General features: G+C 41.3%; 6 protein-coding genes across 10 annotated transcripts in view; 3 read left to right on the top strand and 3 right to left on the bottom strand.

The window, feature by feature from the left end:
• Positions 1-4357, bottom strand: part of WDR27 (WD repeat domain 27) — a 243624-nt gene extending 239267 nt beyond the window's left edge. Inside the window, exon 1 of the mRNA XM_025384452.1 lies at positions 3845-4357. The gene's annotated coding sequence lies outside the window, so the exon portion shown is untranslated. The remainder of the gene's footprint in view (positions 1-3844) is intronic.
• Positions 4358-4410: 53 nt separating this feature from the next.
• On the top strand, positions 4411-8700 carry C4H6orf120 (chromosome 4 C6orf120 homolog). Of its 3 annotated transcripts, none has more exons than XM_025382269.1 (2): positions 4411-4490; positions 4719-8700. In XM_025382269.1, exons 1-2 carry the CDS (start codon positions 4457-4459, stop codon positions 5315-5317), a joined length of 633 nt encoding a protein of 210 aa, XP_025238054.1. In that variant the 5' UTR covers positions 4411-4456; the 3' UTR covers positions 5318-8700. The 3 variants fall into 3 exon arrangements, with proteins under 3 accessions (XP_025238054.1, XP_025238053.1, XP_025238055.1); XM_025382270.1 differs by having other exon boundaries at positions 4428-4490; positions 4702-8700; XM_025382268.1 differs by having other exon boundaries at positions 4411-8700.
• On the bottom strand, positions 6208-28028 carry PHF10 (PHD finger protein 10). 3 transcript variants are annotated; one of them, XM_025382267.1, is made up of 12 exons: positions 27884-28028; positions 23107-23213; positions 20912-21042; positions 19931-20014; positions 18254-18387; positions 18006-18155; positions 17064-17173; positions 14766-14919; positions 12580-12735; positions 7967-8075; positions 7489-7677; positions 6208-6405 (listed from the first exon to the last, which is right to left on the bottom strand). In XM_025382267.1, the coding sequence occupies exons 2-12, from the start codon at positions 23157-23159 to the stop codon at positions 6320-6322; spliced, it is 1356 nt and encodes a 451-aa protein (XP_025238052.1). In that variant the 5' UTR covers positions 23160-23213; positions 27884-28028; the 3' UTR covers positions 6208-6319. The 3 variants fall into 3 exon arrangements, with proteins under 3 accessions (XP_025238052.1, XP_025238050.1, XP_025238051.1); XM_025382265.1 differs by lacking the exon at positions 27884-28028 and adding an exon at positions 25984-26147; XM_025382266.1 differs by lacking the exon at positions 27884-28028 and adding an exon at positions 25984-26146 and having other exon boundaries at positions 19931-20008.
• On the top strand, positions 26602-28082 carry LOC112622654 (atherin-like). Its single transcript, XM_025382371.1, has 2 exons — positions 26602-26917; positions 26990-28082. Exons 1-2 carry the CDS (start codon positions 26602-26604, stop codon positions 27703-27705), a joined length of 1032 nt encoding a protein of 343 aa, XP_025238156.1. The 3' UTR covers positions 27706-28082.
• A 14125-nt stretch (positions 28083-42207) lies between these two features.
• On the bottom strand, positions 42208-55056 carry TCTE3 (t-complex-associated-testis-expressed 3). Its single transcript, XM_025382616.1, has 4 exons — positions 54821-55056; positions 46480-46686; positions 45497-45655; positions 42208-42386 (listed from the first exon to the last, which is right to left on the bottom strand). Exons 1-4 carry the CDS (start codon positions 54938-54940, stop codon positions 42276-42278), a joined length of 597 nt encoding a protein of 198 aa, XP_025238401.1. The 5' UTR covers positions 54941-55056; the 3' UTR covers positions 42208-42275.
• Positions 55057-55136: 80 nt separating this feature from the next.
• Positions 55137-69031, top strand: LOC112622653 (endoplasmic reticulum membrane-associated RNA degradation protein-like). Its single transcript, XM_025382370.1, has 11 exons — positions 55137-55142; positions 55225-55416; positions 57829-57997; positions 59249-59388; positions 60310-60411; positions 60678-60767; positions 63293-63390; positions 64173-64309; positions 64980-65094; positions 66778-66880; positions 68987-69031. The coding sequence occupies exons 1-11, from the start codon at positions 55137-55139 to the stop codon at positions 69029-69031; spliced, it is 1197 nt and encodes a 398-aa protein (XP_025238155.1).
• The last annotated feature ends 1060 nt before the right edge of the window (positions 69032-70091 follow it).

Here is a 70091-nt window from a genome sequence, read left to right as displayed (position 1 = left end):
ACAAAAACTTTAACGAAATATTTACAAATTTAAAACTTCTATTTTTCAAAAGATCATTGGTGCTGGAGCCTAAGAGCAGGGTTTAAGCAAATGGACACCACACGTTATTTCTGAGCTAGGACTGATGGAAGCCAGTACGGGTTGGTTGCTGAAGAGGAATTTGAGGAATCAGGAGAGGCTCCTAGCTTTCTGGCCTGAACGACAAGATACCTCACTTTCTGAGCTGGGAGAGAACAGGTTCCGGCAGGGGAGAAGCATAGATACTGCTTTGGATACATTATGTCAAATGCGGAAACATCAGTTGTAACTTCCTCTAGGCACTGCACCAAAATTTCTTTCGAGTAATTGTGGAAGAAACAGACATCTCTTCTCTAATCCAGTGTGTCCATTTTAGAGGATAACACTCAAAAAGTCATCTTGTTTCTCTCATTTCTAAATGATTACAGAGTGCCTAGCATTGTCCTTTTGCACCAATTACATAAAATAGTACCTATTAGCTGAATGGTGAGGAGTCTGAATACCCCAGGGCACACTGGGGACAGAGTAACGCTCTCCCTAAGATGTCCACATGCTCATCCCTAGAACCTCTGCAAACATTAGGTTACACAGCCAAGGGACTCAAGGTTACTAATCAGATGGGCTTCAGAAGAGAGATTATCCTGGATTATCTGGGTATGTTCAATTTAAATACTTTCCTTAACTAAGCTGGAGAGAGAAAAGCTGGGATGATGATGCACCATGAGAAGGACTCAACCTGCTGTGGTTACCGTTCTTAAGACAGAAAAAGGAGCCAGGAGCTGAGGACTGTGGTGGCCTCTAGAAGCTGGAAAAGGCACGGAGAAGAGTTTTCACCCGAAGACTCTGGAAGGAGCCAGCCCCGATGCCACCCTGATTTTAGCACAGTTTGAAACCCATTTTGGATTTGTGACCTTCAGAACTGTAAGATAATCCATTTGTGCTGTTTTAAAGCACCAAATCTGCATTAGTTTGTCACTGCAGTATGAACGAATGAATAAAACTGCCTCCAAAATGAAAACTGTACAAATGAAATGACAACACCCGGCATACGTCTACACACTGGTCTGTGTGTGTCCTATCGGGACTGAGCCCTGAAGTAAGACTAGAACAAGCAATAGACAGCAAGAGTCTAGGGTGACCCAACGGTTGAGATGGTGCTAGGAGATCTTGGGAAGAATGGTGCAGTGAAGCTTACAAGGAAGAAGTTAAGGTATGGGCAGCTGTGAAGCAAGAGATCGAGAGATCACATACACACATGCACACACACACACAAAATCTCACACCTGTATACACACATGCACACACAGAATCCCACGCATGCACCCAAACATGCACACATATAAAAAGCGGTCTGATCTAAACGGGTTTGGTGAAAGGTGTGGGGTCAGAGAGCCCAGGGTCATAGGAGAAAGGCAATCTGAAGACCTGAAGACCTCTTCCATGCCTGAAGCACAGGACCCCTTCATGTCTTAAAAACAAAAGCAGACACTGGGCACAGTGGCTTATGCCTGTATTCCCAGCACTTTGGGAGGCTGAAGCGGGTGGATCACAAGGTCAGGAGTTCAAGACCAGCCTGGCCAACGTAGTGAAGTCCCGTCTCTACTAAAAATACAAAAATTAGCCGGGCGTGGTGACACGTGTCTGTAGTCCCAGCTACCTGGAAGGCTGAGGCGGGAGAATCATTTGAACCCAGGAGACGGAGGTTGTGGTGAGCCAAGATTGTGCCACTGCACTCCAGCCTGGGCAACAGAGTGAGACCCTGTCTCAAAAACAAACAAACAAACAAAAGCAGAAACAACAAAAAACGATCTCCTGACACCCAACGTCTGACATCGCTGGAATTATTTCCAAAATAAAGACAGAATATGAATGTGCTTGCATTTCCTGATGTGTGCATAGTAAAGAAATAACACCATGACTCACTAGTGTGAAGAGTTCACAGAAAACAATGGTGTGAAGCCAAAGAGGGAAGAAGCCTCGTCAGGACACATAAGCCACCTTCAGGAGGAAGCACTAGCCTGCGCTCAGAACCTCTGGGTCAGTCTGGCCCCAGTGTGCACGAGCTGACGTCCCACCTCTCCAGCTGCCCAACACCTCCGCTCCTCAGTGTTCTCCATTTCAATGCCTACTTCTGCCTCAGTGTTCTCAGCTTCAATGTCTACCTCTGCCCATTCCTGTGTTCTCGGTTTCAATGCCTACCTCTCCTCGTTCCTCAGTGTTCTCGGCTTCAATGCCTACCTCTGCCTCAGTGTACTCGGCTTCAATGCCTACCTCTCCTGCTCCATGGCAGGGTGGTGCAGACGGGGATGAAGGAGTGTCTGGTGCAGGCAGAATCATAGTCAGGGACACACTGACACACACACACACACACACACACACACATACATGTCTGTGTCCAGGACATGAATCCAGGGCAGCTAAATGAACCCCAACCTATCCTCTCATTGAACAGAGGTCAGATGGCCCCTAATATCATTTCCATAGAAAGTTATTTTTCTGTTAAAATATTCATTTTTCTATTTCTGTGGTCTGGCAGTTTTCCCAAGCTCTGCTTCCTCCCTGGAGCCACTAAGAACATGGCAGGACCACATTTCCAGCCTCTCTGGAGTCGAGGGTAGCCGTGCACCAAAATTTCTGGTCTGGAAAACACACCACGCATGCACAGGCTTGGTCCTGTCATAGCCCATGCACAATCCTTCATGCTGGGGGCGGAGGGCTCCAAAGGCTAAGAAGAGGGGCCACGGTGGTGGCACCTGGCGGCCTGTGCTGCTCCCACTAAAGGGTGACCAGGACACCAGGCTGGACTGCTGTGTAAGCAAGAGAGAAACATTTATTCCATGAAGCTGAGGTCCCTTCTGTCAGCCTACCTTGACTGATGTGGGTACCTTGAAGCAGGATGCTTCAGTGACACTGTAGGATGTTGCTGAGTGACTGATGGAACACAGAAACAAACTCAGGAGGGTAAAAGCTCAAGACTCACCTTAGGCAGTGACAAACAGTTCAACTGCAATAACCTGTAATAATGTGGAAAACTGACCACAGGCTTACTCATCCTGCAGCCCTACAGTAAATTATTGCAAAGAATAAGCATTAGCAGTCAACACACGGAATTGGACTATCCCCACCTCCTCTCCCTGCTGTGCCAACCCTAGGGGATAATCAATGTTATAAGATATCCCCAGCGATATCCGTGTACGCATGTGCACAGAACAAGTCAGGGAAAATAAACTAAATTTATTATTTTAGTGAGATTCTAGTGCACCTAAGACTAGGTAAGCACTACAGGAAAAAGCAGTGGCAAGTGACTGTTAAATAAACCATTGTCTTAAAGTTAAGTCAGTAAACACAACGCAGTAATTCCAGATAAACTGGAAGCTGTAGACTTAATACCCCTTTACTGGTACAGTGTGTGTAAATTGTAGAAAATTTAGAAATACATAAAAAGATGAACTTTCTACTACTCAAGGAGTACCACTGATAAAATCCTGGGCATTTCCTTCTGCCCGGGATTTTTAGAAAGAGAAAATTACTCCCTTCTGATTAGAAAAGATCGAAATTTTTTTCTTTTAGTGACTAAGCAAGCCAGAAACTTGCTGTTTGGCTCGAGTTAGGAAAACTAGCCTGGTAGTTACCACGCAGGGTGAAAGGCCAGTGGGGCATAATTCAGGAGCCCTCAGAGTCCACGCTCCCGCCCTCGGAGCACAGAACCGATGGGTGGTGCGGGATGACGGGCATTTCCATAGCCCTGGTTCGTTCCTAAACTACTGAATCTTTTAAAGAGGTCTGAGTTCGCTTTATACATAGCTGCTTTAATTAAAATAACCACCTGCGCCCTTTTCCTCCGAACTCCACAGGCGCTCAGTTCTCAAAGCGCCGATCCTGCGCCTTCGTGCCACACCAGCCCGGACGCTCGGGCCCGATTTGTGCCCCGAATTCCCCTGGAGACCCTCGCACCAGCACGGCGTCAGGAGGCCGCTTGGGGTGACGAGACAGCGGGCAACGGCTCTGGTCCAGAGCGCGCGTCTCCGCCGTTGGGAGCGGTCACGGCGGAACCCTCAAATCGCCCCCTTTCATAGAGACCTCAGCGGAGCCGCGAGCCCCCGCGCAGCCCCCGCGCTCCAGCCCCGCGCCCTAGGCACACGCCCCAGAGCACCAGCTCGGGTTCCGCGCCGAGAGCAGCCCGCTGGAGAGGACTCACAGCACCCAGCTCCCAGGAGGGCACGCAGGGAACTAGCGAGCCACGCTCCGCCCCACGCCCGCCGCTGTGGCTACTAGCCCGCCGACTCACGCGCGCCGCTATGGTTACTAGCCTGCAGCCCCCGCGCCCACGCCCCTTTCACTATCTCGCGGCAGCCGGCGAGGCCTTGCTTCCGGCCTGCTCACTTCCGGGCCTAGCGTCACTTCCGCCTCCCTGGCGAGGCTCCGGCCTCGGGTCCGGATGCGTAAGGTTCGGCCCCTTGTGGGGAGCGGTGGTGAGTCCGAGAGTGCCATAGCGGCCCTGCCCGTGCCCCTGGTGGGCGCCACGCTAGGGGGAGGGGTTAGCCCACCCCCTCCTGCCCGGGGCCTCACGCGGGTGGGAAGGGACAGTCCCAGCGACAGACCCGGCGCCTGGACGCGCCGTGGCCCCGCGGGCGGACGACGGGGACGGGCTCCGGTACTGAGCGCCTCCCGTGTCCCCAGCAGCACTGACCCACTTGCAGACCCCGGAGCTGAGCCGCCAGCCATGGCCGCTCCCCGCGGGAGGGCCGCGCCCTGGACGACGGCCCTGCTGCTGCTCCTGACCTCGCAGATCCTGTCCCCGGGGAGCTGCGCGGACGAGGAGGAGGTCCCCGAGGAGTGGGTGCTCCTGCACGTCGTCCAAGGCCAGATAGGCGCCGGGAATTACAGCTACTTGCGGCTGAACCACGAGGGCAAGATAGTCCTCAGGATGCGCAGCCTCAAGGGCGATGCGGACCTGTACGTCTCGGCCAGCAGCCTGCACCCCAGCTTCGACGACTACGAGCTGCAGTCGGCCACCTGCGGCCCGGACGCTGTGTCCATCCCCGCGCACTTCCGGCGCCCAGTGGGCATCGGCGTCTACGGACACCCATCCCACCTGGAGAGCGAGTTCGAGATGAAGGTGTACTACGACGGCACGGTCGAGCAGCACCCGTTCGGCGAGGCCGCCTACCCCGCCGACGGTGCAGATGCCGGCCAGAAGCACGCTCGTGCCCCGGAAGACGCCTCGCAAGAGGAGGAATCTGTTCTCTGGACGATATTAATTAGCATTTTGAAACTGGTACTTGAAATTCTCTTTTGAGTCATTGACCACGCTCTGGGGTATAAAACCCTCCGTCTGTGAAGCTGATTGCAGTTTGCTGTGAACCTTGGTACTTGTACTTGGTTGAAGTTCTAGTTACCTTTTTCTAGTCAAGGGATGGAAAAATAAAGCCATACACAGTTTTGTTACCTCAGTTAGCCCCAAAAATAGGAAAAGCAGCAAGCACAGTATTTTCTTTTAAATATCAAAATTCCTGTAAAAGGACTGCACAATAAAGTGTTTAGACTCCATTTTCATGAGGCAGGTTGACTAAAAATGATTGCAGTAACTTAGGTTTATATATAAAAAAAATAGAGCAACCTTTCATGCTGTGACACAGATCAAAGGTTGATACTTTGTAATTTTACTCTGGAGATTCTAAGCGAAGTTCAAGGTGTACGTTTTCAAGAGTTACTAAAATCAAGTTGGAAATGGTTTATGTACACTTCCCTGAGCCTGGACTAAAGCCTCGTGCCTGTACCCCAAGTAGGGATGGTACTTTTCTATACAAAAGTGATTTCCTGGCAGGCAGGTATTTACAAACTGTGTTCCTGTACCAGTCCAATAATGACAACTCTAAATCCAGCTGCACCAAATCTTATTAGGCCATTTGTCATACCTATGAAAATTCTTTAGTTATTAAATAACTTTGTTAATGCTACCTATGGTAGGCCAGAAACAATGTAGATTAGGAAGTTTCATGAAAATTAACTTTTGGGGCTATGGAGAAATAGTTAAGTATCTTAAGTTGCTAAACATTTCCACTGAATTTTTGGAGTGAGCCAGGGTTACTATAAAATACTTCGGAAGATGATTTCTCTACCTGGAATTAGTTTGGAGGGTAAGAGTAGCTTTTAACAGAAATAAATCAACTGCAGATTTTAAGCTCATAATTTGCAAAAAAAAAAATCTTTTATTGGCATAAAAATGAAAATGTTGTAAATAAATTGGCACCAAATATTCCACTTAAATGCATACACAGTATTAGAGTCAAAAACTATTTTATCCCTCTTTGCTGTTTTTCCCCCTTCTGCCCACTTTCCTGGGTGTTGGGGGGGCCCGCTGACAACAGTCACAAATCCAGCGACCTAGGAAAAAAATTGTTAATATGGAATGAAAAATTATCTTTACAGGACTGAATTTTAAGCCCATCTAAACTCTTCTTCCTTAGCTATCACTAATGATATTCCTCTGTGGATTTTGTAGTGAGAAGGGCACTATGAGTTCCTTAATTTAAGGAGAAAAATATAAACTTGTAATCAATGCCATGCAAAATTCATTGCAAGTCAAGGGGGATGGGAGAGATGCAATGCCATACAGTGATACGGACCTTTAAAAAAGTACAATATTTCCTGAAATTCAAACACTATCATACTTCTAAAGTTCAATACATACTTCAAAAGTTCAAAACCCATTCTGGAATTTGGCTTTTTTAAGCCTTTTTCTCTCCTGCTCACTGGCAGCTGTGTGTCTTAACAGCATTCTTTCAAGTCCGGGTGTACTCTGCTGACAGCACTTTAAAACTTTTAAGTTTCTAACAGCACAATGATAAATTGTACTACATACTTGATCTGAATTACTACAGAAAAATAATTATGTTGCTTGCTTAATGATTCCCAGGAAACTTCATTGTAGGCATATATTTTATAAGAGTATTATACAGTGTTAACTATGCAAGTAAGTTCTAAAATTACACAATTATCTGTGTAATGTTTTAGTCCAATTACTGTGATTTATTCAACTCTGTTCTAAAGTTACCTGGAATTGTCATGCTGCCTCAATTTACAGAAATCTGTAATCGATTTCTATAGAAATGTATAAAGACGTAGTCATTTTGTTAAGTTTCTAAATAGATAACATAAAAATAAAGGCTTTGAAACAAGATGATGCTGTTACTTAAGTATTTCAGTAGAAAAACACCAGCTCATTATATAGAACTGTACTTCCAAAACTTAGTCTGGGCATTCTGGCCTCTCATTTATCCTTTAGTTGGAATTGTCTGGGAATGAAAAGCTGGTGGACATGACCCATATAATCATAGCTTTGGTCATATTTGCACATAGGAGTCCACAAGCTCTGCATGTCATGATAACGTTTATGCAGCCTTTTGGAGTGCAGTGCTGGGAGAGTCTTATCACCCAAAGATAGTTTGTTCTTTTTTTAATCTTTACCTGATGGAATAGCACCAAGGCCCACACAAAAAGTATGATAACCTCTGTCACACACATCACAGAACATCATTTCTTCTTCATGGTGGGGTTGTCCACATATAATGCATGTTTTACATTCCATACACTGCCATGGGTAGGTCTTAATCATAGAAACAAGCTCCACTGTCATATCCAGGCAAGAAGGATGGCCTAAATCAAAACCAGTATTAGTAGTATCTCACATAAGAATTTTTAACTTAATATGGCACATAAAATGCTAGTTTGCTTTAGGACTGGCAGAGAATAGCTATAATGTCAAATCACCAAAGAGAAATGAAAATACAATGTGGAAGAAAACACATGGACTGTGTCTGCCTCACAATCTACCCTGTGTATTTATTTGATGACTCTGGTTGAAATCTACCTGAAACTATAAATTCTAGTTTTTGAACCAGCAAATACAGTGGTTAAAATTTTAAGACGACATTTCAATACTTACCACTATTCTCACATTGGGAGCAGTGTATAAGTGATTCAGCCTTTCCTTTCTTGTTGGACTCCTTACCCTTCAGACAAATTCCACATAGAGCATTTGGAATGGCCTTCGGCTGGAAGGGTAGAAGAGGGCTATAAATTCATGCCAGAGAGCTTACTGTGGGTTTAAAAGGAATTCTGTTACTTTATTGCCCTATTCTTACTTTTGATAACTTGCTAATGACCATTTTGAAAGACAAAACTTGACAGGAATCTGCCTGCAATGTAAGATTGCTTACTGAAGAAAGCATTAATTTCATCATAAAATTTTGTAAACAGCATGATCTCATAAGATTAAATGTAGAATTCTATACTCCCTACATGCACAGTAAGATCTGTTTAATGAATGGAAGGAAAGACGAAATACAATGCCAAATGTCACTATTAATTGGACAAGAAAATCCAAGTAGCAAATGACCATTAAATGTGAGACTTACTCTAAAGAGAAGACCATTTTAAACAGCTTATGTATTAATTTTAAAAACTGCTCTTTTCCAAAACTGTAAAACTAGATCTATAAAATATAAGTTAAAAAATCAGTTTATCTTCATTGGTATAGTGGTACTTTTTTAAAAATCAGTTTAAACATTTTTAATTGAAAGATGTCTCATGCATACATTGGCATGTACATAAATGTTTGTTGAAAACTTAGTTGTGTGATTATTCTCTTTGCATGTCTAATAAAAGAAGCTATACTTAGAAGCATTTACTATAAAATAACGTAAAATTATAAAAGGGAAAAGTAAGTTTTCAGACAAGCAAAAAAAAACTGTAGTCACTTAAAAAATACACAGACCCTCTGAGTACTACTCATCTTTCAGATTAAAAACATGCATGGCCCAGTGAAAGTGTTTGAATTTTAGACATATTTGGTAACCCATGGAAATGACAAAGGAAAAAGGGTTCACTGCACTTAAAATTACCAGGGGAGGGAGGGCATAACGTCACGGCCTTGACTGTTATGAAATGACGTTCACTCATGCTATAGGAATAAGTAAATAACAGTGGTAAAAAAGTAAAAGCAAGCATGGGCCAAGAATGAAATGGGGTAAGGGGACATACATACACACACACGTACACACACACACGCACACACACATAGATGAACTGGGAAAATAATTACTTTAATTAGAATTGTTTCATTTCTGCTTCATTCCCACCCTGCCAAATGCATCCCTTTCCTAATTTACTGAACCAAAAAGGAACCTAAACAAAACTTAAACTTTGTACATATTCCAGCTTTGAAATGTCTCACTGCCACCTTCATAACCTGTTAGACCTAAACAATTTGTTCTTAATTAAGTTTTGTACTTTTTAAATTATCTTTCTTTGCAAAAGATGACAGAGGCATTCAAAAAGAATTTTTGGCTTATTTATTTAAAAAAAGTCAACCTTATACATAAATATAATAAAAACAAGAACTCTAAACAATCACAAATGTCTCTACAAAATAATAAATATCATGGAAGTTAAACATACATATAAAACTTTACTATTAAACTAATTTCCTGTATGTATATTTTTATACCCTGCTCCCCCCAACAATAGGATAGTGTCACATGCTCAAACCATTTAAGTCTTGCAGTGTAGTTACCCTCTGTTGTTACTGCTACATTCTAAACATAAGGTTCTCATTGTGTGTTCCTATACCTAAATAAAAAACAGCTAGGAAGTGCACTTCTATAATCCAAATTCTGGTTCAGTTTTGTAATCATATCTGTACCTGCCATAATATACAGCAGAATGCTATCTCTTAATCCATCAAAACTAAGAAATCTCTTTTGGTTATGGTACCTGTACTAAATGTAAAAGATATACTTATTTAATACTCATAGTTTAAGTTAGATACTGGCATAGTAAGTACTCTAATATCTTTCACTAAAGTCAGGGAAGTAACCAAACAAGATTAAATTCTAAAAACAGAACTCCTCATAGGAGATTCTTTACAAAACAAAAGCCAAAAGGAATAAAACACAAGGGTAGTCATTCACATTCTAGAGCAATTCAAGTTCTACAATCATTAAAATATACATTAAACACCTATGATAAAGGGACACCAAAAAATTCTAGGTTTATTTCTAAGTTTAAATCATAATGCTTTGTTAAATCACTTAGTTTTTCTTACCCAACAGTCTTCATCTTGAGGAAAACAGGGCAACATGAGAGAAGGGGAAGAGAGACAGCTTTGTAGCATTTTCTGTGATGAATGCTGCAGCTCAATATACAAAGCATCTGCCCTCTCTAAGAAGCCACAGTGCTGGCATCCAGGACTTCACACAGCAGATAACAACCGTGGCTTAGAGAAGCCAGCCTCAGTGGATTGCACAGTTGAGGGAGGGGTTAATGTGCAGCACTCTCCCCAAGGCCAATGGAACACAATCCCATGTGTGTCTGGTTGAGACAATCAGTTCTACTTCAAATAACTGCAACATCATCAGTTTCACTACTGACAAGAAAATTGAAATACTCATCCTAATAGCTCTCAGCATCTCAAATAAAAGGCTCACAGTACACTTACTTTTCTACTTGAAAAACAGCCAAAGATAAGACTTTCATGGTAGCAATAATATAGTATAGATTTTAATTATATATTTATAGGCTGGAATCCTAATAATTATGCTTTAAATTTCAGGTTAATGTAACCTAAACAATACGGTCCTACGAATTAAGGGCAAGCACTAGTGAATCTTATTAAGCAAACCGACAGATACATTACTTTCTTGAATCTCATATTTTATATATATATATAAATATACATATAAAACATGACCTTTAGCTTGAAGTACCCTAATATTTAGGCACATCTTGGTTTATTAATACTTTTTATAAAGAGGTTAACTTTTAATAAACACGTTCACATTAATGTATGACTAGATACTGGTTGTTCCCATCTTTGAAATACCTGAAACATTTTTAGGTACTAAAAATGTTCACAGATTATGTAAAATATAAATTTTGCATATCCTACTTGAGTACTATTAGGTTCAGTTAATCTATATGATTTCTTGTATAGTAAATCAATGATAGTGTTAAATAGTTCATTTCCAGCCTGTATTAAAACATCTATTTCAATATTCTCTCTTTTTAACCCATGATCAATCAAGCTTACTGTTGGAAAGATCTACTTAGCACTCAAGAGTTAACAGGACACTGTGCTTTGAGCGGCCACTTCCATTTAAAGCTCTTAGCAGACCAGTAGAACACACTCATTCATGTACACTGTTTCTGAAATTTCATCTTTGGAGCTCACTTGCTTTCAGTTATTAAGCATTAATTTATATATTTAAAGAAATTAGATAAGCTTTATATGTAAAAACAAGTACAAAAATCACATAGCTGCAGCCTATTGCAGCCACCCTTGGAAGCCAACCCTTGCTCAATTAAGCTTAAAATTTGCTTGCTACAGGCTACCAAAAAAAAAAAAAAAAAAAAAAAAAAATTTAAGTTATTTACATAAAAGCATTTTCTAATAAAACATGAAATACACTAATAGGTCACTTTTTTTACTTGAAGAAAGGTAAATGAACATGTTAGAACGTGTTCTAGTTAGTTTGACGGAAAGGTGACTAACTTCAGCCTGTTCTTGTGAATTATTTATCACAATCACAGTTCTGACATACAAGGTGTTTAACAATTTCACTTGGCAAAACTTCCTCATCAGCTTACTCTAAAATTTTCCTTCAATACACCTTCATAAGTGCAATAAAAGCATGTTCTAATACATTTCAGACCAAAGAATCAAAAGGTAGTATATTTTACTACCACCATCCCAAATATGAAACTGTACAGCTAATTCTTCCTTTTATGATATTCTTAAATCCCTATATGCAAATAAGGCTACACACCTCTCACCTCACCTTTTCTTCAAAAGAAAAGGGAGGGGCAGACAGAGGGAGGAAAAGTTCAAAATATAATAATAGTTGCTGACAACCTACTACTTTACTCTGAGGATAATCAGATCAACAAGTTAACAAGTATGTTTTAATTCTTGTCATAGAATCATATAGGCTCTTTACCAAGGTTATGCTAAAAATCACACAATGTAAATAACAGGTTTTATTATTTTCTATCCCAGAGTTAGCTAAATTTAGCATATGGATCAAGTAATCCTTAGATTAAACCCAGATCTTTCTTAATGAAAGGCACTAAAAAATGCAACTTAGTCTAACAGTATACCCACTCATACTTCAGCTCAGCAGCTTTAGCTACACTAAATGCTGGGGCATTTAAAATGCCAAATAATTATGATCTTTACTCCAAGGAAAGAAAATATAAACTTCTGCCTATGAAACAATGTTTTAAAAACCCATACTTGCCTGGTTATTATTTCAAAGAAAAAAAAAGACTTATAAATTGTACATATACAGAAAACAGAAGCTAAACCATAGCCAAAAGTGACAGAAAAGCCACCAAGGAAATAAAGCACAAAAGAAAGCAGCAGACAGAGGGCACACCATAGAAGAACAGCTAGTGAAGTACAGCAGGCAGAAGCTCCACAATCGTGAAAGTCAAGTGAAAACATTTCAGGGAGAGAGGCTGGTCAGTAAAGAAGCTGAGTCAGGGGCTTTTTTCTTCTACCTTGTACCCAGGAACTGACTTGGACAGTACAGAACGTTTGGGACCATCTTTTCTTGGAGTGGCAGCTTTGTCTTTTGATTTCTGTCTTCCCTGGAAAGAGTCCTCCTGGCTGTCAGGAGGGCTTTCTCCTTCAGATACATTGCCAGAGGAGCTGTCCTGGAGTTTAAAAGGCAAAAACAAAGATTCTTTGGAATTGAGTCTGGATTTTGAAAACTATGGAAAATACTCAAAGTTTTAAAGCCTTATCAATTTAAAAATAAAAAGATCATTCTAAATGTAAGAAAGTTTTTCCCAGTGGAGACTAAAGTAACTTATGTTAAAAATCATTCATCTTTCTTCTAAGTATGATATGGTATAAAACTGATTGCATTCATTTCAGTGCCTTCATCAACTTTGTTTTCTGACCTAAGTCACAAAAATGCAATTATCCGCTTCAGCTACTATTATACGGCACACAGCTTCAACATCATTTTCCATGTCACAAGGGAACATATTTGTTTCACACAAAAATATATTGTTACAAATAAGTGTGGGTATTTTCACTGAGTACTAAAAGTCATTAAGAAGGTCCTTCAGGAAAAATGAAGTGCTGCAGTTTAAAAAAAAAAAAAAAAAATTCCTTCGAGTACACATTTGTGTTTTCATAATGTTAAACCATGCAGAGCCAATCCCTCAACTATCTACAACAGGATGTGAAAGATTGCATATATTCAAGGTTTAAGACCTCAATATCTAATGATTTAATTCTTCATTTTATAATTTAAAATTTTCTAATTAGAACTTTCATATACATTATGAAAATTATAAATGAAAAAATTAGATTATCTAGAGCCTCCCTGATAAACACACACTGACTAGAAATATGAATATATCCACTTCATCTTTTTTCTGGGTGTCCACTTATATACATAAAGATACCGAGACTCACACATACCCCCTAACCTCATTGTGCCCTCATTTTTTAAAACACAAAACTGGATTACACTGCATGTGTACGCATGTGTGTGTTTTGGTATTTTTTTAAAAGCATTATGTGCATGTTCTCACAATCATTAAATATTCTTTGAACTGCATTTCTACCCTATAAATGTAATATAATATTACCCACTGTGGGCATTAAAATTTATTTGTAACTTCCAGGATAAAAAATACTGTAAACACTCAAACAGACCTTTTTATTCTAATTAAATTTTTTTCAGCATCTGATTAAATCCTTAGGATAAATTCTACTAGTGGATTTGCGAGGTCAAATTCTGTGGAACTTAAATTGGTAAGACTGCCAAAACGCTTTCCCATAATGTTGGATTAGTTTACACTTTTCCTAGCAGTATGAAAGGAAGTCAGCTTCATCATCCTTTGCATGCCATAGCTCCCCTTTTAGCAACGTAACAGGAGAAAAGTTGTATCACCACTTTAATACTTGAACAGCATCTTATTTTGCATAATATGTATTATTAAAGATGTTTTAGAAGCTGCTGGTGACAAGGAAATAACGTCCATTCAATGGTAGCACAACCTCACATTTAGATTGGCTTCAATGAAAAGTCTGAAATAGCCAGTTACTTAAAACACAATGCTAAGAAATTCAAAGCCCTATGTCATCACTGTGATCAAAGCCCTAAGCCATCAAGGGGATTCTGTTCTCCTTCAGATCCACAGAATTCACCAGCTGCCCATTGTCTTGCAAGCGCATTTTGCTACAAAAAAAGAGTCATACAGGAAAACCCAACAAATTGCACAACATATTACTAAACACAATATTTTCCTATAGGAAGCCTAAGATTAAGCAAAAGAAACGTAAGTTAATGCACTCCCTAAACTAAGAAAACTACATTTCTGTGTCAAGAGATCAAATTCTGTTTTGTTCAATATTTTAAGCTAAAGAGACAACAAGTTGAATAAATGACTGTAAGCTAATTTTCCAATATCCTTGCCTAAATTGCTCATGGTAACTACAAAGGGGCGATTTTAAGTATAAATCTTACCAAAGGCCACACACGGCTTGTTTTTTCATCAAAACATACTATAAATAACTTTTCTTGATGAATACTTTCTGGAAATTACATGCAACCATCCTTTTTCAAAGAGAGGGTGATGACAGAAGTTCAATGTAACATTCCAGGAAAGCAATTAGCAAAAATTCAAAGAGAAAGGAAACGCTTCCCACTAGAGAGAAATGTTCTCACCGAAGTGCCTTTATTTTTCCGTTTCTCATCACCTCGACCATCTTCGCCATCATCTGAATCACCGTCACTGTCTAGAGCAGGGAGCTCAGGATCCAGAGGAGGCTCATATAGGGCTGTGTTTAATGGCAGATACCGCAGCTCATCTGGTGAGTACCTGAAGTTCAGAGAGTTTATTTTTGGTTTCCCTTTATTATTAAATATAAATAGACTCATCGTTGACCTATAAAGAGAGCCTTAAACTTCTTGAGTAACTCCAAAGACTTCCGAAAAATAGAGTATTAATTTTTAATTTTTGTCATCAAGTAGGGTTAATAAAAAGCCTGAACATCTTTTCACTAGACTTATGTAAAATATGCATTTGATTCTTACTAAGAGATAATGCGCCTCTCCTCTTTGCCCTCAACCCAAAAAAACAAAACAGTAAATAAAATGTCAGTAGCCCCAAGTCTGACTGCCAGCTCACATCCACGTCCACCACTGTTCCAGGTCTTTGCTACTTCTCTGTGCTATCACTCCACTTGTAAAACAGGCCTAATAATAGCATCTACCTCATACACCAGTGCATGGTACATGATATTACTTAAGATAATATTAATATAGGAAGCAAAATTTTTAGTAACAAATTATTGTAAACAAACTTGGGAAGCATGTATTCTAAAAAATCTAATCAACTATTTTTTCTGAAACTAGATTGGCAATCTCTTCCCCTAGGTCAGACAGCAATGCTTTGTGCCACCTCCATTCTCACCCTCAGTAGTCCTCATTCAGGAAGCGACCCTGGATCAGGACTTCTCCAACTAAGACAACACACCAAAAAGCAAAGGAGTTGGTATACTTGCATATGACTTTTAATAATTTGCTGACACCAGAATAAAATTTTTAAAAATTAAAGGCCGAGTGCAGTGGCTCACGCCTGTAATCCCAGCACTGTGGGAGGTCAAGGTGGGCAGATCACCAGAGGTCAGGAGTTCGAGACCAGCTGGCCAACAGAGTGAAAATCTGTCTCTACTAAAAATACAAAAAATTAGCCGGGCGAGGTGGTGAGCACCTGTAATCCCAGCTACTTGGGCGGTTGAAGCAGGAGAATCACTTGAACCCGGGAGGTGGAGGTTGCAGTGAGCCGAGATCGTGCCACTGAACTCCAGCCTGGGCAACAGCATGAGACTCCATCTCAAAAAAAAAAAAAATTGAAGAAAAACTTTTAAAAAAACTGCTGCCCATGATTTAAATTTCAATTAAAAAACCTTTTTAATTTAAAAAATTTCTGCCCAAGATTTGACTTTCAAATGGTGTGAGTTATGATACTATACTTTAAATTCTATTCTCTAAAAAAATAGTCTATTATGAAAAACATACGGTTCCAGAGTAAGGCTTAAGGTTGAAGTAAAAGCTGAGACTTTAAAACAAAATGGGCTGGGTGCAGTGGCTCAGGCCTTTAATCCCAGTATTTTGGGAGGCCGAGGTAGGCGGATCACAAAGTCAAGAGATCGAGACCATCCTGGCCAACAGGGTGAAACTCCACCTCTACCAAAAATACAAATAATTAGCTGGGTGTGGTGGCATGTGCCTGTAGTCCGAGCTATTCCGGGGGCTGAGGCAGGAGAATCGCTTGAACACAAGAGGCAGAGGTTGCAGTGAGCCGAAATCGTGCTACTGCACTCCAGCCTGGCAACAGAGCGAGACTCTGTCTCAAAAAAAAAATCTGTTAGCCCTGTTTTTTTTCAGTTACATTCAGTTTGGGAATAGGAGATAAGTAGCATTTAGGGGCCAGATTGGAGCAGCAGCCAGGCCAGGTCAGCAATGTGGCTGAGGCACCTAGGTGCCCGTGCCTGCCCCTCTGCTCCTTCTCTCATCTTCTCTGCAGTAAAAGTCAGTGTTTCTCAAACTCTAACCTGCACGTGAATTATACAGACATCTGTTAAAATGCAGACTTTGAGTCACAGGTCTAGAATTGGGCCTGAGATTCTGCATTTCCAACAAGCTTCTGAGCAATAATAGTGCTCTGGACCACAGAACATACCCAGAGCAGTGAGGTGCTACAGAACTCCCAGCATCTGTCTCTGACAAACCCAAACAAAATAGGCAGAGACAGAGGCATCCAGATTTCATCAGCATATATTCAAATTCTGACTACAGGGTGGTGTTTACCACAGAACCAGAGAAGAACAGCAACACAAATCCTATATAGTATCTTACGGTGATATCTAGAGACCCCATAATTGTTAGGAGGCAAGTACAAAAGGCTCTGAAACCCCTTACCAATAGCCAATACCAAGTGTAACTAAAACTACTAAATACCTTTTATAATATTCCTGGAATTGTCCGGGGATGAGAGCCACTGGGTAAGAACTGACCTTTGTTCGCTCTGTTGGCAAAACTTTGTACTTCCCTTGAGGCACCTGGATAACCTATGTTAACATAAAGAGAAACACAAAACTGATTCCATGCTAAGAATCAAGGTTTTAGGAAGAGTCCCCACATGCTCTCCACTGCACGCCCACTTCTCCCTAGAAAAGCTAGAATTTTAAGGACATTGGGAGCTATAACCTAAGAGGACAGTTGGTGCTTTCAATTCTATATATTATCGTTTTACAGGCCTATTCTCCTGAGGAATGGCAATGGATCTCTTGCTCGCTACTTAATAGCAGAGTGATCTGGGTAGCTTATACGACCTCTCTGTAGCTCAATTTATGAAATGGAAGTAATCCTAGTTCCAACCTCACATGGTTACTGTGAGAATTAACATGCAAATCTCTTTTAAAAACTCTTGGGACACATAGCAAGTATGATATGTAGCAATTATTAGTCTCATTTAGTGGAATTATCAACCATAAAGCAAAAGACATCTCACAAAAAAATGTAAATTGAGTATTATTAAGCACAGCATTAAAACTAGTATCTCAACTTCTGAGGAGGAAAAAAACACATGGCCAACATGGTAAAACCCCATCTCTACTAAAAATACAAAAAATTAGCTGGGTGTGGTGGCAGGCGCCTGTAATCCCAGCTACTGGGGAGACTGAGGCAGGAACATCGCCTGAACCCGGGAGGCAGAGGTTGCAGCAAGTCAAGATCACACCACTGAACTCCAGCCTGGGCTACAGAGTGAGACTCCGCCAAAAAAAAAAAAAAAAAAAAAAAAAAAGGTGGTACAAAAAATAATGATAAAGGGGGTAATCGGCACTCTGCAATAACAAGTAATAAACTAAGTTCAGGGATACTAAATTTAAGTTATCCTACATGTGTCTGCAAGTCAAAATAAGCTCTTCTTTCTTCCATGCGTTCCCGGTTTAAGTTGCTATTAAATTCAGCTGCCTTTTTGGCAGCTTTCTTAATATACTCAGGCACTTTACTGGCTTCAACTTTCTGAGTATTCTGTTGTTGCATTTGCTGGAAAAAAAAATATACAGGTGGAAGTCACATACAACTTTATAAAATGTCATTCTCCCCAACCCAAATAAAAAATGCCAGTCACCTCAATTACTTACAGAATACTCTTTATAATGGTCTGTAATTCGTTGACGTTCTTTTTCTTGTAGAATAACAGAATACTCAGCATGTTTGGCTGGATATTCTTTTATCATTAAATCAATCACTTCATCACTGCGCAATGCTGTTAAACCTATTTTAGACCAAAAAATAAAAAAATAAAGAAGCTCTTTTAAGGATAAGTGAACAAAAGCACTCTTCAAAATTTACTTCTTCAAACCGTTCCACATTCTAATGGTTTTCCAATAGCCAAAGCAAAATATCTTAGTACATTGGAAAATAATTAAACTTAATATTAATAATATAAACTCAAGCAATTAAAAGATTATCTTGCAAAAGGCAAACATATCAATTTTCAATCAAACAATTTTATTTTTAAGATTTTATGTGCTTTGAACATATATCCGTTTAGTTAGAAACAACTGTTAAATAATGAAATGCACTATTAACAAGTACTACAGAATACTGGATGAATAAAAGAAAAAAATTCGTTGCATTAAAATGTTTGTGAAAGAAAGATTACAAATAAAGCACGGACATAATTATACAGAACTAACAACTGAACAAAATTTGCCTTTTTGCATTTTAGAGATGTGATCTCGTCATCTTGCCCAGCTGGAGTGCAGTGGCTATTCACAGACATGATCACAGCACACTACAACCCCAAACTCCTGTGTTCCAGTGATCCTCCTCCCTCAGCCTCCCAAGTAGCTGGGACTACAGACACACACCACGCACTCAGCAAAGAACCTACGACTTAAAAAAGAAAATTGTACAAGCTTTGCACACAAAATACAAACACTCTGAAAACTCTGTAAAAATTATTAGACAAGGACTGGGCGTGGTGGCTCATGCCTGTAATCCCAGCACTTTGGGAGACCAAGGCGGGTGGATCGCAAGGTCAGGAGTTCAAGACCAGCCTGGCCAATATGGTGAAACCTTGTCTCTAATAAAAATACAAAAATTAGCCGGGTGTGATGGCGTGCGCCTGTAGTCCCAGCTACTAGGTAGGCTGAGGGAGGAGAATTCCTTGAACCCGGGAGATGGAGGTTGCGGTGAGCTGAGATCGCGCCACTGTACTCCAACCTGGGGAACAGAGCGAGACTCTGTGTCAAAAAAAATTAGACAATTATACTCTGTTATAGAATAGAGGTTGATCCTTGACTTGCAATGGGGTTACATATGATAAACCCATCCTAAGTTGAAACTATCCTAAAAAGAAAAAGCATTTAATACACCTAACCTACCACACATCTTTGCTTACCCTAGCCTACCTTAAACCTGCTCAGAAGACTTACATTAGCCAACAGCTGGGCAAAATCATCTAACACAAATTTTAATATAAAGTGTTGAATATGTCATGTGATTTGTTACATATTATACTGAAAGTGAAAAGAAGAATGGTTGTATAGACACTTGAAGTATGGTTTCTACTGAATATGCATTCCTTTCACACCATCATGAAGCTGAACCATAAGTCAGGAATCACATGTGTGAACATTCAAGCTTTAATCTCCTGTGCATTTTAACAATAATAAAAAATGAAGTAAATAATGTAGCATTTAAATAGTTCAATTTATTCTATTAATTTTGTAAAATATTTTAGGAAAGAACAGTATCCAATATCATCTCATAAATGTTCAGCTTGAAAAATTCACATTAAAAGCTATTCTTACCTAGAGTGCACTGAGTTTCAGTAATGACATTTAGTTCTCTCAGGTAGAGTTTCTCCTTGTGAGACAAATCTCGTCGCTCTAAATCTCCAAAAAAAAAAGATCAAAAGACTATTAAAAACAGCAAAATCTTATGCATTTGTAAACCTTTTAAAAGCTTAAAAAGCTTGATTTTTTAAAATATTCATATTACATATTCCAAACATTATTAAAGGGGCTACAAAAAATATTACAAATTCAAGAAATAAAACTCAGCAAGATACAAAAGTTAGAATAAAATAGAAAATAGAATAATCCAAAGTAAGAAGGTCATATACATAACTATACTAAACTAGTTCATGAAGAATAGCCTTTCTCAAATTCAGATATGCCTCATATAGCTAACTCTAACCCTTAGATCAAGGGACAATGGTAAAAATCCCAAACTTGACTATAAAATGATTTGTTCTAAAATTTTCCCCAGGAAATTCACCTTTCCCGTTTTGCTTTTAAATCAGTTTATGAGCCACAGAAACTATCAATAACAAAGAGAGATGCTGAATGATAGTAGTAAATGAAAAACAGCCAGGCGTGGTGGCTGACACCTGTAATCCTAGCAATTCAGGAGGCTGAGGCAGGACAGCTTGAAGTCACAAGTTTGAGACCACACAGGGCAACATAGCAAGACTTCGCATCTCTAAAAAAATAAAAATTAAAAAAATTTGCCACACGTAGTGGTGCACACTTATAGTCCCAGACACTTGGAAGGCTGAGGCAGGGGGACAGCTAGCCCAGGAGTGCAAGGCTGCAGTCAGCTATAATCGCACCACTGCACTCTAGTCTGGGTGACAGAATGAGACCCTTAGTCTTAAAAAAAAAAGAAAAGAAAAACAGCAAGCACAAGAATATAAAATACATTATAATCTACAGAAAAATTCAGAAGTTGACAGTGTATCATAAAGAATTACTATCGATTATAAATTAATCTATTATATAAACTAGTACCTGGATATTTCCTTTTAAAGGAGGTCACACCCAAATATTCACTGACTTGTTCTTGAAGCATATAGTATTCTCCTGTTTCATCCGGTGGCCATTTGTACTCTATCAAATTTTCTGCTGGATAGTAACTAAAGCTAAGTACAGAAATATATATTATGCATTAAATGTGGCTTTCATTAATTTTTAATCACTTTTATTGAGGATATTTTGAAAACTATTTTAAGTATTTAAATTATTTGCCTCCTATGACTTGACTTCCTGTGTATCAAAGAAAATTACAAAACAGGTACAAGGAATAGAAATAAATATGTGGTCTACCAAGTCAAAAAGGTACATTGAAAATAACATCTTTTATACACTGGAAAAAATCTAGAATCACAATTGCTAAGAATGAAGGCATTTTTAGTTTAAGGGACCTATGAGGGCAAAGCAAGGTGATGATGATATCAGCTCTGAATTCTTTCTCTTGGGCTTAAAATGCATAGCCAGTATTTCATCCACCCAAGGAATAATCAACTTCTGTCTCTTGTCTACTGTTCAGTGAGTCATAAATAGCTGAGAAAACAGAACTCTTAAAAACCTGTATCTCAGTGCATCATATCATAAACCGTAACTGTTTGTTCTCAGATACTCCACAAACCCAGAAGCAAAGAGTAGACCTAGTTTGAAGGTGCCAGGGTATCACAGTCAATCTCCATCCTGAGTAACAGAGCACAGATTTCAGGATCTGGGCCAATTCAACCTCTAAATCAGACACAGGAAAGTGACACTATGTTATGCATCCATCTATTTTAAAAGTAACCTTCAAAAAGAACGGTGTTCTCAAAAATGGTGCTGGGAAACTGGGTATCCACATGCAAAAGCATAAAATTGGACCTTTATCTCAAAATGGATCAACAACCTAAATATAAGAGCTAACTAGAAAACTCTTAGAAGAAAACATAGAAACCTTTCACAACCTTGGATTTGGCATTACATATGACACCAAAAGCACAAGCAACAAAAGAAAAAATAGATGAAAAATTTGGGCTTCATTACAATTAAAAATTTTGCACACAGACACTATGAAGGGAGTCAAAAGACAACCCATAGGAGAAAATATGTGTAAATCATGTTTTGATAAGGTATTAATACATAAAATATATTTTTAAAATTCCTACAACTACAACAAAAAAAACAAACACAAAATGGACAAAGAACTTGAATAGACATGTCTGCAAAGAAGCTATACAATGGCCAAGAAGCAGACAAAAAGACGTTCAATATCACTAGATATTATGAAAATGCAAATCAAAAATCACAATAAAATATCACTCCACACCCTTTAGGATAACTATTATTTTAAAAAATGAAAAATAACAAATTGGTGAGAAATATGAAGAAACTGGAAACTGTGAATTGCTGGTAGGAATGTAAATTGGTGCAGCCCCTATGGAAAACAGTTTGGCAGCTTCTCAAAAAATTAAACATAGGATTACCATATAATCCATCTACTCTATTCCTAGATAAGCATCCAAAAAAACTGAAAACACAAACTCTGAACACCAATGCTCACAGCAGCATTATTTACCTTGGCCAGAAGGTGGAAACCCAAATGCCCAACAACATCTGAATGGATCAACAAAATGCAGTATACACATAAAACGGAGTATTCAGCCTTAAAAACAGAACAAAAGTCTGACATATGCTACAAGGATGAACCTTGAAGATACTCAAAGTTCTAAGAGAAATAAGCCAGCCACAAAAGGACAAATATTTTATGGTTCCACTTATATGAAGTAACTAAGTAGTCATATTCATGAAAATAGAAAGTAGAATGATGGTTGCAAGGGGCTAGGTAGAGGGAGAAAGGGAAGTTATTGCTTAATGGTTATAAAGTTTGGGGTAGTGAAAAAGTTTTGTAGATTTATGGTGGTAATGGCTGTACAACACTGTGAATGTAACTGATGTCAATGAATTTCACACTTAAAAACTGTTCAAATGACCAATTTTATGTATGTATGTATTTTACTATCATAAAATTGTTTTTTAATTACACTCAGTAACAAGACCAACTTTGGTGGCACATTATAGAATAGGAAGAAAATATTCTACAATTTTTAATAATTGCCTTTGCCAGAGCTGGGGGAAAGGGGAGAGGATGTTAAGGCAAAGAGAAACATCACAAAAAATATTAATAACCGGTAAAATGACAGTACCCAAGATCTTGACTTGAAGTTTCACAACTCCTAGAACTATCTCCTGAGCCCATTCGCCTCCTTTTGGATGGCTGGGTCCCATCATTTGAATTATCTTCATTATCATCCTATACATTTAAAAGATTCAAAAATAATAATTAGAGAAAGAATAAAAGAACAATAAGTCTCAATAAGTGAAAGACTGTCTAAGGACACGTAGTCATACAAGCATTAACTTCATATTATAATTAAAAGGGACCAAGAGTTTGGCATGAGCAAGACCTGGAATAAAATTTAAAACTGATCTTCAATCCAATCAAAATAAGAATATTTTCAATTAACCCGTAAATGTAAATCTGCTTTTGCTTTCTTGCCAACTGAGGTTAAAATGCTTTCTGCTCTTCATAAACACATAAAACTGCTGCATCACTCTAGGATTAAAGCAAACTCTCCTACCCAAGCCCAGGGGGGAAAAAATGTATGGATCATTTACAGTTCCCAGTTCAACTTGGAGTCGGTTCATAGGACTATTTTAATTGACTAGGCATTTATGTCCCCATGAAAAGGGGACATACAAGACTGAAAACAATTCTAACTATTCACTCTTCCTCTTACATTGCTAAAGGTTAGCAAAAATATACCCTAGTAAGGGTCATCAATCTATAATATAGCAACACACACTTCAAAAAAAGAACCTTGAGAGGGGGAGGGGAATTTTTTTTTTTTAAGGAAGAGGCTTATATATTTTTAATGTAATACATTATGTGGCAAGAACATGAAGGTTATAAATGCAAACACTGCACTCAGAAAATGTATCAGATGTTAGGAAATTGATTTATTTACTTATCGGCCAAAGCTTAAGGTCTAAAAAAATCATAATTTTTAAAATGTAATATAGCTTTTAACGCTAATCCAATTTTGCTAAATATCATGGTCTTCTTGCTACATATTAAAATGAAAGGAATCCTACAAAAGAATATAAAGTGGCAATATGGTATAGTGGCCAGGCATGCCAGAGCTGGACGGCCTAGGTTCTCACTGGGCACCGTCCCTTACTAGCTGGGTAAGTTACTCTCTGTAAGCATCTCCTTATCTGAAAATTTGAGACTATAATAGAGCCCCTATTACATGGCTAATTCAATGATTAAATGAGCTACTATATTACAAGTACTTAGAACAAGGACTAGCGAATTATCTGACAAATACTAGTTAAAATGATGATTATGACAATAAAGTCTCAAATGTCCCTAGCTCCTAGGAATTTACTGGTTCCTTTCCAAGTAGTAAAATATATAATCTTTTTCAGTCCTTATAAAATTAGCATTTCATTAAAGAGCTCTGCAGTCTAAATCTACTCTCTGAAAATCTGCGTGAGTATCACAACTGCAACATTTCATATTCAATACTTTTAACATAATTCATTTTAGACATTCCAGTATTTTTTTCTATTTTATTTGTGAGCATTTTAAGGATTTTTATGTCCTTAAACTTAAGCATATTTCCCTTTAGCTAAAAAATTGAGACACTCAAAAATATACAAAAATAGTTAAAAACGCAAAGTGCTCAAAAAAGCTGAGACTACAATTTCATAAAGTGTTTTAAATTACTAGTACAAATTCTAGGCAAAGGCATTATTATATAAAGTGAGCATCTGGGCAGAGAGCCTTTTTCTAGAGAGAGGTAGTAACAGCAATATCGTTCCCAATACACGACGGAATGAGGTAAGAATTTCCGTGTAATCGCAATACTGATACACGGGCCCATGTTTTCAAAGACTCCCAAATGTACTAAATCAGAGATGTGCCTTCCAGAGTTACAGGTGGTTTCCACCTACGGATCAGATGAATTTCTATGCATCACATCCTTCTTAAGGCTCAGGGGTCAAGAATGCACCCAGTGGGCACTAGCTCAGTGCCCTCCAGGTGCCGGGCCAGACGTCAAACACTGGAAGTGCAAGGATGTGCATTTAGAGTCTTACAATCTAGTTACTTCCATTGGCGAGGGCCTTTGAGGAACCTTCAAAACCAGTCTTTCTCTTACGGCACGACAGACGTGCGCAACGGGAAAAGCTCCCGGGCAGGCGCAGCCCCGCTAGGCTGCCACAGGATGGCTTCCCCTGCCAACGCGCACACCGCACACCGCACACCGCACGAAGGCTGGCTGGCTCGGAAGCATTTCAGTTCCCGCCGCCTTCTAAATTCCAACCCAATTTCAAGTTTCGAGGCTTTTAAAACATCATTCCTCCCTTCCAACCTTCTGTCACAAACTGCTAGCCTAACTTTGGAACCAAAACGTTTTGATGCGTGACACTCTACTGCTCATCTCCATTTTCTCCACAAACACCCATTTTTCACCTCCTCAAGCAGTAAAGTTTTTTAAAAAAAAAGACTTCCGCTGAAAACATCCGGACGCTTGCGTATTTACTTAGTTATTACACTAAGTTCACCAACTGAGTGTGTTGATTTTCCATATGGTTCGCCACTCGGGTTTTTGCAGTAAGCTTTCAAACACTTCAGCAAACTATGCGCGGAACGAAGACTGAGCGAACGCGCGCTTCTGCAGGCCCCTGCGAGGCCAACTCTTTCGGCCCCGGACGCGTTCCGTTCCACGGCTGGCCCCGGAAGAGGCGTTTTGGGGACAAGCTTGTCAAGCGGGGCCGGCCGCCAACTTCGGGGAAGCCGCGCCGCGTCCCCCGCCCGCCCGCACTTGTTGCTCGCTAGAGGCCGCCGGCTCCCCTCGGGGCCCCGCCCGGCCGACCACCCCCGGTTTCAGGCGCGGAGCCCGGCCTGGGGCCCACGCCCCCGAGACGCTAGGCGGCCGCCGGTGGGACTGGGCCGAGGCCCCGGCACACGGGCCCCGGACGGGGTCAGGGTCGGGTCGCACCGGCCGCTTCCTCACCTTCGGGGACTGCGCTCCGGGGGTAGCTGGGTCGCTGTCGCACGGCCGCGGGGACAGCGCAGCCCCGGGCCCGGCCGCCGCCGCCATCAGCCCGAGCGCCCCGCGCCGCCGCCGACGCCGTCGCCTCCGCCTCGTCCCGGCCGCCGCCGCCGCCGCTGCCGCCGCCGCCGAGCGTCTCGGGGGCGTGGGCCCCAGGCCGGGCTCCGCGCCTGAAACCGGGGGTGGTCGGCCGGGCGGGGCCCCGAGGGGAGCCGGCGGCCTCTAGCGAGCAACAAGTGCGGGCGGGCGGGGGACGCGGCGCGGCTTCCCCGAAGTTGGCGGCCGGCCCCGCTTGACAAGCTTGTCCCCAAAACGCCTCTTCCGGGGCCAGCCGTGGAACGGAACGCGTCCGGGGCCGAAAGAGTTGGCCTCGCAGGGGCCTGCAGAAGCGCGCGTTCGCTCAGTCTTCGTTCCGCGCATAGTTTGCTGAAGTGTTTGAAAGCTTACTGCAAAAACCCGAGTGGCGAACCATATGGAAAATCAACACACTCAGTTGGTGAACTTAGTGTAATAACTAAGTAAATACGCAAGCGTCCGGATGTTTTCAGCGGAAGTCTTTTTTTTTAAAAAACTTTACTNATGGCCGCCGCCAGCGCGCTGCCCGCGCGGGAGGGCGCCAGAGGCTGGGAGGGCGCGGGGCTGCGGGCCGGAATGGAGGAGGCCAGGCGGCGGCGGCGCTTCTCTCGTCAGCCCAACCCGCCCGGCCGCGGCCGCCGCCTCAGCACCGCCGCCCCCCACAGCTCCGCCGATGGCCTAAGCGCCGCTGCCCCCCCCACAGCGCCGCCGCGGCTCCCTTCAGCCCCGCCGCTCGCTCGCCTCAGCGCCGCCGCCGCCTCAGCCCCGCCGCTCCCCTCAACCCCACAGCCGCCTCAGCCCCGCTGCTCCCCTGAGCCCCGCGGCCGCCTCAGCCCCGCCGCCGCCTGACTCCCCACGGCCCGGCGCTGTACTCGACCGCGGCTCCCCCCAGCCCGCGGCGCGCCCCACCTCCCGCCCGCCCTCCGGCCCGCCCCGGCCCCGCTCGTCGCCACTTGGCGCGCTCGCAGCCGCCCCCTCCCCGCGGCCCCCGGCCCGGCCCCTCCACGCGTCACCCTCGCTCCCTTCCTCTCTCCCGGTGGCGCCCGCCCTGCCCTGCCCTGCCCCGCCCCTCCCGGGGGTCCCCGCCCCACCCCCTCCCTGCCGGGGGTCGCCCTGCTCGGAGCAGCCGCGCGGAGACTGCGCGGCCTCCGCCTCCGTGCGCTCGCAGTCGTCGCTCCTCGCCCGCCTTTGTTCTCGGACCGCCCCTCTCGCTGGCGACGCTCCGAGAGAGCCGCGGAGCCACCTGCCAGGGCCGCGCTTCCCCGAGCATCCAAAGCTGTCCCGGCGGGCTGTCGACGCCCGCGCCGGAGCGTGCGGGAGGCACGGCGGGAAGAAGTCGCTGAGATTTGGCCCTCGCGGCTTTGCGTTCCCGCGTGGTTGATGCCTCCGCCGAGAACGCGGTCGGCCGGGAGCCGGGGAGGAGCCTGGACGCCGGCCTGGCAGGTACCCCCGCGAGAACGTGGGAGCCGGTGGGTTTCAGATGCATTTATTACTGATCTCGGGCTGCATCAGGGCGCTTCTAGGACCGCACTGAAAACAGCGGGAAGTGAGGAGCCGAGCCTGGGTCCGGGGCGGCCCGCCGTACAGCTGGCCTGCGTCTCCAGATGACTTGTTCTGGAGAGTAAAAAATGCTCTCGGATTTAAAGTACAATCCTGTCTCCTTTCCGTTCATTAGTGTTGCCTACACTCAGCAAACAAAAGTTGGGAAAGATGAAGGGATTATTTCTAGCGCATCACACTGACAAACACCGACGTTAACACGCCCAGTCCAGCCTGGCTCACTTGCCTCAGGTCGGAGAGGTCACCACTGACAACGCCTGGCCTTCAAGCCACTCCTAATCCAGCTTCGTTCTCTCCGCCGCAGCCAGAGCAGCCCTACTGCCTCCGCCTCAACTCGCGCAGGTGTAAGCTTCCGCTGCACTCCTTGTCTGACTCTGCCCAGAAGAAACTGCATCTTTCAACTAAATACTTTTCACTGATAAGGGCCCTCCAGTCAGATTCTCTGGATAGAGTTTGGCGTTTTGTTTTTTTTGGTTTTTTTTTTTTTTTTTTTTTTTTTTTAAATCTTCAGCTATTTGGTACTCCTTTCCCTCCGGGATTGTGTCTCTGGATTGTGAAAGCTGGCAGAAGATGGAGTCAGGAAAAGCCATGATGGGAAGGTTCTCACTAATAACTGCCTGATGTAAATAATTGGCACAAAAGACTGCCAAAACCACAACCTTGCACAAAGGCCACAAAACTACACAAAAAAATGCTTCAAGGACATTTGCACTGCAACTGCCTGTCCAACCTTGGACTGGCCATCCCCTTTGTTACTTATCTTTGTAGCCAAGGATAATTGTTTCAAAACAACTTACGTGATCCTCCTCGTTTTTCGTTTTTAAACCCCTTGTCTTCCTTTACCTCCCTGAATACACCTATAGTTTAACACCATATTCTACATTGCAATGCCCACTCTCGAATAAATTTGTCATGTTTGGCAAACCTGCCTCTTATTTAGGTTGACAAATTCAAATGCAAATTTATTCCGGAGTCAACAAATACTGATTCAGTCTTCCAATGTGCAAGGCAAGGAAGAATATTAAGGAGGCACTGTATAGATTAGATCCCTGCCTATAGGCAGCTTCAACACTAATACAATATGGTACGAATATACAATTGTACTTTAAGGCAGCGTAGGTAGGAAAACAACTAGCAACTAAAAAAAAAAAAATGGAGTTTACTACCAACTAAAAAAGTGGAGGTTTCAAGGTTGACATAGAATTTGAAAACTGCTTTAAAGACAGGTGGGAAAGATACAGGTAGATGTGCAATGGAAGTAGACATTGGGTTTCAAGCCCCAAACTGGCTGAGGGGTGGTAAAATAGACATATTCAGGTACATTAATCATTCCAGTTTGGCATAAGAATAAGGTAAATGAAGATGGATTCTAGGAGTTAAGGATGAAATATGTAGGGAGGTACTATGAGGTAATGGAGAGAACAAAGATTTAGAGTTAAGACTTTGGTTTGAATCCCAGCAGTGCCACTTATTAGCTATGTGATCAAAGGTAAATTAGTTAATCTCTCTGACCCTCCATTTCCTCATTTGTATAACAATAATGTCCAATTATTCCACAAATATTTTATGGAAAGCCAAGTATTAACTAAGAACTATGTTCAATGATGAAGATATAAAAAACCATTTATTCATTCATTCATCAAATACTGCCTTACCGTTTACTGAGTTAGGCCCTGGAAATACGGTAATAAGGGGGAAAAAAAGCATGAAACTGTATGAGACCACTTAGATTATGCAGATATAGGTGAAAATAAGGCCCAAGACCAAGAAGTCCAAAGGTACTCAACTTGTGGAAGTAAGATAGAGAAGGAAAAAGAAGAAAACCAAGTGTAAAGTGCTGTAAACTGAAAGGAGAGAGTGTTTTAAAAAGAGGGACTGGTCACCTCTCCTAATGGAGAAGTGTGTTTGTAAAGGAGTTATTATAATGATGAGCCATGAAATCTAAGCTGGACAAGGCAGGAAATTTGAGGGCTGTAAGTGGTGAAAAAAGTCAATGAACTGGAGATTTCAGTAAGATTGGAGAGTGGCTGTCTTCAGGGTACTAGAGGTGGTGAGCTGGAAGGACAGGAAATGATTGAATGAGAATAACTTGCTTGAAATAAAGATTTCAGAAGTCATACTAATATTGGCAAGAGCAAGGTCTAGAGGAGTAAAAGGCAACTGAATGTGAGTTGGCTAAGGAATTAGAAAGTAGCATACAGACAGTCCTAGCGTGGCATAGTAGAATATGACTATAAAAATGACCATGGAAGTTGAAATTGTGCAAAGTGATCTTAATAATCAAAGAGAAAAATTAAATTGTTCTGTGACACTTAAGAACTTTTGTTGAAACATCAAAAATTCTCTTACTGCTAGGTAGACATATATCGGGAATTTTTTTAAATTGTAAAACTAATTTATTTAGTATGCCATAATTTAAAACATGAGAAACATGGAGAATCAGTCTTTATTCTTTGTAAAAAACAAAAGAAAACAAAAAAACTTACCAATAGTGGTGTGAACTGTGTTTGCCTCTTCTTATATGATTAATCTTCTGTCTTCATAAATTGTCATTCTGCATTCTAAGTTTAGATTAGCTTCCAACATTTTGTCTTTGCATTTTCAATCTTGTGAACTATTCTCAGGAATTCTTAAATACAAAGTGTATCAGCAACACTTCCTGTGGGCCTCTTCACCCTTTTGTCACAGCCACTTTACTCTCTTAACATTAATCAATTCATAAAATGATGAAACCAGAATTTACTGGCTGAAAAAGGTTTTTATTTAGTCTCTTTGTAATTATCATTTTCTTTCAGCAAGACAACCAACTTCAACACTTCGCCCGAATGCTAGCCAGACTGATTGGGAATAAATTTAAATGTATTACAGTCTTCAATCAAAAGCAGGAACAAGTCTTTATATCAGCCATAATTTGCATTCTCTTTCTAGCGCAATTTAAACTAAAAGATCCTGAAGCAACTTTACCTTCTTTTTTCTACTCACTGAACATTTTCTCTGTGGTGTCTATGGTGCGTTTTGTGTAGGCCGAGGTCTCATCCTATCTTTGCTTTGCTTTTGTCATTTTCAAATTCCCTAATCACGTCTAATTTCATTTCAGCATTTTTTTTTTATTCGCTGTACTTTCATCTTTCTTGTCCAATTCCCTTTTAATGATCCATTTTTGTAAAATATCATGTTAGTTTATCACTGGGAAACAAGGAAGCTATACAACTACATGCTTTGCTGTTTATAAACTGAAAAACTGAGTAACGGTCGTGCAGTGACCAATAACTGACAGACTCTGAAAGAAGGATTGTGATATCTGCTATGGACTGAATGTTTGTGCCTCACCCGCAAATTCATAAATTGAAGCCCTAATTCCCAGTGTGATGGTATTTGGAAGTGAGAACTTTGGGAGGTGATTAGATTTAGATGCAGTCATAAGAGTAGAGTTCCCACGATGAGGATTAATATCCTTTCAAAAAGAAGAGACCCAAGATTCATATTCCTTCTCTCTCTCTCCCCTGCCCCCACCCCCACCAAGGAAAGACCATGTAAGGACATAACCAGGAAGAGGGCCCTCACCAAGAACCCACCACGCTGGCACCCTGATCTCAGACTTTCAGCCTCTAGAACCTTAATAAAAAATATTTGTTGTTTAAGCAACCCAGTCTAAAGCATTTCATTATATCAGCCCAAGCTAAGACAATGCCTGTCTGTTATTTACATAGTGATCTGTGAACTGAAGAGCTAGCTGTGATTTTTGTTCTTTATGCAATTCCTCACATAAAGTTAATATGCCATCATAATTGAAATGTGAACCACGTTGTTGGGGAACTGGTATTATTTAACTAAACCACAGTAAATGAAATTTGGCTTGAATATTCTCACGGTGAAAATTGCACAGTGCATACTAGAACCATGCAAAGTGAGGACTACGTTGTTGGATGGCTCATCTATGTGGATGTTGAAGTCCCAAGGAAAGATGACAGGAGTTGGGTGGGGATGTAGCTCAAGTCTTCAAGTGATGGGGAGGAATAAGCCAGGGACTACAGGCAGCAGAAATCAACAGGTAAAATATTATATATCCAGATAGCATAAATTTTCAGGAGACAGAATTTTTTTTAAGGTCAAAGGGCTTACCTACCCTAACTCCTGGCTGTAAGTCATCAAGGGTTGAGAGGCAAAAAACAGCCTTCATTTGAGAGGGCTGTAGTGGCATTCCTCTTCAGGGAAAAGTCAGATTGCTTTTAAGGAAAGGAACTCAAAATGCATGTGGAAGAGCGGTTGGGAATACAGAGGAACCTGATGAACCCTACAAAGAAAGTTCCCACAGGCTGCGGTGGCTCAGGCCTGCAATTCCAGCACTTTGGGAAGCCGAGGCAGGCAGATCATGAGGTCAGGAGATCGAGACCATCCTGGTTAACATGGTGAAACCCCGTCTCTACTAAAAATACAAAAAATTAGCCGGGCGTGGTGGCGGGCGCCTGTAGTCCCAGCTACTCGGGAGGCTGAGGCAGGAGAATGGCGTGAATCCAGGAGGCGGAGCTTGCAGCCAGCGGAGATCACACCACTGCACTCCAACCTGGGCGACAGAGCGAGACTCCATCTCAAAGAAAAAAAAATAAAGTTCCGTAACCCACCTGAAAAGCTTAGAGAAGCAAGGAGTCAGATGAGCGGATGTTCAGATTTGACTGATGGAATTGTTTATGTGTTATTTTATGTGAGTGATCTTCACAGTGGGCAAGTGGTTCAAAAGTTATGTATATGTACCTGAATATTTAGCACGATAGTCTGGTGGGGTCAGGTGATTCCACTCTTTTATAGGATCATGGTGAAGTACAGCCTAGGTGGAGTGGGGAAAGAGGCTGATGATAGCAGGGCAGAGGTTTTCTTGGTACAGGTCTCAACATAGCTTATTGGGGAAGAAGAGGAGGAAAGGAGTTTTATGTTAGAGGAAAGGCAATAATACAAGATACTATGAGAGGACAAAGGAGGGTATCTCACCCAATCTGGAGAAGCAGTGAGAGAGACGTTGGATTGGCAGTGAGAAGTGTTGCTATGATCTGAGATCTTTATGAGGCACCTGGAATCCACTTAACTTCAGAAAATAGCTGAGTATTATATTATGGACAATCTAGAACCTTAAGAGTAGGCAGAAGAGTTGGTATTCACTCACAAGGCAATCAAGAGCCACTGAGGGGTTTTGAGGCAAGGAGTGATATAAAGTTATGCTTCCAAGATGAAAACTCCATCAGTTTTATGTGTAAGGTATGGAGATGAGACTTAAGGCAAAGAAAATAGACCCATTGGGTTTTCTCCCTGCCTCATTCTTGGAAGCATTTACTAGAGGTGTAGTTGCTGAATACCAGCACCCCAATACAAAAGAAGTTCAGTGAGGTCAAGGGCCTTGTCTGTTTTTTTCACCACAATACAATCTGCATCTCACACAGTGCCTAGAACATAGTAGATGCATGATTCTGTTGAACAAAAAAATAATAAATGAATCAATGAAAGAAAGGAGCTATTGAAACGGATTTGAGGGAAGTGAGTACCTAGGCTAGAGATACAACAGAAATGGGAAATTGAAGCTATTTTGAGCCACTTCAAAAAGTTAAAATCTATAGAATTTAACAACTAATTATATATGGGGGTTTAGAGAAGGGAAAGAAAACAGAGCTAAGGTAATTTGGAGGTGTCAAACCTAATAAAAATAAGTGTGCATAAGTACTTGATTATATATTATTTAATTCACATGTAAACCTTAGGAAAAAGGTGTAATTCTCATTTTACAAACAAGTCTATCTATGAGGCAGTCAATTCAATTACCAGGTAGTGAATTTTGCAATTAATTCATCCTGACAAGTTCATCAGTAAGGCACATTGCGTGATATGACATATTTCATACGTTTGTTATTACTAATTTTTTCTGTGGTCAAGATTAGCATCAATAGCTCCTTTTTACGAGATTTTTTTGGCTACAACTATCATGTGTATGCTCTGTATAATGGTGGAGTGATTTTTTTCACCAAGCATATTTTTATTTTATTATGAAAGAACAGTTGTTGTGATATATAGTTGCCAGAAGGAAACTCTCAGATAATTTTAGTTTACTAATAGAATCGGTAGAAATTGTAAGAAAAGGCCGGGCGCGGTGGCTCAAGCCTGTAATCCCAGCACTTTGGGAGGCCGAGACAGGCGGATCACAAGGTCAGGAGATCGAGACCATCCTGGCTAACCAGGTGAAACCCCATCTCTATTAAAAAATACAAAAAACTAGCCGAGCCAGGTGGCGGGCGCCTGTAGTCCCAGCTACTCGGGAGGCTGAGGCAGGAGAATGGCGTGAACCCGGGAAGCGGAGCTTGCAGTGAGCTGAGATCTGGCCACTGCACTCCAGCCTGGGCGACAGACCGAGACTCTGTCTCAAAAAAAAAAAAAAATTGTAAGAAAATGATCAAAATTTTTTTCTTTATTTCTTCTTTAAAAAAATGGGATATGTGTGCAGAACGTCCAGGTTTGTTACATAGGTAAACATGTGCCGTGGTGGTTTGTTGCATCTGTTGACCCATCCTCTAAGTTCCCTCCCCTCCACTCTCACCCCTAACAGGCCCTGGTGTGTGTTGTTCCCCTCTCTGTGTCCATGTGTTCTCAATGTTCAACTCCAACTTATGAGTGAGAACATGTGGGGTTTGGTTTTAACTCCTGTGTCAGTTTGCTGAGGATGATGGCTTCCAGCTTCATCCATGTCCCTGCAAAGGACATGATCTCATTCCTTTTCATGGCTGCATAGTATACCATGGTGTATATGTACCACATTTTTTTTATCCAGTCTATCATTGATGGGCATTTAGGTTAGTTCCATGTCTTTGCTACTGTGAATAGTGCTGAAATAAACATACATGTGTGTGTGTCTTCATAGTAGAATGATTTATATTCCTTTGGGTATATACCCAGTAATGGAATTGCTGGGTCAAATAGTATTTCTGGTTCTAGATCCTGGAGGAATTCCCATATTGTCTTCCACAGTGGTTGAACTAACTTACATTCTTACCAACAGTGTAAAAGTGTTTCTATTTCTCTACAGTCTCGCCAGCATCCATTGTTTCCGGACTTTTTAATAATCACCATTCTGACTGGCATGAGATAGTATCTCATTGTGGTTTTGATTTGCATTTCTCTGATGATCAGTGATGTTGAGCTTTTTTTCAGATGTTTGTTGTCCACGTAAATGTCTTCTTTTGAGAAGTGTCTGTTCATATCCTTTTGCCCAGTTTTTGATGGGTGTTTTTTCTTTGTAAATACATTTAAGTACCTTGCAAATTATGGAGATTAGACTTATGTCAGATGGGTAGATTGCAAAAATTTTCTCCCATTCTATAGGTTGCCTGTTCACTCTGATGATAGTTTCTTTTGCTGCGCAGAAGCGCTTTAGTTTAACTACATTCCATTTGTCAATTTTGGCTTTTGTCACAATTGCTTTTGGCATTTTTGTCATGAAGTCTTTGCCCATGCCTGTGTCCTGAATGGTATTGCCTATATTTTCTTCTAGAGGTTTTATGGTTTTGGGTTTTACATTTAAGTCTTTAATCCATCTTAAGTTACTTTTTGTACAAGGTATAAGGAAGGGGTCCAGTTTCAGTTTTCTGCATATGGCTAGCCAGTTTTCCCAACACCATTTACTGAATAGGAAATCCTTTTCTCATTGCTTAATTTTATCAGGTTTGTCGAAGATCAGATGGTTGTAGATGTGTGGTGTTATTTCTGAGGCCTCTGTTCTGCTCCATTGGTCTATATGTCTGTTTTGGTACCAGTACCATGCTGCTTTGGTTACTGTAGCCTTGTAGCATAGTCTGAAGTTATGTAGCATGATGCCTCCAGCTTTGTTCTTTTTGCTTAGGATTGTCTTGGCTATATGCGGTCTTCTTTGATTCCATATGAAATTTAAAATAGTTTTTTCTAATTCTGTGAAAAATATCAATGGTAGTTTGATGGGAATAACATTGAATCTGTAAATTACTTTGGGCAGTGTGGCCATTTTCATGATATTAATTCTTCCTAGCCATGAGGATGGAATGTTTTTCCATTCGTTTGTGTCCTCTCTTATTTCCTTGAGCAGTGGTTTGTAGTTTTTGAAGAGGTCCTTCACATCCCTCGTTATCTCTATTCCTAGGTATTTTATTCTCTTTGTAGTGAGTGTGAATGGGAGTTTATTCATGATTTGGCTCTCTGCTTACCTATTGTTGGTGTAAAGGAAAGCTTGTGATTTTTGCACATTGATTTTGTATCCTCAGATTTTGCTGAAGTTGCTTATCAGTTCCAGAAGTTTTGGGGCTGAGATGATATGGTTTTCTAAATATAAAATAATGTCATCTGCAAACAGAGACAATTTGACTTCTGCTCCTCCTATTTGAATACCTTTTATTTCTTTCTCTTGTCTGATTGCTCTGGCCAGAACTTCCAATATTATGTTGAAATGGTGAGAGAGGGCATCCTTGTCTTGTACCTGTTTTCCAAGGGAATGCTTCCAGTTTTTGCCCATTCAATATGATATTGGCTGTGGGTTTGTCATAAATAGCTCTTATTATTTTGAGATATGTTCCATCAATACCTAGTTTATTGAGAGTTTTTAACATGAAGGGATGTTGAAGTTTATCAACCCTATCAATCTGCATCTATTGAGATAATCATGTGATTTTTGTCTTTGGTTCTGTTTATGAGATGGATTATGTTTATTGATTTGCATATGTTGAACCAGCCTTGCATCCCAGGGATGAAGCCGACTTGATCATGGTAGATAAGTTTTTTGATGTGATGCCAGATTCAGTTTGCCAGTATTTTATTGAGAATTTTCACATTGATGTTCATCAGGGATATTGGCCTGAAGTTTTCCTTTTTTTGTTGTGTCTCTTCCCGATTTTGGTATCAGGACGATGCTGGCTTCATAAAATGAGTTAGGGAGGATTCCCTCCTTTTCAATTGTTTGGAATAGTTGCAGAAGGAATGGTACTAGCTCCTCTTTATATTTCTGGTAGAATTCAGCTGTGAATCCTTCTGGTCCTGGGCTTTTTTTGGTCGGTAGGCTATTAATTACTGCCTCAGTTTCAGAGCTTGTTATTGGTCTATTCAGGGATTCAACTTCTTCCTGGTTTAGTCCTGGTAGGGTGTATGCATTCAGGAATTTATCCATTTCTTCTAGATTTTCTAGTTTATTTGTGTAGAGGTGTTTATAACATTCTCTAATGATAGTTTGTATTTCCGTGGGATTGGTGGTGATACCCCTTTGTCACTTTTTATTGTGTCTACGTGATTCTTCTCTCTTCTTATTAGTCTAGCTAGCGGTCTTTCTATTTTGTTAAATTTTTTTTTTTTTTTTCCAAAAAACCAGCTCCTGGATTCATTGATTTTTTGGAGGGTTTATTGTGTCTCTCTCTCCTTCAATTCTTCTCTGATCTTAGTTATTTCTGGTCTTCTGCTAGCTTTTGGATTGGTTTGCTTTTGCCTCTGTAGCTCTTTTCATTGTGATGTTAGGGTGTTGATTTGAGATCTTTCTAGCTTTCTCATGTGGGCATTTAGCGCTATAAATTTCCCTCTTTAGCTGTGTCCCAGAGATTCAGGTACATTATCTCTTTGTTCTCATTGGTTTCAAATAACTTCTTGATTTCTGCCTTAATTTCATTATTTACCCAGGAGTCATTCAGGAGCAGGTTGTTCAACTTCCATGAAATTGTGTGGTTCTGAGTGAATTTCTTAATCCTGAGTTCTAATTTGATTGCAATGTTGTCTGAAAGACTGTTTGTTATGATTTCAGTTCTTTTGCGTTTGCTGAGGAGTGCTTTACTTCCAATTATATGGTTGATTTTAGAATAAGTGCCATACGGCACTGGAAAGAATGTATATTCTGTTGATTTAGAGTAGAAAGATCTGTAGACGTCTAGTAGGTCCACTTGATCCAGAGCTGAGTTCAAGTCCTGAATATCCTTGTTAATTTTCTGTCTCATTGATCTGTCTAATACTGACAGTGGGGTGTGAAGGTCTCCCACTATTACTGTGTGGGAGTCTAAGCCTCTTTGTAGGTCTCTAAGAATTTGTTTTATGAATTTGAATGCTCCTGTATTGGGTGCATATATATTCAGAATAGTTAGCTCTTGTCGTTGAATTGTTCCCTTTACCATTACGTAGTGCCCTTTTTTGATCTTTGTTGGTTTAAAGTCTGTTTTGACATAGACTAAGATTGCAACCCCTGGTTTTTTTGTTTGTTTGTTTTGCTTTTTTTTTTTTTGGCGGGGGGCGGCTTTCCATTTGCTTGGTAAATTTTCCTCCATCCCTTTATTTTGAGCCTGTGTATCTTTGCATGTATGATGGGTCTCCTGAATATAGCACACTGACAGCTGTTGACTCCTTATCCAATTTGCCAGTCTGTGTCTTTTAATTGGTGGCATTTAGCCCATTTACATTTAAGGTTAGTATTGTTACGTGTGAATTTGATACTGTCATCATGATGCTATTTGATTATTTTGCACACTAGTTGATCCAGTTTCTTCATAGTGTCATTGGTCTTTATATTTTGGCATGTTTTTGAGGTGGCTGCTACCAGCTTTTCCTTTCCATATTTAGTGCTTCTTTCAGGAGCTCTTGCAGAGCAGACCTGGTGGTAACAAAATCCCTCGGCATTTGCTTGTCTGGAAACGATTTGATTTCTCCTTCGCTTATGAAGCTTAGTTTGGCTGGATATGAAATTCTGGTTGAAAATTATCTTCTTTAAGAATGTCGAATATTGACCCCCAATCTCTTCTGGCTTATAGAGTTTCTGCTGAGATGTCCACTGTTAGTCTGATGGGGTACCCTTTGTATGTGACCTGGCCTTTCTCTCTGGCTGCCCTTAACAGGTCTTCCTTCATTTTGACCTTGGAGAATCTAACGATTATGTGTCTTGAGGTTGATCTTCTCATGGAGTATCTTAATGGTGTTGTCTGTATTTCCTGAATTTACATATTGGCCTGTCTTGCTAGGTTGGGGAAGTTCTCCTGGATAATATTCTGAAGTGTGTTTTCCAGCTTGTTTCCATTCTCCCCATCTCCTTCTGGTACTCCAATCAATCGTAGGTTTGGTCTCTTTATGAAGTCCCATATTTCTTGGAGGCTTTGCTCATTCCTTTTCATTCTTTTTTCTCTATTCTTGTCTGTATATCTTATTTCAGTAAGGTGGTCTTCAAACTCTGATATCCTTTCTTCCGCTTGGTCGATTCAGCTGTTGCTACTTGTGTATGCTTCACGAAGTTCTCATGCTGTATTTTTCAGTTCTATCAGGTTGTTTATGTTCTTCTCTAAGCTGGTTATTCTAGTCAGCAATTCCTCTAACTTTTTATCAAGGTTCTTAGCTTCTTTCCATTGTGTTAAAACATGCTCCTTTAGCTCATCATCATTTTTTATTACACATCTTCCGAAGTCTACTTCTATCAATTCGTCCATCTGATCCTCCGTCCAGTTCTGTGCCCTTGATGGAGAGACACTGTGATCATTTGGAGGAAAAGAGGCACTCTAGCCTTTCGGGTTTTCAGCATTTTTTCATTGATTCTTTCTCATCTTCATGAGTTTGTCTAATTTTGGTCTTTGAGGCTGCTGACCCTTAGATGGGGTTTTTGTGGGGGCCTTTTGTTGTTGTTGTTGTTGATGCTGTTGTTGTCGTTTTCTGCTTGTTTCTCTTTAAATAGTCAGACCCCTCTTCTGTAGGGCTGCTACAGTTTGTTGGGGTGAACTTCAGGTTCTACTCATCTGATTTGCTCTTATGCCTGGAGATGTCACTCAAGGAAGCTGGAGAGCAGCAAAGATGCATGCCTGCTCCTTTTTCTGGGACCTCTGACCTTGAGGGGCCCAACCTGATGCCAGTAGGATCACTCCTGTATAGGGTATCTGACAACCCCTGTTGGAGGGTCTCACCCAGTTGGGTGGCATGGGGAGCAGGACCCATTTAATGAAGCAATTTGTCCCTTGGTAGAAGGGTGTGTTTCACTGGGCGGAACCCATTTGTCTGGGCTGCCTGGATTACTCAGAACTACCAGGAGGAGAGGCTAAGCCTGCTGGTCCACAGAGACTACAGCCACCCTTCCCACTAGGGGCTCAGGCCCAGGGAGATCCAAATTCTGTCCCTGAGCCTCTGGCTGAAGTTATTGGAGATCCTGCAGGAAAGCCCTGCCCACTGAGGAAGGATGGGTCAGAGTTAGACCTGAAGAGGTACTCTGGCTGCAGACTGCCACAACTGGTGTGTTGGGCTGTGGGGACAAGTCTTGGGACCAAGCTGTCTAGCCTGCCTGGCTCCAGCAGGGGAAAAGCGCAGCCTGGAACTATAGAAATGGGTGCCACCCTTCCCCTACCCTGGGGGCTTAGCATGTTAGGCAGTTGCAAGTCCCAGTGCTGGCTGCTGCCCCTCTCACAAGGAGCTCAAATTGCTTAGACATCAGGCAGCGCAGCCAGTGCTGGCCACCCTTCCCCATGGGAGTTCAGTAAGCTTACGCAGACTCCAATTGAGAGGCTGTAAGAATCTGCACGTTCCAGGGTTGTGATGCAAAGCCCCAGTGGCGTGGGTTTGCAAGTGGAATCTTCCGATCTGTGGGTTGCACAGTTCCGTGGAAAAAGCACAGTTTCCCTGTCTGGGTAGCAGCTTACTCACCACCTCCCTTGCCTTGGCTCTCAGGTGCACTGCCGCACCACACTGCTCTTCCTTCTCTCCATGGGTCATGCCAGCCTTCTAGTCAATTTTGATGAGAGAACCTGGATACCTTGGTTGCTGGTGAAGGATCCACATGCTTATGTTTTTTTCCCATAGGAGCCTCCCATATGGTGCTGCTTCTGGTTGGCAGTCTCGGCCCCACCCCTAGTTTCGCGTAGGTGGGAGGCCTCAGGAAACTTAATATCATGGCGCAAGGCAAAGGGAAAGCAACGCACCTTCTTCACCAGGCAGCAGGAGGGAGCTGGAGTGATTTTCTTTCTTTTTTCTTTTTTTTTTTGGAAACAGAGTCTCACTCTGTTGCCCAGGCTGGAGTGCAGTGGCGCGATCTCGGCTCACTGCAAGCTCCACCTCCCGGGTTCACGCCATTCTCCTGCCTCAGCCTCCCGAGTAGCTGGGACCACAGGCCCCCGCCACCACCCGGCTAATTTTTTGTATTTTTAGTAGAGACGGGGTTTCACCGTGTTAGCCAGGATGGTCTCGATCTCCTGACCTCGTGATCCACCTGCCTCGGTCTCCCAAAGTGCTGGGATTACAGGCGTGAGCCACCACGCCCGGTCTGAGGTGATTTTCTAAGAGTAATTCTGGCCAAACTTTCATGCACTCCCTCAGCCAAACTCCATTTGGATCTATTCAGGCAGGAATCTTAGTTCAGCTCCTTAACTCTCATAAGTGGAAACTGACACCAACTCATTATAAAACCTAAGTGGAAAAAAAACAAAAACAAAAACCCTCCTCTATCATTTTTATCTTCTTGTTTACAGATAATTCAACTAAGAGGCATTTTTACTGGTCAATGTTGACATGGTTGTTTTCAGTTTTGGTTGTAATGACGAAAATCATACTGATTATCACAGGTATTGCTTGCCTCCCACAAGTGCACACCCTGCCTCTCTGCTAGAAAAATCCCAGTTTGTACACTGGATCCACAATTTTCTCCACTTTTTTTTTTTTTTATTTTTAGGTGATGGAGTCTTGCCATGTTGCTCAGGCTGGTCTCAAATTCCTGGGCTAGAGCAATCCTCCCACCTTGGCCTTCCCATGTGCTGGGATTACAGGAGTGAGCCACTGTGCCTGGCCAATATCCACACTTTTCACATGATCTCGTGCTTGGAAAAGGTAGGCTCCAGCCCCAACTTTAAGGAGGGAATTACAACTGGTCTAGTCACAGGAACATGATTAAATTCTGTCAAGCAAAATGAATGTACGTGGAAGTCTGTGGGGAGAGTGGGAAGTTGGAAAGAATCTGGATCCTTGATCAAATCTCTGGGAAATAAAATTTTCCTCATTTCTTTAAACAATTAATATTGAGTTTTCAGTTCCCATATCTGAAAAAAAGATCCTAGAAGGCTCACAGAGCCTAATAGAGCCTAATAGATTAGTAAATAGACTACACACTTGTAAGCAGTTTGGCTGGAGCGAGAGGACATTAGGGAATTATGAAATATAATAACATCTTTCTTTCGAACTTGGTAATTCCTTTCAAAACAATGAATACAAAGTATTAAAATATCATTGGAAATATCCAAAATCTATCTTAACATCTACTGAATTTGATACTTTACACGGTTGCATTTGAATTTCCTGTAGCAAATTATAATTTTCTTAAATCTTACAAAAATGATCTTTTACCTATATTCTACTATAAGAATTTGTATACACATACATACATACACACACAGACACACATGCATACACCTTTTATACTACTTTGGCATAATATTGTTAGTTAATATAATAGTAAGTATAAATGTAAAAATCTAGCTTCTACTTTGTTGTTAAAATAATACAACTGAAAGTCCTCAAATGAGAATAAGAATATAGCAAATCAGAAATATTATGAGGTTCACAAATATGTAAATTTCATTTATTTTTGAAAAGCTCAAAAGTAAACAGTCCTTAGTACCTGTAATGAGCTATTCATAATAAAGGGCAAACACCAAGGCCAGTGCCACGTAGGATTCTGCTTCGTGTTTAGCTGCAACCCAGCTGTCCCATGCAACGTCCCAGATCCATCTGCTGGCAATCTGTGAGAGAAATTTTGTAAAGACCAACTTTAGATTGAACATATTAAGAAGTAATTTTCAAATCTACACTAGTTTTTAAAAAATGAATGCATCGGTATCTCAGAAATTATTTTTCAGACATAATTTGTCTGGTTTTCCCTTTCATAAAAAGCTTGGAGAATGACACTGCCCCAGCCCATCCTTCTTTAATGGAGGCTGGCCTTTCTCTAAAACAGAGAGAGGCTCCCTTAGCTGTGTTTCCAGGGCCAGGAGCAGAAGGCCCCTGGGAATGGGGATGTAGTGGCTCTGCATACAGTATGACTCTGCCATGTAATCCCTGACAAGGAAGTCTTCCCACCCTTTAAAGATTTTCAGGCTCAAGCCTGTAATCCCAGCACTTTGGGAGGCCGAGACGGGCGGATCACGAGGTCAGGAGATCGAGACCATCCTGGCTAACACGGTGAAACCCCGTCTCTACTAAAAATACAAGAAAATTAGCCGGGCGAGGTGGTGGGCGCCTGTAGTCCCAGCTACTTGGGAGGCTGAGGCAGGAGAATGGCGTGAACCCGGGGGGGGCGGAGCTTGCAGTGAGCCGAGATCGCGCCACTGCACTCCAGCCTGGGGCACAGAGCAAGACTCCGTCTCAAAAAAAAAAAAAAAAAAAAAAAAAAAGATTTTCAGCCAAAAAGTTTGTCTGGGCCTTGCCTTGAAATGAAGAAATGGCATTGACTATACAAGTAGGCTGATATGGACAATTCTAACTCCTTTTCTCTGTGTACAAATCCATATGTGATCTGATTTCAGCCCACTTCTTCGTGGAGGATCTAAAATGGCCCAAATTCTTTTTTTTTTTTTTTTTCTTTTAAGACATAGTTTCACTCTTGTTTCCCAGGCTGTAGTGCAATGGCGTGATCTCGGCTCATTGCAACCTCCACCTCCTGAGTTCAAGTGAGTCTCCTGCCTCAGCCTCCAGAGTAGATGGTATTACAGGTGCCTGCTACCACATCCAGCTAATTTTTCTATTTTTAGTAGAGATGGGGTTTTACCATGTTGACCAAGCTGGTCTTGAACTCTTGACCTCAGGTGATCCGCCCACCTTGGCCTCCCAAAGTGCTGGGATTACAGGCATGAGCTACCACGTCCGGCCGAAAAATTCTTTATGGCTTCTCCTATTAGGAAGTTGACTTTATGTCCCCACCCTGTGAATAAGACTTGGCCTTGTGACTTGCTATGAGTTGTAAAACATGACACTGTGAAACTTCCAAGCAAGGCCTTCAGAGGTCTTGTAGCTGCCACTCTCATGCTCGTGGAATACTATGCTGAGCCCCCCCATGTTATGAAAGCCCACTCAACCTACTGGAGGATGCTGGCTCACATGCAGGAGAACCCAGGGGCCCAGGCCACAGCTAGCCCAACAGTCAGACAAGTGACAGAAGCCGTCTTGGACCTGCAGGCCCAGGTAAGTCATTACATGGCTACAAGTGCATCGGTGAGACCAGCAGAAAAGCCAAGTCGCTGACTCACAGAAAGTAAGCAAATACATGGCTGTTGTTATAAGATACTAAGTTCTGGGGTGGTTTGTTGTGCAATAATATAAGCTGAAACATTCCCCCCACTGCGCATCATGCCACTCTCTACCACCTACTTGTTACATATCAAGCACATGAAGTCATCCCTGCCTCAGGATCTTTGCACTTGAAGTTTTCTCTGCTTGGAACATCCTCCCTCCTCTTTGGTATGGCTGGTTCCTTCTTATCTGGATGTCAGAGGGTTCTCCCTTCTCTAAACAATCCCAAGTAGCCACTCTGCTACTCTATCATATCCCTACCTTAATGTTCTCTTTGTAGCACTTACCATCTAGAACATCCCTATTTCTTAAGTCTGTATGTCATATGTGGTGCAGCTTCTCTTCTCCATGGGAGCCAGGATGCTTCTTTCTTGCTGATTGTTCTCTCCTCAGTACCCCTCTGCCAGTCCAGGTCCCCCTCCCCACGCTTCATCATGCAGTCCGCTCCTAAATGGAACCTCTGCAGATTCTTCCAAACGCAATTTTTTCTCTCTTTTCTCTCCAACTCCCACATATTCCTTATCAACTCCTTAGATAATTACACAGCCTAGTGATATTATCTCTTTGTTAATAAATAATTTAATAATTACCTTGCTGTTTCTTGAGGGCTCTGTGCTGGTGATTATGTTAAGGATTTTAATATAGATAATTTCATTTCATCTTCACAACAGCTCTAGGAAGCCAGTTTTATCATCACCATTTTATAGACGAAGAAACTGTGCCCAGGCCACAGCTAGCAAGTGTTGCAGAGGCGATCTGACTCCAAAACCCAGGCTGTTTACGTTATTCCTATCGTTTTATTTCCTTAAATTCTAAATTGTGCTGCATTATCTCCTTAACTAGAGTAAAATCTCCTTCAGAATCATGGTCCATGTTTTATCATTCCTTGTATTTTCCTTAGTACCTAACACCCACTAGGGCCCAAAATAAATTTACTGGTTAATTAATTAACTTAAATTACATTAAACTGTCAAAATTGATATGCTTAAGGAAAAGAATAGCAATGCAATTTAATAAATTATTAGTACCAAATTGCTAAATTGCTACTTCTAGGTTTGTACTTTTCTTTCTTTCATTCTTTCTTTTTTTTTTTTTTTTTTTGAGATGGAGTCTTGCTCTGTTGCCCAGGCTGGAGTGCAGTAGAGCGATCTCGGGCCACTACAACCTCCGCCTCCCAGTTTCAAGAGAGTCTCCTGCCTTATCTTCCCGAGTAGCTGGGAATACAGGGGCCCACCATCATGCCCAGCTAATTTTTGTATTTTCAGTAGAGATGGGGTTTCACCATGTTGGCCAGGCTGGTCTGAAACTCCTGACCTCAGGTGATCCACCCGCCTCAGCCTCCCAAAGTGCTGGGATTACAGGCAGGAGCCAATGCACCTGGCTGGTTTGTACTTCTCAAATAATTGACAGTGAAATAAATACATTTAACAACATGATACTTTCTTTTGAAAGGTACCTCAGAATCTCTGGAGTGCCCTTGAGTCATCACAATAAAAATCAAATCACTAGAGAGGAGATGCCTTATAGTTCTAATTGCTAGATCCTATATCAATGGGGTACTTACATTTATTGCTTGGCCAGTCTTTTGAATAAATAATACTTTTATAATGAACTTATAACGGTGGTACCCAAATTCTTTGACTGCAGACAGTATGCGGTCTGCCAATTCAAGTGACAAGTGAGAGAATACTTTATCATCATATTTGACATCTTTAAGACTTTCCTTTAAGAAAATTTAAGAAAAATACTTTTATTTTCAAACCAAATATTTCCTATATAAAAATTCAAGTAGAAAACATATCTAAATAATATATATAACTGTTTAAAAATAAATATATTCCTAACTAAATAATATTAAATACATTTTATGCTTACCTATTTCTGTAACAATTTTGAGGAATATTTATTGGGGTTTTCAAATTATATTCAATTACTTTTCATTATCGACACAAGCTGTAAGTTGTAATTTACTAGACTACTCTGCCAAACAGTTAATAGACAGACACAGGAGATTTTCCAAAGAAGACTTTTAGAAATTCTTGGGTAAAGGAAACAAATCTTTTAAAATTTATACATATATTAAAATTCAGATTTTGGTTTTCTTATAGTGAAGATTACTTGGACTCACAACCTGTACCATGTCACTGCCCTGCTCAGTGGGCTCACATTAAAACTACTTCTTTCCAACCCTCCTCTGTAGCCTCTCACTCCACTGATTTTTCTCTGGCCTCCAGGAAAGTGAACTCAAAGATTTCTAACCATGTTTATTAATAAATTAATGTATAGCTTGAAGGAAATGGACATGGCTTGTGGGCTATAAAGCATTACTCTTTTTTACAAACCAGGAGCAGAACTGGACACCTAGCAGACAGACTACACATCTCTGATTAACTGACTTGTTGTGCCTGCACCAATGACACAATGCCTTCTGGTTCTAGTGACCACTGCATGAGCCAATTCCTGGAATGAATTTCTTTGTACATATATTCTTTGTTTCTCTGTAGAACCCTCATACAATACTGCTATCATATATATTTATCAACCTACTGTTAGTATCTGCTGGATTTTAGTTTGTACTGAATGAGCTTGGAATTTCTTCAGTGGCTCCATTCTATATGAATTAGCAAACTTTAATTTTGCCAGGGCACTCTTCCATTCTTTACCTATATCAGCAATTGAGTCATCAAAAGGAGGCTCTACATACTGAACATCGTGAACTGACTCTCTCAGTCTTTCTCTTAAAATCTGTGCATACTGGAGGAGAAAGAGAGAGGGGAAGAGAGAAAGGGAGAAAGATTACTTTTTAAATTGTAAAATGATTTTTCAGGTTAAAAAACCCTGTACAATGGGACAGGGCTCACACAAAGCTTGGAAATTTGTTAAACAGACTTCTACAATAATGTGGTTGCTAAATCCTAGATTTGCTCCTGGCTATCAATTTGGCAAAAAAAAAAAAGGAATACTATTTATCCTTTTATCTATACTCACAAACATATACACACAAATTGCATGCATATATTTAGAATATCCATGGATGATCCACAGGGACTAGAAACAAGAGTGGCCTCCAGGGAGAGCAACTGAGTGGCTATGGGATGGAGATACAGGGAAAACCTTTCTTCCTCCCTACCCTGAGATTATGAAAATATTATCCTTCATTATCTTAAAATTTTATTTTACTTCATTTACTCATTTTTAAATAATATAATTATTTAGGTAGCACATTCATAAGTCTTAAGCTGAAAAGATACCAAAAGAGCATTGATTCGATATTTATCAGTTCATGCTTTTGACATGAAACATTCATTCTGTGACATCCAATATGCATTAATGAAATATTTGCATAGTATCCAATATGTCCCAGATAAATGCTCTAGCCTCTTAAATTAAAGCAGTGAGCTTCATTTTATTAATAGCCAGGAATTTCTTTTTCTTGCCTAATTGCTTGGCTAGAACTTCCAATTCTATGTTGAAAAGAAGTGGCAAAAGTGGACATCCTTGCTTTGTTACTAATATTACAGGAAAAGCTTTCAGTCTTTCCCCATCGAGTATGATGTTTGCTGTGCACTTTGTTGTTGTTGTTGTTTTGAAACAGAGTATTGCTCTGTCGCCCAGGCTGGAGTACAGTGGCATGATCTTGGCTCACTGCAACCTCTGCCTCCTAAGTTCAAGCGATTCTCCTGCCTCAGACTCCTGAGTAGCTGGGACTACAGGCGCATGCCACCATGCCCAACTAATTTTTTTTTTTTTTTTTGTATTTTTAGTAGAGATGGGGTTTCACTGTGTTAGCCAGGATGGTCTTGATCTCCTGACCTCGTGATCTGCCTGCCTCAGCCTCCCAAAATGCTAGTATTACAGGTGTGAGCCACCATGCCTGGCATTTGCTGTGCAGTTTTCATACAGAGCTTTTATTAGGTTGAAGTAGTTTCCTCCTATTTCTAGTTTTTGGGGTGTTTTTATAATAAAAGAGTGTTGAATTTGACATATGCTTTTTCTTCATCAATTGAGATTTATCATGTGGTTTATTTCATTTAGTTAATGTGGTGTATTACCTTGATCGATTTTCATATGCTGGATCATCCTTGCATTCCAGGAACAAATTTCACTTGGTCGTGGTGTCAAATCCTTTAAATAAAATGCTGAATTCAGTTTGCTAGTATTTTGTTGAGAATTTTTGCATCAGTGTTAATATATGATACATGTCTGTAGTTTGCTTTTCTTGTAGCGTCTTTGTCTGCCTTTGGTATTAGGGTAATGCTGACTTCTTAGAATGAGTTAGACAGTATTCTCTCTGCTTTTATCTTCTCAAAGAGAAGATATAATTGATATAACTTTTTCCTTAAATGCTTGGTAGAATTCACCAACGAAATCACCTGAACCTGGTGATTTCTGCTTTGGAAGGTTGTTATTGATTCAATTTTTAAAAACAGATATATGCTTATTCAGATTATGTATTTCTTTTTGTATGAGTTTTGGGAAATTGCATCTTTCAAGGAATTGGTCCATTTCTTCTAGGTTATCAAATTTCTGGGCACAGAATTGTTCATAATATTCTTTTATTACATTTATGGTGTTCATGAAATTTCTAGCAATATCCTGACTTGCATTTCTGCTATTAGTAATTTGTGTCCTCTCTTTCTTAGTTAGCCTGGATAGAGGCTTATAGGTTTTATTGATCTTTTCAAAGAAAAAGCTTTCAGTTTTGTTGGTACCTGATTTCAATTTCATCAATTTCTGCTATAATTTTTATTATTTCTTTTCTTCTTGGATTTAATTTGTTCTTCTTTTATAGTTTCTTTGAGGCTTATTTTAGCTCTTGCTTCTTTTCTAATATATGCACACATTCAATACTATACATTTCCTTCCAAGCCCTGTTTTTGCTGCATTCTACAAATTTTGATGTTTTCATTTTTATTTAGCTCAAAGTATTTTTTAAATTTCTTTTGAGGTTTCTTCTTTTGTTAGTGTTTTTTGATGTCTAGCATTTCTTTCTGGTTCTTTCTTAGGATTTCCATTTCTATGCTTACATTGCTCATCTGTTCTTGTATGCTATTTTATCAACTACAGCCCTTTAACATATTAATCATAGTTACTTAAATTCTGATAATTCCAAAATCCCTGCCATGTCTGGTTCTGCTGCTCACTCTGTGTTTGTTGTTGTTTTTAGTATGCCTAATTTTTTTCTTGAAAGACAGACATGATTCGCCAGGTAAAGAAACTGATGTAAGCAAAAGAAACTACCAACAGAGTGAACGGGCAACCTACAGAATAGGAGAAAATTTTTGCAATCTACTCATCTGGCAAAGGGCTAATATCCAGAACCTACAAAGAACTCAAACAAATTTACAAGAAAAAAACAACCCCATCAAAAAGTGGGCAAAGGATATGAACAGACACTTCTCAAAAGAAGACATTTAATGCAGCCAACAGACACATGAAAAAATGCTCATCATCACTTGCCATCAGAGAAACGCAAATCAAAACCACAATGAGATACCATCTCACACCAGTTAGAATGGCGATCATTAAAAAGTCAGGAAACAACAGGTTCTGGAGAGGATGTGGAGAAATAGGAACATTTTTACAGTTGGTGGGACTGTAAACTAGTTCAACGATTGTGGAAGACAGTGTGGCGATTCCTCAAGGATCTAGAACTAGAAATACCATTTGACCCAGCCATCCCATTACTGGTTATATACCCAAAAGATTATAAATCATGCTGCTATAAAGACACATGCACATGTATGATTATTATGGCACTATTGACAATAGCAAAGACTTGGAACCAACCCAAATGTCCATCAATGACAGACTGGATTAAGAAAATGTGGCACATATACACCATGGAATACTATGCAGTCATAAAAAAGGATGAGTTCATGTTCTTTGTAGGGACATGGATGCAGCTGGAAACCATCATTGTCAGCAAACTATCACAAGAACAGAAAACTGAACACCTCATGTTCTCACTCATAGGTTGGAACTGAACAATGAGAACACCTGGACACAGCAAGGGGAACATCACACATTGGGGTTTGTTGTGGGGTGGAGGGAGGGGGAGGGATAGCATTAGGAGATATACCTAATGTAAATGACGAGTTAATAGGTGCAGCACACCAACATGGCACATGTATACATATGTAACAAACCTGCACATTGTGCACATATACCCTAGAACTTAAAGTATAATAAAACATTAAAAAAAAAAAAAAACAAAAAAAACTGCTGTAACGAGGCCTCTAGTATTGTGCTTGCAATGTATTTGTGGAGAGGAAGCATTCCATAGTTGTAGGACTAGGTATTTTAGTGAACCTGGGCTTCTGGATTGTGAACTTCACAAATGTTTCTGAGTTTTCTGTTTTTTCCCCTACTTGCTTAAGTCACACAGGATGGCTAAGGAGGGCTGGAGTGAGGTCACAGAGCAAACTGCTGCTTGTCACTCTACTCTACTTTTGGGGGCAGCTGTTTATCCTGTGACCTCACTTCTCTTATGGATCTAAGAAGAGTTAATTTTTTCGGTTTGTTCAGCTTTTTACTTGTTAGGACATAGTAGGGACTTTAAGCCCCTCACATGTAGAACAAGAAGCTGGAAGTCTTACCTTTGTTTTTTGAATGATATTTTAGCTGAGTATAGAATTCTAGGTTGATAGTTATTTTGAGTCCTTAAAGATGATGCTTCAATGTCTTCTGTCTTGCATTGTTTCTGAGAAGTACGCTGTCATTTTGTCTGTTTCTATGTATGTAACATTCCTTTGTTCTAGTTGCCTTTAAATTTTAAATCACTGGTTTCAAGCAATTTTATTATTGCATGTCTTGGCATAATTTTTTTCGCGTGTCTTGTGCTTGGAGTTCACTGAGCCTCAGATTTGTGGGTTTACAGTTTTCAACAAATTTGGAAATTTCTCATTCCTTATTTCTTCAAATACTTTTTGTCTGTCCTCTCTCACCTCATTTGGGGACTCAAATTACAAGAACATTAGGCTACTTTAAGTTCTGCCAAAGCTCATTGACATCTTGTAATATTTTTTCAGCATCCTTCCCCAATTTCTGTCTCTAAATGTCCTTTCTTCTGCACTGAATCTGCTGTTAATGTCATTTAGTGTATTTTCATTCCTGACATAGTATTTTTCATCTACAGAAGTCTGAGTTGAATTTAACATGCTCAGTCTTTCTCTACACTCTTAAATATATGGAATGTAATTATAATAACTTCATATGATTTACTTTGATGAAAACTAATAACTCTCTTAACTACTTTAATGTCTGTTTATATTAATTCTATTTTGTGTAATTTCTGGGCTGATATTACTGTTTCTTCAATTTTGAACTTTATTTTCCTGCTTCTATGTAGGTCTATTAATATTTAGAGACCAGACAGTGTGAATTTTACCTTCTTACAGGTTGGATATTTTTGTATTCCTAAGACTCTTGAGCTTTCTTCTAGAACAAAGACATTTGGAAACGGTTTAATCCTCTTGAGCCTTGCTTCTCAACCTTGATAAGCCAGATCAAAGAACTCATTCTCTATTTTTCCCACTACTAAGGCAATGCACTTCTTAGCACGCTAACCAAAGCCCTATATTTTTCATGGTTTTCCACTTTTTCTGGTGGGAACACGCCCAAGGATATTTTTATTCCTTTTGGGTGATTCTTTCTCCACCTCCACTCTCCACCTTTGGTGAGGACTTTCCTCACCAGATGCACTGCTGCACTAAGCTGAATACCCTGAGAAACGTTCTGTAGGTCTTTAGGGCAGCCCTGTCCTAATACTCTGCTCTTCAGTCTCATGCTATCTTGGCTTCCCAGGCTCCCAACTCCTTTTGAACTAAAGGAGGCCTTTCCTTGTGTTGTGGCCTGGAAAGTCTCACCAGGCAATTAAGGTGGGGGCAATATTGGGGCTTACCTTACCTGTTTCTCATCTCTTGGAGATCGCTCTTGTCCTGTTTGACACCCAAATCAATGGAAACAACCGCTCCATACATTTTTGTGTGTTACTTTAAGTAGTTTCTGGTAAGAATTACTCCATATTGGCTGAGAGTAAAAGTCCCTCACCAGAAATAAATCTCCTGTTGTGATCATCTGTCAGGCTTCTGTGTCTTAATTGCAGAAGCAGCATTATTAACTCCATAAACCTCTCAAAAACAAAATTATTTTTTGTTTATTAAGAGAATGCTTCTCTAGGGCAGTGATTGGGACCCTCCTTTCCTCTACAGTATACTCAAGGGATGCAACTACATAGTATCATTAACAGCAGCTTTCAACTGCAATGATTCTTAAGGAAATGGGGCATTCATGTGTGGCCTGAAAATAGCCATTAATGCTTCTAATAAGCTGAAAATTTACATCTGTACAATTTCTCCTTTGTGTATAATATTGTATTGGCTGCCTGACTATACTTATTAAGTATAATAATATACTTATTGAGCTGTACTTATTAAGAATATTTTATTCCTTTTATTAAGAATCTTTACAATCTTTTTAAAATTGGGAATAGGCTTTAAATATGATCAACTTTTTGGCATCTAGTAATACCTGAGTTTCTACTGATGTAGCATTTCCTTATATTGAGCCTATATATAGCCCTAAAATAAAATAAGCTTGGGCATGAGATATTACTTTTATTTCTAAATGCCACATGCTAGTGTTTAAGTTTTTTTTTTTTTTTTTTTCTGAGATGGAGTCTCACTCTGTCGCCCAGGCTGGAGTGCAGTGGCATGATCTCAGCTCACTGCAACCTCCTCCTCCCGGGTTCAAGCAATTCTTGTGCCTCAGCCTCCCTGAGTAGCTGGGATTACAGGCACCCACCACCACACTGGCTAATTTTTGTATTTTTAGTAGAGATGGGGTTTTGGCCTCTTGGCCAGGCTGGTTTTGAACTCCTGACCTCAGGTGATCCACCTGCCTTGGCCTCCCAAAGTGGTGGGATTACAGGCATGGGCCACTGTGCCCGGTTGTATTTAAGATTTTCAAATGCATGTGCACAGGTGAGAACAGTTAAGCTTTCCATTTTTAGTAATCTACTTCGCATTTTGTTAACCTTTGATCTCAACAACAGGAACTCATTCTTGTTAAGCCAAAGTATAATTTATTGGAAAGATACAGTTTACATAACAGCAAAGAAGGCTGATGAACCAGATTCATAAAGACACATGGAGCACTTTAGCTTCTCATCTTCAATGTGAATAAACCTCAATCATTTTATCTGCATTATTTCAAATAATTCATCTAATTAGCTTAGTTTGGGTCTCATCCTCATTAAAAAGTTAAGGAAAGTAGCTGACAATCTCACCAAAGCTCTATGCAATTGCAGCTGAGTTAATTCTCTAAAAGTTAACTGAGATGCTACCACTAGAAAAAAGGAAATGGAGGCAAGACAGATAAAATCAAGAGATGGTCATATTGATTAAACAGTATGTCTTAAATTTTCCTGTGCTCCAAAATAGGGAAATTAACAGCTACCTTAAATTGGAAATGACTAAGTGCACAGTTTCCTCACGTACATTTAGTAAGCATTTGTAGAGTCCTCAATGTCTTCCCAATTATTGTTCTATTCAAATTTCTCACCTCTAAAAGACTCAACTTTAAAGATAGCTATAATTGATGACATCCATATCAAATAAGCAATAATTACTTTGGTCCATGTCCCCTCACTCCCAGATTTTAACCTATATACCAGGTGCACCTATGTGTCCCCTCATTGAGTTCAGGCTCATTGAATTTTAAAGACCACTTCAGACCTCAAATAGGCAATAAGTTTATAAAAGCCACCCTTGTCTGCCTCAATATATAGAAATTTTTCTTTACTGTTGGTGACCTATCTGTTATTCAGACTCATTGCCAAGCGAACAGCATAGTGTTTGGGAGTGTGAAGTTTTAAGTCCAATCGATTTAGGTTTCTAGCCTTGCTCTGCTCTTTTTCTTAGCTGTGTAAACTTGGCCTGTTTACTTTTCCTCCTTCGTTCTCTCCTCTGTAAAATGCAGTTACCAAGGAAACATTATTAGAACCTGAAATTTCGCCATTACTTATTTTGAGAATTCTCTTTTTGAGAGTAATCTTAAAATGTTTTAGGGTCTTCAAAAAACTGTTTTGCCTGTCATCTCTGACTTCATCCTATTATAGGTCCATGAAGTAAGTATGACGAGAAACCAGTACAGGCCAAGTGGACCGAGTACCAGCACACAGGTTCTGGTCCCAGCTCTATCATTACAGCTTTGTATCCTTGGGCAAACTAGTATCAATAAAAGATAGAGTCTTTAATACATTAACGGTTTTCAAAGCCTAATCATATAGAAAGACCTGTGTTATACCACCAATACAACTGAATAACGACCCTTTCCATCAATATCAGACAATAAGTTTTGGACAGAATATTTTCAACTTAAGTTTTTTTCTCCTGTACATTCTTCAAAGATCCAGACTGCTGATGTTTTAAAAACCCAAAACACGGCACTATTCTGCCTGGTTTATCAAAATTTTTTTAATACAGCATACACTCATTTTTCGCTAGCCAAACTGCTTATAATGGCACTAAATACACTAACATACTGTGTTTTAGTACGAAGCAATAATTAATACTCAGAGTACTCTCAGGAAATCCGCAAGCTGAGTAAATCTGAAAAGAAGATCTTGTAACCACCCTTCCAATCGACTTAGTAGGGTTCTACGGCCCTAATTAAAAAGCGAGAAAACTTTAGCACTCAAGTCCAAAGGGGACTGCCCAACTCAGTCTCAGGCTTCAATTTTGCACCTGGGAAAAAAGAAACACAAAAGGGAAATGCTGCCTTCTTGGCTCTGGGGGTGGTGACGGGAGCGGGGCCCACTGAGGAGCGATTTCAATTAAAGGGTCGGACAAAGCCGTCTCGGGTCCCTAACAGTCTCCGCACTCACTGCCTCCTTCTCGAACATGCTAGGCCTCCTCTCTTTCCTAGGCGTCACCGGCGCCTGCTGAGAGCTCTGGTTCGGGGTCTGGATGAGGCTCGACTTCACGCCTCGGCCTCGCTTCTCCATCTCGCTCTGCTCCCCAAGACTCCCACTGTCTCTCCTCCGCCGACCGTCAAACGCCTCAGCAGCTCCCGCGAGGGCGGAAGTCTCCCACCTGCGCCTGGTACGGTCGGAAGTGCCCGCTAGGGCTCCAAGGCGCCTGGAGGCGGGGCGCGCAGGTGCCTGCGTCATTCATGCGCGCCGCAGCCGGGCACCGGAAGTTATGGAGGTAGGGCGGGTGCAGGGGCCGGTTCGATCCCGAGCTAGGCAGGGAGGCAGCGCCAGGCTGGGTGGTGTTCGGCTACGCGGAGTGGGTGGGCGAGCACGCGCCTGCGGTGACCGGCGGTCCCGCGCTGGAGGGCGCTGGCGCCGTCGCGGCCCTGGCCTCTGTGGCGGTATCGGACGCTCGGCCTTGCAAGACGCCTGGCGGGCCCTGCCGGCGTCCCGGGGCCGGGCTCGGTTTCTCCGTCGCCTCTTGGCCCTCAACTGGAACGCGGCGGACGGTCAGGGAGGGCTGTGCGCGGTGGCGGGGGTGCGGAAAGCCGCAGGTCGGACTCTCACCTGACCGTGGCCTCGTTCCTAGAAGCGCAGTTTCGTAGTCGTTGCCTGTAGGGTCCACACTCGGACAGTAGATTTGTTTTCATCGCTTTTAGACCGTTTGAGTCACTATGAAACTCATCACGACGGCCTCACCGACCTCGTGTCAGGAGATCTGGTTGCCTCGTAATAAACATTTATTTATTTTTCCTCCCTGAGGCAATTAAATATCAAACACCTATCATCAGCAGTAACGACAGCGGAGCCGGGCGTGGTGGCGCCTGTGGTCCCAGCTACTCCGTAGGCTGAGGTGGAAGGATCGCTTTAGCCGAGGAGGTGGAGGCTGCGGTGAGCCGATATCGCGCCACTGCACCCCTGTCTGGGCGACAGCGAGACCCCATTCCCAAAATAATGATAACGATAACTACCATTTTTGAGTACTATGTGCTAGATGCTTTTCATGTATAATCTGATGACTGCAGTCCTACAAGGTGCAGCCTGGCACCGTTTTATTTAACTTAGAACTGAGATTCGGATAAAGTAAGTTTTCCAAGGCAAGAGGTAGTCAGAGACTGAGGAATGATTCAAATTTAAGTCCAGCCCCAAAGCACCGGCCTAGTGTAGTCTGCAGAGTTCCAGCCCCATAGAGCCCAATGGAGGATGTGAGTGACAATCACCATTCAAAAATAGTTCATGCCGATTTCTTTAGTGATGACTTAATTGTTAGCGCCTACTGGGATTGTTCAAAAAGTAGGGCTGAGAGTGGAAAGTGCAACTTCTGGGGACAGGAGGAGCAAACAGGGCAACTGATACTGAGCAGGACCAGGGAACTCAGACTGATCAGTTTCCACTTTACAAAGCTGCCCAGAGTTAGTTGTGACTGTCACAACACAGCCACTCCTTAACTCGACACACCAAAATAAAGAGCCTCGGTTCAGCTTTGGATCCTGAATTTGACTTCTTTGCAGGATTATAGATAGTCTTAGTGTCATGTGGGATAGTCGTAAGGATTTTGATTTTATTTGAATCTCCATGGAAAACCAGTACGGTTTGCTACTTTTTACATGGCAGGGAAGGCGAAACTTTACCTCTGCCCATGTTAGTTCAGAGTGACCCCTTTAACAAATGAAAGGTTAATAAGAAAAAGGTTTATTAATGTACAGAGTACACATCACAAGGGATAAACCTCAATGAAAAGTAACTTGAAATGGTGGCTTAGAACTACATTTGTATACCATCTTCAACAAAGAACTATAGATTTGCAGAGAAACGACACAGGAGAGCAGTTTCAGGCTTCAAAGGGCAAGAAACTGGGAAAGTAGATACATATTTGAAAACTGATGGAGTAAAAATTGTTTGCACATTCCTCTGGTACCTTCTCTGGTCTGGTAAGAGTCTAAAGTTATCCCCAGTAAAGAATATATATCCTGTGTTTGGGTGGAAGAGGGGGAGGAGAGAGAGCTTTTCCTTCATTTGCTGCCTCTTGTCTTCAGCTCCAATTTGTTGTTGTTTTTATATCAAAGAGGCATGTTTTGGGATGACATTGTGGTTTTCTCCAACACCGTTTAGGGAGTCAGAGGTACGCGGGGTTCTTTTTCCTTCTTGTTCATTATACTTGGTTTCTGCTCTCCCATTCCCCATTTAAAAAAACTGCTTATTTTGATAACTCTAGGATAGTGAAGGAATGCTGAGAGGAATAATGCTCTGTTGGTAAAATACATTCAGCTTCCATGAACTCATATCTTTTTTCTTTTTTTTTTTTAGTGAAAGCAAGTTTATTAAGAAAGTAAAGGAGTAAAGAATGGCTACCCCATAGGCAGAGCAGTTTGCAAATATTATGATTGATCATTTTAAGTCTTTAAACCTTTATCATATTTGAGAACATTTATGTAAATTTTATTTATTTATTTATTTGAGACCGAGTCTCGCTCTGTCGCCCAGGCTGGAGTGCAGTGGCGCGATCTTGGCTCACTGCAAGCTCCGCCCCCCGGGTTCATGCCATTCTCCTGCGTCAACCTTCCAAGCAGCTGGGACTACAGGTGCTCGCCACCTCGCCTGGCTAATTTTTTTGTATTTTTAATAGAGACACGGTTTCACGGTGTTAACCAGGAAGGTCTAGATCTCCTGACCTCATGATCCACCCGCCTCGACCTTCCAAAGTGCTGGGATTACAGGCTTGAGCCACTGCGCCCGGCCAAATTATCTTTAATATTTAATCACAATGTTTTAATCATACAACTTTCATGATATCCAGAAAGCATGTTAACAGCAACTATACCTGAGTGCACTCAGTTCTTAGAGAATTTTCTTGTGACTTAAATATATAATACTCTGTATTTCTTTCAGTTAAACAGTGCCTTTTATTTTATTTTTTTTAGGTATTAATAGGGGACCCTATTACCACATGTCTTTCTCCCTCAGTGTATGATATAATTTGTAATCTTGGGTTTCAACTCAGAGAAAATTGTGATATCAATAGCATTGTTACTCAGAATGGTGAAGTATGCTGGAAAACAATCACAGACTGTGTGAGCTACACAGAGTCAGGTTTGTGCTGTCTTTGTACTCCAAACTTTCATAACTGTTCCATTGAAAATGTCTTGACCTGTAAAATTCCCCTTTCTGACCACTGGTTCCTTTTGTTAGATAATGTTATAATACAGGCCTCACTCCAAAGGAGAACAGAAATTAATGTGAAAAGAGAAGGGATGAGTACAGAGAAGCATGGAGAAATTAATGGAAAGCTGGGCTAAGAAAACCTCCTCTGCAGAGGAGGTGTCAGGAGGCAGAGAGGGGCTGGTGGACTGTTGATGATGTAGATCTCAGGGCCTTGAGATGATTCTCCATAAGAGTCATATAAATTAAGGGTAGAAAATGACCAGTAATAGATTATACAGTTATTTTAAATGTCTTCTAGGCATTCTTGCACACTTTGGAGCAGAGATATAGATGCGGAAATTTAATAATAGTTATAAAAATTACAAATGAACATACTCTGGCCTAGCAGTCCATTTTCAGGAATCTTTAAGACAGATACAGATATGAAAGTGTGATTGTGCAAGGTTATTCCTTGCAGCATTGTTTGTAACAGCTAAATAAATAAACAGCCAAACATCAAGCAGTAGGGGATTGGTTCAGTAAATTATGATAAATTTATATAATGGAATATTATGCAGTGGTACAAAAGAGTGAGGGGGCTCATCTGATACAAAAGTCTCTGAGCTAAGTTGGAAAAAAAATAGGACGGGCTTGTATTTGTAATTACCCTTTGGTATTTATTGATGATGAACCAAGCGGATGGTTAATGCCAAACTTATCAAAAAAAAAAATTAAAACAAAAACTTCATATGATAAATACATTTAAAACAATTCATTGCCATTAGAAATCTCAGTCTAATAACGTTAACTTAAAAAAATCAGGTTACAAAGTTGTGTATACAGTGTGAGCCTGGTTTAACTTAAAAAAAAAACAGGTTACAAAATTGTATACACAATGTGAGCCTGGTTTTCTGTATTCTTATGTACAGGTAAAGACATTGACAAAAATAGTTTTCTCTTGTTTGAAACTTTTTGTATTTTCCAAATTCTCTGCTGATAGTATAGTTTTCTTTCATAACCTGATAAGCATTATGTGATTTATTTCCAACAATGTAAAAGTATATCATATGTTCAATGATAAGCTAATTGTTGATTTTCTGGAAATTTTATAATTAAAGCATTTTTTCTTTGATGATATAGGTATTTTATATCACATGATATGGAGCTATGGTGCTGAAATTTGTTTTCTTATCCTTTAAGATCAGGATCTGGATTACTGGGGAAGCGTGAGGCTGCTTGGCCCTGTGTGTGAGGCTGTCCATTCACATTTCTTATCTTTGACCAAGGGGCAATTTGAAATTCGATATGCACCGTGGTTCCAGTGGACAAGTTTTCCAGAGGTTTGGCTTTTGAACAACCTTTAGAAATAAAAGACTGTGCAAATACTACTTAGAGGACTTATTATTTGCCAATTTTAAAGGGGCTTCCTTCATCTCCAGGCCCTCCAGCTGTGAAGAAGTGTCAAGGGTTGCAAGAAAACCCTGGGCTGTTATGCCCGGTCTCCAAACCCTGAGCTGAGAAACATGCCCTTTGGAACACAGAAAGGTTTTGAATTCATTATCACAGGATTAGCGGTTGGAGAGCTAACATTTGGCACATAGTGCTCGTCCAGGGATAGAAGAAAAATTGACCACTCCAGAATAAGAGGCCCTGTGGAGAGGTATTGAGGTGTTCTAAGACAGCCGGGCCTGGAGACCAGAGCTGGGATACTTGGTTTGTTAATGGGGAACTGAAGGGAATATGGGTAATTTGGGCCCCAACCCAAAATCTTGTTTTCGTTTGTTTTTTTGGTCAGTTTTTCTTCATTTTGTTGGGCACACTAAATGACCACAGTAAAGCAGTAACTGTAACAAGTCTAATTCTGCTTTGAATTTGGAGTGAAGGAATCATCATGTCCCCCTTGTACTAGCGCTTTTAAGTGGCAGGATGAGCTGCCTTGTGTGTATCTGTTTGAGGACTCAGCCAAATCAAAAGGAGAAACATGATGGAGGTCGAAATGCTTGACTTTTCCACTTAAATTATGTCAGATTTGTTGCTTTCAATAAATGTTTAAATAAAGAACTTTCAAGGAATTCTTTAGCTATTAAAATATTTTTATTGATTCTTTAAGCAATATAATTATACAGAAAATGTTTACTTATTTGCTGAAAATAACAAAATATAGCAGTTGAAATCTCTCGAGGTTTGAATTTCAATAAATAATGTTACTTTGAGAAGTAGTTTTGGAGTGTACATCCTAATATATGTTTTATTCTAAATAGTTATTTCCTGAAATATTTGATGCCTTGGAAAGTCTACAATCTCCCGCTATTTCTCTTAGCTTAATGAAACTGACGTCGTGTCTGGAACGAGCCTTGGGTGATGTAAGTGCGAGAACTCTTCCATTATTGGCCCATTAAATTGTCTGAATGAACATTAAGCTATTTTACAGTTGTCCTCAGATTTCTTATTTTCCTATAACATAAAATCATTTGGTATACATTTTTAATATTTCCCTTTTGAATGATTATGAAATCAAAGGATTGGTGTCTAAGTACTTTTCACCCTTCATTTGTACAAACAGTTGCTTCATGGATAATGTTTTTAATGTTTATTGACTCATATTACACAATTTTTGTTTGAATTTTAGGTATTTTTACTGATTGGGAAGGAATGCCCCTTTCTTTTAAGAGATCTGCTTGCATCTGAGGAACTTGCTCAAGTCTTCGGGCAGTCTGTGGTAAGCTTGTTCATCTAAACTCATGGAGTGTATTAGTCCGTTTTCATGCTGCTGATTAAGACGTACCCGAGACTGGGAAGAGAAACAGGTTTAATTGGACTTACAGGTTCACATGGCTGAGGAGGCCTCAGAATCATGGTAGGAAGATAAAGGCACTTCGTATATGGCAGCAGCAAGAGAAAAATGAGGAAGAAGCAAAAGTGGAAACCCCTGATAAACCCCATCAGATCTCATGAGACTTATTCACTATCACGAGAATAGCACAGGAAAGACTGGTCCCCATGACTCAGCTACCTCCGCCTGCGTCCCTCCCACAACTTGTATCTTCCAATTCTGGAAGATACAATTCAAGTTGATATTTGGGTGGGGACACAGCCAAACCATATCATGGAATAAGTGCAAAACAACAATTCACATATGCTATGCTTTTGTTCCTCCCAAATTGATGATGCTTTAGGAAAAAATTGTATCAGTGATTCAAGCATATTCTTCCTTCCCACCTTCCCTTTCAAAATTGCCCCTCGTCCAGCTCGTAGAAAGCTTTCCTATCCCAAGTGTGAGTAACTCGGGCACCACAGGGCCAGTGTGAAGCATGTTGCCTCGATCAATTACATATTATTAACTATAATAATCCAGAATACAACTTTAACCCTTTAAATGAGTGATAATATGGTTTTATTTGAAAATTTTAACATGAAATTATGCCTTTTGCAACCATTTAAACTTACAGTGGAAAAAAAATTCAGATGTTAAAAAAATCATGCAGTTACATACTATATTAAAATCTCCTAAAGGGCACATGATCAAGAGACTTAAGACTAATGAATATCCTTATGCAACTGAGTGAGGCAGGGTCAAGATGAAGAAACCCAGGAGAGCCTTATGTGGAAGCTGCGCTTGCCAAGCCAGGAAGCTGCCAGATGATTTTTGGAGTAAAGAAATCTGTCTTCAGTGGAGCTTTTCCATTCATTTCTGTGGGTCTTTACTGCTTGTCAGCTTAAAGATCATTTTCTTTTGTGGAGAGCTTGGAATGAAGATAAGAAGTGCAAACCTTTTGTTGTTACACTGAATTCTTTTTTTTTTTCTTTTTCTTTTTTTTTTTTTTTTTGAGACAGTCTCGCTCTGTCACCCAGGCTGGAGTGCGGTGGCCTGATCTCGGCTCACTGCAGGCTCCGCCTCCTGGGTTTACGCCATTCTCCTGCCTCAGCCTCCCAAGTATCTGGGCCCGCCACCTCGCCCGGCTAGTTGTTTGTTTGTTTGTTTTTTGTATTTTTTGTGGAGACGGGGTTTCACCATGTTAGCCAGGATGGTCTCAATCTCCTGACCTCGTGATCTGCCCGCCTCGGCCTCCCAGAGTGCTGGGATTACAGGCTTGAGCCACTGCGCCCGGCTGTTACACTGAATTCTTAAATACATTTTGTTTCTTTGATCTGTTCTTTGGTACTTGCTTATATGTGATTGGCCTTCTGCCCACTTGTGGCCCCTTCAGCTGCCAGGTACTTTTACTTGGTCACTGCCATTTATACATCTGATTGACCAGATAGTGTGAACCATGAATATTTCATAAATTATTGGTAGAGCAAAAAGGTCTCCTGAAGCTGCATAGAAGAACTGCTTGTTAAACGTACCTACATTCAGTAGAACTGCTCTTGATCATTTCCACCTCCTGGTTTTGGGTCTCCCCTCTGAGGGAAGGTCAGAATGCATCCACATTCCCTTCTCAGCAGCCGTGTTTCACATGCATGAATACAGTGTTCACTTCCTTCTCGAGTCTTCTGGAGGCTCAACTATTCTTTCTCCTATGACAGGGTTTTAAGTTCTTTTAGTCTTTGAACATCTTCCGTTATTTTCTGAGTTTCTTCTAAGTATGGTGCCTCAAACCCAAAGCAGTTCTCTGGGCATGGCATGATTGTAGTCCATTAAGTAGGACCCCTGGTTGGGTGTTTTCTTCACTCTGTAAATAGATGGTGGGGTGGATCAGTGATGGGCTTCACGTCAGATAGCTAGGAAGTGGAGGCTCAAGCCTGGAGTCATGCTGCTCGGGCATCCCCTGCTGCCTCTGCTTAACCATACAATTGCATGCTGCTTAATACAGTGATATGTTTCTGCTTGTCATATCATTGTCTTTTTAAATTTTATTTAGATGTCAGGCACATTTGAAGCACTTTATTAAAGCAGGATAACCTGGGTTGGATCTTATCCCCCATATTGATTTTGTAGCCTTTGAGACCTTGGTTTCACCTTTCCATGCTTGTATTTTTTTCACCTAGATGCTGGGGATAATAGTAGTACCTTCCTTGTAGGTTGTTCTTAGGATGAGTGAGTTGATGAATACATATAAAATGTGTCTAGCACATATTAAACACTCAGTGTTGGTTTTATTATTATTACTGCTATATACTAGCCAAAACTGTTGGCTCTGTCAGTTAAAAAGAGCAGAAATATTATCTTCATATTATATTAGTTTATTCAGTAATTCAATAATAATTAACTATGTAATGATTTGCTGTCCTTAACCGGATTAGATGAATGTGCTAAAAGTCTTCGTTGGCTCTCCGTGTGGTCTCAACCTGCGTAACGTCTTATGGCATGGGTTTGCGTCCCCTGAAGAAGTTCCTCCAAAGTAAGTTTCAAGTGAAGGAATTTTCTTCCTTTTCTGGATCTACCAAAGAGTTTTTTAAATTCTGAATTTCATGAGAAAGAAATAGATTTTGTGAAACATGAGTGAGTTTTGAGATAAGATTTTGAAGATGAAATTGAGTATTACTAGTGTAGTCACCAGAGTGATGACCGGGTTATGGTTTCAGTGACTTACACCCCAAAGGCAGTTCAGGGGCGACACCAGAAGGATGTTATGCCATTCATGTCCTGGGTGGGTGGAAGACCCTGAGGTTTCATTAGGGTCTTCATCAGAGTTTCTGTGGTGTTATTGTGCCTTCCAACTCTTGCACAGCCTAATTCCTACATCTGGAGAATTTTGGGCAATTTTTTTTTTTTTTGAGATAGAGTGTCACTCTGTCACCCAGACTGGAGTGCCATGGTGCATTCTCAGCTTACTGCAACCTCCTCTCCCAGGCTTAAGTGATCCCCCTGCCTCAGCCTCCTCAGTAGCTGGGACTATAGGCACACGCCACTATGCCCACATAACTTTTTTGTATGTTTTGTAGAGATAGGATTTCACCTTTTTGCCCAGACTGGTCTCAGACTCCTAAACTCAAGTGATCTGTCTGCCTCGGCCTCCCAAAGTACTGGGATTACAGGGATGAGCCACCGTGCTCAGCCAGTTTCATGCAATTTAATGGTGCTTTGCTTTCTTAATTTTAAATTTGTATTTTTCACAGTGAAGCTTTTTATAGGCATGATTGAGTACATTTTTGTAACAGATCTCTATGGTATTTCCCCTAGATACTGTTCAATGATGATGCTGTTGACAGCAGGATTGGGTCAGTTACTGAAGAGTTACCTTCAAAAAACTAAACTTACATTGGCACATCGCTCTTTCATAACTCCTACAAACCTTGAGGATTTGATTGTTTTTCCTGGTAAGTACTACGTTTCACATTTCTTCCTTAATGTAGCTCTGCGTAGATATTTGCAAAGTCAGTAAACAGCATTAAGAGGTGCACTCTTAGGTGGGGTGAAGTAGTTATTCTTCAGTAGTCGGGTGGCTTTCAGAGTTGCTTGAAGAACCTCCTACATTTTGCCACCCAAAGCCCTGCCTCCTCCTACCATGCCCTGGGATTGTTGTGGGGGTCACAGGAAGTGCAGCTGTGTGAGTCAAGCTCTTTCTTCCTCAGATGCACTATGCGCAGCAGTGGTCTCAGGCTGTTGGATGATGTACATTTTCTCCTCCTTTTATCTCTTGTATTTTTGTACTCGTGATTGTTATACCAGAAATACTTATAGTAGTATCAAGGGTCTTTTACACCTTCTGAAAATGTATTTTACTTCTCTTGGTCATTGTGCTCAGTTGGTCCACCCTGAACTGTTGCCTAAATCACTGAAGAGCTGTCCATGCCCCACTTTCCAAGGGTCACCTGTACCTCAGGCCCTTGGTCAGGGCAATCCTACTCTCTAACAAGTCCCCTGCTGCAGGGGTCACGGTTCAGCCACCTAAAGCGGTTGGCTCATTGGCATCACTCCTCCAGCATGTTTCTGTCTTTTTCCAGTTGATCATTATGATTGTGTTTAAAACTGTATGTTATTTTACAGATGTTACTTATGAGGTGCTCTCAGTATTAGAAGAAGCGATGATGAAATCTGCTTTTATATTAAAAATCATGTTACCATATTGGGAAGTTGCACTGGTCAAGTTCAAGTCACACAGGTAACTGAAGGGTGCATGGCAGAGTGGTTTGCAGTGGTTGGAGGCCAGTCTTTCTTGATGCCCTTCACTTTCGATGCTTTTTGCTGTTGGAGTAGGAGTGAAGAGAAGCTGAACTGACTTGAGCAGACCTGAAAATAAAACACCTTCATAGAGTTGCTTCAAGGACAGCCTGTGATTGTATCTTAAACATTTTGTGCTGGCCTTTTGGTGCAGTTGATAGAATTGTTTTTTAGGATCCACTTTTTAATATTTTCTGGAATTCTTAGAATGAACAAAACATGTTCAGAACCATGAAACAGAGATAAGCCAGCTTTGTCCTTACATTCTGTTTCTGTTTCCTCAGGAGCAAACACGTGTATGGTCGCCACCAGAAGGTCTGGTGAGCTGGTCTTTAGTTCCTTAAAGGATATTACCCTAATTCATTCATTTTTATGCCTTGAGAACCCACTGAAATCCTGGTATGTGCATTTTTGTTTTTTCTTTTTGAGACTGGGTCTCACCCTGTCACCCAGGCTGAAGTGCATTGGAACCATCTTGGCTTACTGCAGCCTTGAACTCCTGGGCTCAAGCAGTCCTCCCACCTCAGCCTCCTGAGTAGCTAGGACTGTAAGTGTGTACTACCATGCCTGGCTAATTTTTGTACTTTCTCTAGAGATGAGGTCTCAGTCCATTGCCCAGGCTGGTCTTGAACTCCTGGGCTCAGTGATCCTCCTGACTCAGCCTCCCAAAGTGCTAGGATTACAGGAGTGAGCCACTGCGCCCAGCCTCAGTATTTTCTAGAAGCAATGAAATGAGTTGGACAGTTCTTTGATGACATTTTGTTCTATAGAACCTACGAAAAATGGTTCATCAAAAATTAAAACACTGGAAGGTTTTTTTAAAATCACTACTTAATGAAACTTTGAAACTTTGGTTCTATGTGTGTGTGGTTGTTTTTTTTTTTTTTTTTTGAGACAGAGTCTCACTGTGTCACCCAGGCTGGAGTGCAGTGGTGTAATCTCAGCTCACTGTATCCTCTGCCTCCTAGTTTCAAGCTGTTCTTGTGCCTCAGCCTCCCAAGTATGAGGGACTGCAGGCATGCATGCACCACCACACCGGGCTGATTTTTGTATTTTTAGTAGAGACTGGGTTTCGTCACGTTGGTCAGGTTGGTCTCAAAGTCTTAGCCTCACGTGATCCGCCCACCTGAGCCTCCCAAAATGCTGGAATTGCAGGCTTGAGCCACTGCGCCCAGCTGGTTCTGTTTTGCTTCTCATATTATCAGGTATTATAATTTCTCTTTGCCTTTGATATGTAGACTGCAGCAGTTATTGTGATGTTGGTGTCAATATTATTTTTGTTTTTTGCTTGTTTGTTTTTTACTTAGAGACGGTCTTACTCTGTCACTCAAGCTAGAGTAGCACAATCATAGCTCATTGCAACCTTGAACTCGTGGGTTCAAGCAGTCCTCCCGCCTCAGCCTCCTGAGTAGCTAGGAGTACAGACAGTGCCACTGCACTCTGCTAATTTCTAAATTTTTTGTAGAGATGGGGTTTCCCAAGCTGGTCTTGAACTCCTGGCCTCAAGCGATCCTCCCACCTTGGCTTCCCAAAATGCTGGGATTACAGGCATGAGCCACTGCACCTGGCCTAATACTTACTTTCAAAACATGGAATTTTACCTATTTTCCCTTCAATTTCATAGGTTTGCTGACTGTGCCATATTGTTGCTGACACAACTAGAAACTGGACTTAGGAATGTTTTTGCGACACTTAACAGGTGTCCACAAAGACTCCTGACTGCTGAGGTAAACTTGTTTTTATTACTGATTGTGATGACTGTTGCTGTATTAACAGTTTTCTGTTACCAATGAAAAGTTTTTAAAAATTTTATTCTGTTTAACATTAAAATGCATTTTTTAGCTAAGAACTGTGGAAGTCTTCACTGTCATTTTTTAGGATTTATATTTGTTGTTTATGATTGTTTTTGATATTTCTGAAATATTTCCAAACAGTCTTTTAAACTTAATGATGCCACGAACGTAGTAGGCACTGATTCTCTCTCTAGCCGTGTTGATGGTGTGTCACTGTAACCGCGTGAGATGGCTGGGGTCTAGCCAGGAGACTGAGGCGACCAGTGGTTGATCCTGACCTTGGGAAACTAATTGAAACCTGAGCTTGACTTTCTCCATCTTGCAAATGGAAGATGTGGGATTTGGAGGTGACTTGGTTAGTGTCAACCCTGTAGCAGATCGTGGAAGCCTTTGTCTCACAGTTTCTTGAGCCCCTCCAAGTGTGTACACACACATGCACACACAGTGGCCTCAGAGTTCCCACACTGACCCCCGTTGCCCTGTCTGAGGCGAGCGTCTCTGAGTTTCCAGACTACCTCATCTGGCTCCTAGAATTTCTCATTTCTGCTCCTTTTGGTAGTTATGATAAGATCCTGCTGCTTAGTGACAGAGATCTCGAAATAATATGGCTGCAGTGACTGAAATAGGCTAGAAGTGCATTTCTGCCTTTCCCAAATGTGAGTAGCTCCCGCGGAGATGGCAGCACCCCCATCATCACTCAGACCCTCTGTGTCGTCTTCCACTGATGAGGGTCAGGCCTTCCTCATGGAGACTACTTCTTCCTGGCTCCAGCCGGCTGCGTCAGCCATCACATCTGCTTTCCAGCCAGCAGGAAAAGCAAAGATTGGTGCACGCCCCTCTCTAAGGACACTTCCTGGAGGTAGCACAGGCCGTGGGCCAGAGCTCAGTCGCACTTGCTACCAGGGAGGCATGGAAGCGTTCCTGGGTGGCCGAGTGCCCAGCTTCCCACGGGACGATCTGTTGTGGAGGGAGGGCAGGCACAGTCGCTCCACACCTCGGATTCTCATCTCCTTCTCTAGCTTGGCTTTTACTTTTTGCCCCTCTTCGTAGGCATTCGTCAGTGCTCTGCTCTCAACCCTATCCTATGTTTCCTCTCCCTGGGACATCTTATGCAATTCTGTGCCTTACATTTTCATCTCTGGGGGAACAACAATTAGAAAATACTTTGAACTCAATGAAAACAAAACCCAACCTATGAGAAGTTTTGAACCCAGCGAAAGCAGTGCTGCGAGAGCTCACGGCCCAGGAGCCGGGCTCCCCAGCGTTGCTTCTCACTGACCCCCATCTGATCTCTGCAGTTAGATCTGCTCGTGCTCGCTCAATATCTTCATGTGACTTTTCCTCAGCACCTCACGTTTATCTTATTTCAGAAAGGCATTGTTTCCCACAGGTTTGTCCTCTGACGCTCCCTCTGTCATCTCAGCCTCACCAACTGCAGACTCCAACAGCATCTCGTGTTTCCCCCACACCTCCCATGTCCACTCAGTGGCCAGCACGGTTGGTGGTTTCCAGCCGGCTGACCTCGTGCTCTTCCTGTCCAAACTGAGAAGCCCCGCCTGGCTCCTCGGCCCACCCGAGCTCATCTCACGATTCTTCCTCCTTCTCAAATTTCACTCTCACAGTCCTGCAGATTCTTTTTTTTTGTTTTTTTTTTTTTTGAGACAGGGTCTCTCTCTGTTGCCCAGGCTGGAGTGCAGTGGTGCGATCATAGCTCACTGCAGCCTCAATCCCCAGGCTCAAGCGATTCTCCCACCTCAGCCCCCCTGAGTAGCTGGGACCACAGGTGTGTGCTACTACACCTGGCTCCTTTTTACATTTTTTTTTTTTCTTGTAGAGACAGAGTCTTGCCATGTTGACCGGGCTGATCTGGAACTCCTGGGCATAAGTCATCCTTCTGCCTCGGCCCTCCAAAGTTTTGGGATTACAGGTGTGAGCCACCATACCTGGCCCCACTGATTATTTTCTAAACTGATATTGTTAAGTTATTTATGGTTTTCTTCATTCGTTTAACCTCCTTGATGATGTCCTGCTGCCTGCCAGATGGAGTTCATCCTCTTCACGTGGCAGCAAGGCCTCGGGTGCTAACCCTGCCCTCCTCTTTGGTGTGTTCCCTGTTTGGGTCCCTCAGTGAAATTTAGGCTTCTTGTCAGCTCCAGAACTTGCTTGTCTTCTTACTTTGTTCCTCACCCCCAGACTTACCACTCCAGATCAGGGGCTCTGACCACAAGAGCGACCTCCCGGAGGCTCATCTACTCAAAGGTTGAGGCTGCTTTTTTCTCTGTGTTCTGTTTCTGTCTCATCTTGGAGGCAGTCCTGCTTTGCCCTACTCATGTGCGTTTCTGCAGAGGTCTCTGCAGCTTCTCTGAGGCAGGCCTTCACGTTGCCGTCGCCTGGTGCCCACGCCCAGTGCCTTCCATGTAGGCCACTCAGCGCTATGTGGAACGAAGCTTCAGGAAAGAGATGGTCCTCACCCATTAGAGCCCTTGCTTCATGATACCTGCGTGGGGACTGGCTGCATGGTGGCACGCTCCATCACTCTAGGGCCATGTAGTGCAAATAAATTTGGATATTTGGATATTTACTTGTCATTTGACTTCATAAATAAATAACATGACTGTTTCCACAGAGGATATAATCTATCAAAGACTAAGTTTTAGCCCAGGCTTTTATGCAGAATAAACAGGATCAGTTTTTAAGGCAATATATATATATGAAGATATTTTATAAAACTTAATAAGACTCTGCAGATACTGTTATTATTTACTGATTACTTTTGTGTCATGAGGTCTCTTCAGGGCCAGTGGAAGATATGAATATGAGTGAGATTTTCTGACTTCAGAAGCTTATTTATCACGGGAGAGTGAGAAGGCATTTATACTAACTCTGTAAAACAACGTAGAGGCTAATGCATGTAGTTGATGGAGGTAAATGAAAAATTCCGCTTTTTGGAGAAAGTGGGAATGTGTGGTAGACAATTGGATATTTAGAACTCAGAGGGAATTTTAGGGCTAGCAATACAGATTTGAGAGCTAAAGATACAGATTTTAGAGTCATCTGTGTAGTAATGTTGAAGAATATTGGCAATATGAAATTTAAAATAGGTTATAAAACATTAATAAATCAAAAAACATTTCTTGAGAGCTAG

The sequence above is a fragment of the Theropithecus gelada genome, chromosome 4, assembly GCF_003255815.1.
Source record: "Theropithecus gelada isolate Dixy chromosome 4, Tgel_1.0, whole genome shotgun sequence".
Lineage (NCBI taxonomy): Eukaryota > Metazoa > Chordata > Mammalia > Primates > Cercopithecidae > Theropithecus > Theropithecus gelada.
This window is presented reverse-complemented; position numbering and strand designations above follow the sequence as displayed.

Bases quoted from the DNA above. Each gene is read 5' to 3' on its own strand.
- C4H6orf120 (XM_025382268.1), top strand. From the start codon at position 4,457: ATGCGTAAGGTTCGGCCCCTTGTGGGGAGCGGTGGTGAGTCCGAGAGT.
- PHF10 (XM_025382265.1), bottom strand. From the start codon at position 26,070: ATGGCGGCGGCGGCCGGGCCCGGGGCTGCGCTGTCCCCGCGGCCGTGC. The intron at 17,174-18,005 runs GTAGGATAACTT...ATGTTAACATAG, and splicing joins ATTTTGACTTGCAGACACAT to GTTATCCAGGTGCCTCAAGG. The intron at 7,678-7,966 runs GTAAGTATTGAA...GTTTTGATTTAG, and splicing joins CTCCCAATGTGAGAATAGTG to GCCATCCTTCTTGCCTGGAT.
- LOC112622654 (XM_025382371.1), top strand. From the start codon at position 26,602: ATGGCCGCCGCCAGCGCGCTGCCCGCGCGGGAGGGCGCCAGAGGCTGG. The intron at 26,918-26,989 runs GCGGCCGCCTCA...GGCTCCCCCCAG, and splicing joins CCGCTGCTCCCCTGAGCCCC to CCCGCGGCGCGCCCCACCTC.
- TCTE3 (XM_025382616.1), bottom strand. From the start codon at position 54,940: ATGGAGAAGCGAGGCCGAGGCGTGAAGTCGAGCCTCATCCAGACCCCG. The intron at 45,656-46,479 runs GTAGGTTGATAA...ATTTTCTTAAAG, and splicing joins AAATCCAGCAGATACTAACA to GAAAGTCTTAAAGATGTCAA. The intron at 42,387-45,496 runs GTAAGTACCCCA...TTTCTCTCACAG, and splicing joins AGACTGGCCAAGCAATAAAT to ATTGCCAGCAGATGGATCTG.
- LOC112622653 (XM_025382370.1), top strand. The intron at 57,998-59,248 runs GTTTGTGCTGTC...TTATCCTTTAAG, and splicing joins TGTGAGCTACACAGAGTCAG to ATCAGGATCTGGATTACTGG. The intron at 66,881-68,986 runs GTAAACTTGTTT...GCTGCCTGCCAG, and splicing joins AAAGACTCCTGACTGCTGAG to ATGGAGTTCATCCTCTTCAC.